Source organism: Lonchura striata, chromosome 4, assembly GCF_050655825.1.
Source record: "Lonchura striata isolate lonStrDom1 chromosome 4, ASM5065582v1, whole genome shotgun sequence".
NCBI classification, from domain to species: Eukaryota; Metazoa; Chordata; class Aves; order Passeriformes; family Estrildidae; genus Lonchura; species Lonchura striata.
The window spans coordinates 10,554,892-10,626,980 of NC_140706.1; the positions used below are offsets into that span (position 1 = coordinate 10,554,892).

Below are 72,089 nucleotides of genomic sequence, written 5' to 3' on the forward strand. Positions count from 1 at the left end.
TCTTTCTCCTGTCTTATTCCTACTGATGTTGCTAGTTAAGCCAAGAGCATTCACATTTGGATGCCTTTTCTGGTGGAACACATCCAACAGCACTGATCCAGGGTAGGCATCCCAGTCTCACCACCATAGCCCAAGGAAACAGGAACTGAGCCAATGTCTTGGCCCACCACTCCAAGGTCAATGTTGATGTAGACAGCCAGATACTTTAAAAGCTCCAGGAATGTGTACAGTATATTTTAGTATTCCAGAGTTTATCTATGTGGCATTGTCTACAGAGAAATTAAAAGCATAAAGTGATGAAAGATGGAGGAATTTGAATTCAAATGATTACAATAAAAAAATCTGTTCAGTGTTGTTTTTATAAATGGCATAAGAAACCAATCTATTCTCCAGCAAGACAAGGCAGATTAGCTACTTTATTTGATTATTAGGGCATCTTAGCAAATACTCCTGAGTACACATAATGACTACTCCCATATGCTCCTAAGGGTTGTGTGGTCTCTTCTCTCAGTCTGCACACTCCAAGGTTAGCTTTACACAGAGAAAACCAAGATTGCAAAAGCATTCCTCAACAAGGAGACATTTCCCATTTGGTCCTCAGCTCCTCATTGTATTTCCCACCCACTTAACCACACCATTCATTTTTATAAACCAAACTGTCAAGAGCATGCCTGCACCACCCTTTTGCATTTTTAGCATGGATTAAATAGAAGAAAACTGTCTTGTGCTATGCCAGCTTCAAATCTCTGCATTTACATCCCTATTCAAATAGATTATCAGCCATGGTTAAGGGTGGAGGATGTATTTAATGGCACAGCTCTACTCCATGATACTATGCCAAGTGGTGATGAGTTATCCAAATTACCTTTAAGCCCAAGTACACGTGGACACTGGAAATTGTCTAGTAAAGCTGCACTGTGTTCTTCAAAGGTTTTGTTCCCCTTCCCTTTTTGATATGCCACAAGTTTCTCAAGTTTGCAGCAGCAGCAGAGCTGAATGGATACTAGCAGAAGCAGGAGGAAAGCAGAGTCCCTGACCTTTACTCACGATGCACCTTCAAAGAAGTGTAAGACTTAGAATCATCACATAGTCTAGTGTAGCCTGAAAGCTTTCTCACAGTCCTGGGGCCAAGATGCCATACCTGCTTCATGTCCACCTTTTGCCAAAATCCAAGTGCCCACCCCTACTCAAGAAAGCATTCAGACTGACATCCAGTGAGGGGCAAATGGCCAGTTCCCACCAGAGAGATTTCTGCATCACAGTTTCTGAAAGCTGTCTTTAGACTCAGCAGTGGGTCTTAGCTTTATTTAGGTAATAAATTACAATATCATCTTAACAAAGCTAAAACCATTAAAGTATCTGCAAAGTATGAAAATCACTCTCTCAAGGTAGAATTGGAGCAAAGTACTTGACAAAAGTTTAATATGAAAATTGAGTTTAAATAACTCATGAAGACATCCACTGCTATATAATATCTTTTAGGGGTTATTTCAAAGGAGACACTGGTTTTTGTGCATCATAACCATATGCTTCTACATAAGATCACAAACTGAAATTTTCAGCAGTATCCTTAAAATGCATTTCTTTGCATAATGGAGAATTTCTGAGAAATCCCTGAGCAGACAGGTCTTTCAGAGGAGTGATTGTGTGGTATTATGCTGCTGTTGTTTCCCATCAATAAAGTGGGCAGAATCTGAATAAAAGGAGGGTGGAGAGAGAAGAAGGAATGTGGACCTGCCTGGGAGAATGTGGGGGATGGCATTACTGGGCAGCAACCTTTAAGGAAGTCTCTCCTCTTTCTTTCCCCATATTCAAGCAGTAGTAAGATACACTGGAGATTGGACTGCTGGATTATGTAGGATGTTACACAGCTGTTCATGATTGTGCCCAAAAAGTTAAAGGCCAAGATCTACAGAGCAGATATTTTAGGTCAGATTATTATCCCTGTATCTAACAGATTCACTTATCTATCTAAATTTTCAGTCTACAATGATCATATTTGTGTGAAGAAAACAAAGCATCTTCAGGATTCTGTCAAAGAAGAGCTGCAAAAGCATCAGCAACTGTACCTCTCCTAAAAAAACTTGGTTTTGCACACACTAATAATGTAATGGAAAGGTTGTTTTTTACAGCTCTTTCCCTGTGTCCTTGGAGCATTTCTACCTGTCAAATGCTTTTCCAAACAGTTCTTTAGTGTCTTCATGAGACATTTGAAGACATACTTCCTAATTTGTAAAATTTACGGGATTCAGGCTAAGTGCCAGTCAAAAATTATCGTTGTAAATCACAGAGACTTAGGTCCATTTTCTCATTCTTTTTTTGATTGAACATAAACCAGATGGAGCTGTGCTCTCTTACACGTGCATGCAAGCTTCATCCTGTCAATAGGGTTTTGGCAGAAGTTTTATAAAGAAATATATATTTCTACATTATAAAGTGATATGAAAAGGATTTGAAATGGTCCTTGGTAGAATTTCCTAGTACCTTTAGAGGATGATATCCTCAAAATTCACCTCAGTGTGTGTAAAGCCAGGAGATTTATCCATTTTGTCAGTGAATTTGTCCAATTAGATACACTCATGTTTCTGAGTGTGCCAAGAATTGTGCAAGAAATTGTGACTATTTTGGAAACTTAGGGCCTGGGTAGAGTTGTTATGAAAATATTTGCATCTAAATTAGTGCATCATTCTCTGCATTAGCTATAAACTGATCTTAGACCTAATATCTTGCTCGTGTATATTTATGATAAAGCCTAGTGAGTTGATACTTTCAACAGGTCCAGTCTGATAAATGTATTTAATACACTTTAGTTGTGGTGAGAAATCCTTGAATACAGGGAGAATAACTATGGCATATTTTTTTATATATATTTTTTAATTTTAACTTTAGAAATTGAAGTGTTCAAGGCCAGGTTGGTTGGGGCTTTAAGGAACCTGTTCTAGTGGAAGGTGTCTTTGCTCTTCACAGGGGGTTGGAACAAGATGAAATTTAAGGTTCTTGTCCAATCCAGACCATTCTATGATTCTCAAAACTATGATTCATCAAAAAAAGATCAACTTCAGAAATATCAAATGGCATACCCAGAAGGGCCTAATCACTAGAAAATAGCTCAGTGAGAGAGAATATGTGATTCCAAAGCACTTTTTATGGAGAGAAGAGCTAAGAATGCATCAGCTATACTTTAAACAGAAGTATATTGAAGGCCTTGCCTTCTCTAGCTGGGTTTTAAATGCAAGCTGACACAGATACTGCAGTCTTCTGGATGAGGAACATGAATACTGACTGGACCAAGCCTTTCAGGGGAGGTAGTCAGAGGAAAATCCAATTTGTGAATCCCAGCAGAGAATGAAATATGAGCTGTACCCCTGAGCAAGCCATGACTGATGATTTTGAGCAAGCTGACAAGCAGACATTTAAGTGAGTGTTATTAACATCGGAAGAAAGGTATCCTACATTCTTTTGGTGCACAGATTGGAGTAGCTGAGCAAAGGATCTGAGATTTTAAAATTTGGACTTGTCCAATTCTTTTGCCTAAAATGAAATGGCCTTCTGGTGACAAATGGGTTTCCATGTGTCCTCTAGACAAATGAAATAAATGTTTTGTTAGTGGTTTCAAATGACTGCAGTGATTTATTTCCTATAGACATATGGGTCTGCATTCAATTTTTGAAGTAAGTTTCTCTGTTCTCCATTCATATCTTAACATTAGTGAAAAAATAAAAATTTTGTCAAAACAAATGTCTCATTTCCTGATTACCTACTAGTGGGCAGAAGTGTTGCCTTGACCACTGCATTAGTCACAAAGCAATGTTGTTTTAACTGCCATGTCTCTCCTATTGTTTGATTCCTGGTAGTCCTAACCACTAAGCCTTACTGCTGCTTTAACTTGCTCAGATCTCTTTTATTTCATTAGTAATTCTGTTACTGAAGGCTTGCACCCCGTGAACTGTCTGGTATTTCATATTAATAAAAACAGAACTAACTTAATCACTTGCATTAATGTACTAGTGTTATTTTTTGGCAGAAGACTTACATATTCATATTTTGGCGACATCAGTGTTTCATTCTGTTTAGCTGATTAAAAATTTATGAAGAAAAATACCTTGGGTTTTGTGACTCATCTGCTTTTAAAGATGAATTTTGAAGATATTATTTGATTTGAAACAATTTATTAGGTCTTCAGAAATAATAATCAAATTAAATAAGGACAATATTACTTTTTTATTCTTAATGGCTTGAATATCTTTCTGATTGCAATGCAAAATAATAAGTAGTATGTGACATCATAACTAATAATCCGTTATTGTTTATATTCAAACTCTATAAATATATGCCTCCATGTAAGTGCTCATGCATGTGTGTGTGTATATATGAATGCAAAAGTGAGTGTGTATAATTTAAGAGATGGTCCAAATGAACATTCTAATTATTGGAGTACTGGTTGGTGATATTTCAAATTTATTAAATACAAAAATCTTTTTCCAATAGAGAGTTCATTTAGAGGATTGTCTACATGAGTGATAAAAAAGAGTAAACTGTATTGTGGATTAATAAAGGATCATGGCATGTCTTAAAGACCCAGGAGAACTTGCAGCACAGGCACAGGGATGCAGAGACACCAGGGGACCCCCCTCAGTGCTACCCTAACCCTGGTACAGGACATGACAACACCACAGAACTAAACCCTGGCAAGAAGTTATTGTATTTGTTGACAGACACAACCACTGGCTTTATTCTACTTCCCAAAAAGAGCTTGTGATGTACCAGCACTACATGGAGGTGGCCACTGGTTGGATTCAGACCAGAATTTTCTGCATTCTTCTCTGCTGCTCTGTCTCAGCCCAAGGAGCAATTTGCAGTTAGTCCAGCAAGAATTTACCTGTGTTCACAGTCATGTCATCTCAGAAGTGCATTTTTTTCTTCTTTCCCCAGGGAAATAGTGATGTTAGTACTTGGGCTAGTTTTTTCTCTTCACTTGGGTGGCAGCTGTGCCAGTAAAAGAACTCAGCACCTTCCTGCCCTCAAAAGACCCCCATGTCCCTGATCTCCTGATGACCTGCCCAGATTCCCTATGGTCAGCGTGAGCTGGCCTGGGTAACAAGTCTGTACCAACTTAGTTCTTGTAAGAAAGGCTGATAAGAAGGGATAATAAAACCATAATACAACTACTCATGTCTGATAATCCTCATTAGATGGATTTACTTCATAAAGTTATATCATCATCTCCCTGCAAAATAATCTCTTAACTTTTTCAGCCGCTTTTGCTGATAGGACTGCCCGCAGATCCTTAGGAGATATCTCACAACTGCTTATGAAATAGGTAAAATTCTTTTGTCCTCATAATTACAATATCTCCCTAAGCCTGGGTGCTTAGGGAAATTTAAACCCCACTTATTGTTGTAGGCAAAGCAGACTTGACTTGGTGAAGTTTTTATTATTTATCAAAAACAGAGTAACATAGTGAGAAAGAAAACCAAACTAAGAAAACCATCCCCACCCCACCCCTTTTTCCAGGCTCTCACACTGATGTAAGCAGACCTGGACCCAGGATGAAAAAGGTCACTAAAGAGCCACCACAGAGAAGTCCTTCTGGTGTCACCTAAGCATGAGGGATGGCTGGAGACAGAACAGCTCCTCACAGAGGTCTGGCTGCCTCACCAAGGAGGTCAGTGAGAAGCCCTTTGCCTACATAACTTGAGAGTGCATGATGTCAGAAAAGGCAAATGTCAAAGGGGATCTCTCCTCCAAATGCTGTGAAGACAAAGACAGCAGGGGATGTATAGTGTAACCTCCCCATCCACTCATTTTACTCTGTGGAAGCTTCAAAAGGCACGTCTTACAGTGAAGGAAAACAGCATGAGAGTACCTCTGACAGGAGTTTTATAAAGAGGTGTATCAGCTTCAGCTCACATTTCCATCCAAGACAGCTCCAATCCCTGTTGTTCCTCCTCTCCTAAAGGCTGAATCTCCAGTGCTCCACTGCTGTGGTGTGAATGCCTGTTGCCCTGATTTTTAAGATTTTCTAAAGCCTTCTGAGTTTACATTCTTGTAGAAAACTTTCTCACACAACTTCCTGTAAATAACCGATTGTTTTACATTCCTTCATAGAGGCGGAGAAATTTGGTGTACTGGTAGTTTGTCCAGTGTTGTTGATGTGTTATGTTCACCCTCCAATCCATTGTCACCTTTGGAAAAGTTTAAATGTTGGAGTCAGAAATAAAAATCTCTCTTTTTACCTTTGCAATAGCAGCGGCTAGCATTGTGCTTTCACGTGTCCTACAGTGACAAATGGCCACCCATGACAGAGATCTCCCAGCCTGTCTGCAAGCATCACCTCAGAGACACACAGACCTGTCTCATTTTGATGGATGCTTTTGTAACCACTAAAGACATCTCTGGCTTGTTTTTGAATTGCAGTGCAATACCAGAGTGATGGACACAAAGAAATGGCACTGGCTTGGCAAACTCTGATCGACAGCTGGTTCACAGTACTTCAGAACAGACTGCAATATTGTTTTGGAGTGCTTCCCTTTAGCTGCTGAACCGAGGCATGAAAGGGAGAAAAACTGCATAAACACTGTGAAAAATGATAGCAGGAAGCGCTTCTATTACTCAGTGGTTTTGACACCTAAAGTTCAGTTTTCAGCAGTTTGGTTAGGACACCTATCTCTTCTTTCCTGTCTTTAGGAAAACAAAGGTGCTCCTTCCTATATGTGGGAAGCCTAAGACTGGAAGACAATTTTCTTACAGGAGACAAAGAAGTAAGCAGCTGCAAATTTTATGTCTTTGTTTATTATTGCTATTTTTGATCTCAAAAGTTTTTATGAATGGGACTAACAGACCCAAATCTTCTTTTGTTTAATTCAGAAACACATCTTGTGAGTTAACTGCTGATATTTTTTTAATGTGTTCTTGGATTTTTTCTGGCATGTGAGTGAAAGAGAAACTGCACATATGACATACACAGAGCTTTTGCTTTGCTCTTTATGCTTGTAATGCTGTTGGCTTTGCATGCTTTGACTTGGGAAGATTCATTGCTGGCAGAGCAATGAGGTCTGGACAGTCAGCAGGTCAAAACATTTATTAGTGTGATTGTGCAGAAAAGTTTGGCTCCATGGTCGAGAAGATTCCTCTTAAATAAATATGGAGACTGGGAAATTAATTATTAAGGAGGATGTTGCAAAAACATACATCAATACTGTTCAATATGTGGTTGGAAGGTAATTGAAAAAAATTATGTAGACTCTGACTTAAAAGGAGAGGGAGTCTGATGAACACACACTATAATTTCTGACAGCACCGTCTGGCTGCTGAACCTGTCACGATCCAAAGTAGCACTGGAAAATGGCCAAGCCCAGTCTCCAAGGCAGGGTTCAAGCATGACAGAGGATGCCAGACTTTGGTGATTTCTCACTTCTTTTCTATGTTACTTTCACTTCACTTGTAGGAGAGCATGTTTCATTGAAGCATATTAATCCCTCTTTCTATTTAAAAAGTATTTAATATTCTCCTAAATTTATGTTCCATTAAACTCTGTATATGAGCCTCTTACAGAGGTGCATGAGGGAGCTGATCATTGTGTTCATTTCCACATATTAGTTACAGAGCTGCCTACAGCTGCTTAAATTTCACCACCACTTAAAAATCCTTTGAAGCATATTATAGTCATGAAGTGGGTTATTTTGGGCTATGTCTTTTTTTTCTTTTTTTTTAACAAGACTGTCTGACATTAAACACACATTGCTTGATTTAAATAAACATTGGAGAAGATTTATGTAATCAAGTTTAGCATACACATCCAAGCCAATATTTTCTCTCACATATATATATAACTAAGCGTATATTAATCTTAAATAAAAATAGAATGGTGATACTAATTTTGATTACATTGTTACTTGGCTGGCTTTGACCAATTCTTTCTTTCCTTTTCTTTCTTTCCCTTCTTTGCTTTCTTCCTTCCTTTCTTTCTTTACTTCCTTCTTTTTCTTCCTCTTTCTTTCCTTTGCTTCTTTTCCTTTCTTTCTGAAAGCACCAATAAATATGTCCTAAATCACATCTAAAGTAAAATGGATTTTTTGGAGCTACTTAGTCAGGGTAACTGAAAACTGAATAATTCCTCTTATGTAAAAGATTAAATAGCTCCAGAAAACTGAAGCACACCTTTTCCCAAGAGCTTCACAGTTACTTCAATGCAGTTTAATACATCCCTTCTATATGGTCTGTTAAGTGTGAACCTGCAGAAGGTTCTGATCTTGACTTTTTCTCTGCTGGACACCTCTTTTTATGACTGAGGTGGGGAGAGAGGCTCTTCTTGCTCTCTCATACCATTCTCACTACTATACCATAAGTGGTATAGTAGTACAGCAAACTATTTTTTCAAACTGTCTCTAACATAAAATATAAACATAAAACATAAAAAACTGTCTCTAACTTTACAATCTACTCAGAAATCATATTTCCCAAGTCTTGACTCTTGTCTACTTTTTCAACTCAGGACTGCAGAAAAGAAGTGTATTTTCTGCACAGTCATTCTATTTTGCATTTCGGCATGCTTGGGTTTAGTGTGATCACTTGAAAAAAATTTTAAATAGGTCTGTGAGAATCTAGGAAGTACTTAGAGAAAACATCTTGCTAAGCATGAAACACATTATGTGCTTAATAAGTGCAGCTAATACTTAGCAATTTACCATATTGTTCTGATTTTGTTAGCTTTATCACTGTTTTCTCAGGAAGCTGGCTTTGATAAAAATGACCAAAGAAAACAGTAACAATACCTATTACTGGAAATAAAGTCTGGAGGTGTATCTCTTGCTCAATTTTCTTTGGCATATTTGGGGTTCAGAGTTCCTTTAACTTGGCAAGCCTTGGCAAGGAACACTTATCCATGTACATACAGAACATTCACTCCCATATAATTACTTTTTGTTAATGCTCTGAAATAATTTTCTTTCATTTTAACATAGTCTCCAGGCCTGCAGACATCCAAGCACATGAATAACAGACTCCTAACTTCAATCAGATTACAACTGGGAATAAAGTACTTAGCCATGTGCAGCATCTGGTTGCAGAATTAAGATCATTCATCTCTTGGGTCTTCCTAGGAAGCTACAGTATGAGATATATGCATGTGGACTGTGGGGTTCATGCAATGGGGCTGCTTTACCTAAGACGAGCAAAAAGGTTTTTGGAATTCATAGGGCAATCTACACAGCTAATCCAGCAGCTCCTGTAGGAAGTATATCAGCCCCAACAATCACACTGTTCATGCACTGTGGCATTTTGAGGGGGAAATACAGTCTGTATAGGGACTTCATTAGCAGTTCAGGCTAAAAGAAGGTGTGGGTCTATGTGTTTCATCAAAACCAAGGACCTTTTTTTAATATATATCACCTTAAAAATACATTGAACCTGATATTTGAGAAACGACTGCATCTTGCAAGACCACTATTCACTGAGTTTTACTCAAGTATCTTGAAAAGAAATTTGATTTCTTTGATGTCTACAAGTTTCATTAATGTGTACACATGCTCAGAACAGTGCATGATGTTAAAACCTCAGTGTAATATGTCACACTTTAACCTAAATTCCTCATGAATTATCTCATGTATTTTTCTATGTCTACACACATTTATAGGTGTGTATTTCCAGCAGTAAAGGTATTTTCCAGTATTTTGCTAAATACGTTAAAAGCTTATTTTTAAATTTATAAAAACATTTAAAATTAAAAAAAGACCCTACATTTTGAGCTGTTATTAGAAGAGGGAATGAACTTAATATGCTAATTTAAAAAGGGAAAATAAAAGAGTTTTCTGAGCATTCCTGAATGTTGTTTTTAGCATGTTATCATTAATGTATTAAAACATGTACAAAAATGCATTAAAGGATCAGGAATATTTTCCTGCAGGTACTTAGAACCTAATAAATAATGAATGTGATGATTAACTACATGGCCAGAAGTACAGAGCATTACCAAGAAAAAAACTGCATAAAATCTGGCCTTTGAATAGATGCGCACCGTTGTTTTTAATACTTAAGAGCCCACTTGAATATACTCAGTTGTGTGTGAAGAGAAAACAAAAGAAGCAAGCGTGCTTGAATTAATATTATATTTTCAAATGAAACATTTAAATATTGCCAAGAGCAATGAGGATGTCTGGAAGGGCACCGGAGCGAGCCGAGCAGAGCGCGGCCATGTCCCTCAGCGCTGCTTGAGCAGCCACAGAGGTTTGTGCAGGTCTAGAGAGCTGAAGTACGACCACCACCACGGCTTCTCCCTGCCTGCTGCCGACCCTCCTCGAGCCTCGGGCTGCCCGTGCTGGGCGTGAGGATCAAACAGTTCCAGCGGGTCGTTGGGGTCGTACGCGTCTTCCATGGAGCGCCGCAGGAGCTTGCTGGGCCAGGCCTCCGCGGGCCGCAGCACGAAATCCACTCGGCCAGCCTGCTTCATCCTGGTGGGGATGGTGACCCTCTTCATCACGCGGCTGTAGCCCGGCGCCTGGGCGCTGATGATGAACGTCCCTGGAGGCAGGAGCCGCCAGTAGTCGCCATCGGCAGCTTGGGAAAGGGACAGGCACAACAAAACCCAGCTCAGCTCTTCGCCTCGCGGCCCCTGTAGCTGCGCACGCACCCGTGGGCACACGGGTGGCACAGGCAGCTAAGGGGTGAGCCATGGAAGCAGCTCAGATTTTGGAAAATGTTTGAAGGCAAAGTTTAGATGGCAAAAAGAGACTTTGCCTGTGAAAACCTGGCCTTGGGAACTAATGGGGTAAAATTCACATACAAAGTGCCAGTACCTGCTGTTCCTGTATCACAGGGAAGAGATGCTTTCCTTCATGCTGCTTTTCCCAAGGGTGAAATTTGGGAATACCTTTCCCAAGGTTTTCTTTGGGAATAACTCCCAAAGAAATGAATTTAAAACTATGCGAAACTTAAGAAAATGAAATCAGAATCCAGGCTGCAATATATATATATATATATATATGTATATATATATATTTAGAATGTCTGAGGAGCTAAGAAATCCCTCTTTTTTTATTAAATTACATTCAATTCCTTTGCAGACATTCTTGCATGTATGACTATGGAGTTGAAGCTGCAGCTGGTATAAATTGCCATTAGTGTAAAATGGGTGTAAATTTCCTCCAGCTGAAGGTTAGACCCTGCAGGCAAAAGCAGGGAGATTTAAAACTGAAAAATTTATTCTTCATTTTATATTTCCTTTATTTTGAATGGCAAGTCTCTTAGCTCAGTTAGTGTTGTATTAATACTATTTTCTCATGGAATTTCTTAGTTCTTTTAACACTAAAATAAAAAATCTTTTTAACGCCACCTAACTCAGAGCAAATATTCTCTTTCCTGCAGTGTAAACATATTTTTATTTAATTCTTAATCCTATAAAGGTCCACTGCCAATGGGAGGCCATTGTCTGGGAAGAAGTTTGAAAAAGACCCTAATTCATGCCAGTCTCCCACCAGCCTAAATAATCTGCATCATCTCCACTATTGTATCCCCTCTAGTGCTAGTATTTTTGAAAGCTGGAAAACATCCACTACATTATAAGCCATTTTGGCTTTCCAAATTGATTCAACAACGATCATTAGACCAAAATGTAACCATTCATATCTTCTATTTTGCACTTCTATGGCCTACCCTGTTCTCACTGAAATCAATAATAAAAAGAAAGCATTGATTTCAGTGACAGCCTAAGAGCTCAGAACTTTATGACTGTGAAAAGTAACAGTTGTATATGCCCCAATATGTGTTTATCAGTTGGTGACAGGTATAAAGTGGACATAATTCAATGTTCAAATAATAATTGTCCAAAAATTGCACATATTTATGTGTTTCCACATGAACAGGAAAGGTTGTGGACCCTTCAATTTCTGCAATTATTCTAGTTGTGAAAATCAGAAGGGATCCTACTGTACTACCTACAACATGTTTACATTAGCTCAACTAATTTATTCCATCAAGGCTCCACATGCTGAGTTACAGCCTCTGAGCAGACCTGTTGCCACATTCCTCCAAACTCTGGCTTTGGTGAACAGCAGAGTTCCAGGTGAAATTTTTCACATCAACTCCATCATCCCAGAGACAGGATAGACTTAGCAGTTAGCTTAACATGTCCATTAAGGTGTCATTTCTACCAAACATGACAATACTTTTGCAGGTTAAGCTCTCAATACTTTCACTCTGCCCCAGAAAAAATCCCAAACTAAAAATATTACCTGTGGTGACATCATGCTGAATGCCTCTGACTGAAATACGAGCATTTTTTATTGGGTTGCCAAACTTATCAGACACAATTCCTTTTACTCCCCGATGAACCTGGCAAAGCAAAGCAGAGTTAGATGGGAGTCACTACAATACCACTTCCTCATCACAAGGAAATCTTTGTAGAGAGGAAACAATTGTCAAAAAGTTCAACCCATTTAGAGGCTCTCAGGAGATAATGCCCCTTCAGATCACATTGCCTAATTAGGGAGGTCCAAGGGGACTGAGGGAAAAGGAAAATGGAACTAGAGCTTTTTTGGGATAGGTATGTAGCTCTGCAGTGAGAGACCTTTCTCTGCACTTATCACTGGCACCTCATGCACTGACTACAGCATTGAAGGACTGCTTCTGAATGTCTGCCCTAGACACAGAAGCACAAAGAAATGAAAAGTTAAGGCTTTCAAAACCAATCTGATGCTCTGAACACGATGAGAAGGCATCACTTCACGTACCTGTGACTCATCATCACTCTGCTGTCTACACTTCACTGCCTGTCAGAATGTCATGACAGACATTTCCCCTTCTCTATAAGCACAGAACTCAAGTGCTTGAGCTGTTGAGAAATGTGCTTGGTGACAAACTAAAGAGTAATGTGAATTTTTTCGTACAAGGAGGTGCACAAACAGCTATATTAGAAATTCAATAAAATAAAACGAAACAGAAAAATAGTTCCAAGTATTTAAACATTAAGCTTCTTATGGTTCTCTTTTTACAGTGTTACAAATTGAAAATATTTTATATAGGGAAATGTATATGACCTTTTTAAGTGAAAAATAATTCTATTTTGATTTTTTCTCTGAACAGCTATGACCAACTGGAATTGTTCTTTACTTCGCCACCTCCTCTTTTCTCTTCCACTCACTTTCCTTTTCCCAGTACCATTGCCACAAGAGAATAATAGAAAAAAAACCACAAAGCATCAAAACAATGGGAAAAACACATTTGCTTTTTTGTTGGATTATAAAGATGTTTAAAAATAACCATTAGAGTATCCAACTTTACAGTACTTGATAATACAAAAAAAGTCTAGTCTAGTGAGAGTAGTTTTTAATTTAAGGTGAGACTGTGTTGTCACTGCTCTTGTTAAGCAGCTGTTCCATACTGAGTTAAGCTATTCACTGGAAAGTTTAGGAGCAACTCAATATAAGGATTTGAAAACTATCCCCTATAGTGAAGCACTGCAATTTGCTTTGCAGCATGAACCTGGGGATTTATCATATGGATAGAGAGTAAATATGGTCAGAAGAGTCATCTCAGACTCAAATTCAATTTACAGTGTAGACATACTCAAAGTAGTATGACCTCATCCAGCTTCAATACTAATTTTGCAATTATAACATGACAGGATAAAAATTACAAAACTGAAATTTCTTTAACAATCTTGCTTTGGTTTGCTTTAGTAAATGTACTGTTTTTCATTTTTTCTCAAATAGGGGTCACATGACTTTGGCAGGGTGTTTTGATATTGCTTCTGATGGGGAAAAGAGATCAGCATTTAGGAAAATGAATTCTACTTCTGTGTGTTGAGCCAAGTATATTTGTACACACACCAAATAGCCTGGTATATATCAGAATAAGAAAAGTTTGAATTGGTTATGGCAGACTTAATCCTTATCGTGGGTAATTCAGTCATCCTTATCTGCAAAGTTGTTTTGCTTACTGTCCTGCATTTACTCAAAAAGCTTTTCCAGCACAGACTTCTACAATATCTCACACTATAAAATCTGTACATCTTGAAGACTTCAATTGTAATATATATGGATTTAACCCAGCTCCATTTGGATTCACTAAAACTCATTTTCATCAGACAGCTGTAAAACGAAATGAGTTTGGTGGTCTGTACTGTAGACTTTATTGAATGATCATACTTACCACAAGTAGCAAGAGGTTGCTTAGAAAGACCATAAAAACACTCCTAACAATTTTAAATTACTGCATGCTCTATCAAAATAAGGCATGACAGAAAGCTAATCTACTAATGGCTGAGAGAAAGATGAGCAACTTCTGTTTCTGTGCTCACTTACTTATTGTCAGTGAGGTATTTGGTTTTGCTGAACTTCAACTTATTATTAAAAATGACATTTAAGTGGCATGTTTTAATGCTCAGAGACACAGTTCTTCCTTTACAAGATTTGGCTTCAGGTATTTAATAACTACTTTCATAAAGAAATCAAGATGGAAAGTGTGTAAATGGCATTTCTAGCAAGACTTTATCTGAATCTAAATTTCCTGCTGTTGGACAGTAGGGGTTGGGACACAAACATGGAGTACAGAAAGGAATATTTCAGGAAGCTCCCTGGAGAGCAGACCTTGTTGCTTTAGTCTTCAAGAGGAAGGTTGATTCATACTTTTCTGAATATTAAGGTTTTCTCTAGTGTTAAATTTTGGACAGTTGATGAATAATGCTGCCCAAAGTATTCACAGATAATCCTTCTCACTATTTTCAAGGCCTTTGCAGTCCTCAATCTCAATCCCTTCTGCAGAATAGACAAAATACCACCTGTATGTCCTGCTAGATAAACTGAGGCACTGGGGCCCCTGGAGGAGTGTGGTATTTGATTCAGCATCATCTCAAGAGCTAACCAGGAAAACAGCAAAAAATTAATTTTGACAATGAATGAAAAAGAAAAACAGAAAGCAAAAAGGTTTGTAAAAGCAGAGCGGTACCATTTCCATGTAATTCAGAAGAGCACCTTTGTTTTCATGCCAGATTGTAAACAGTTCTTCCTCCAAAGGAAACTTTTCACATCCTACCTCCACAGTAACTTCAAAGCAATTTGTGTGAAGGTAATTAAAATCTGCCATACCTACAGGTTTAAAAAGAAAGAGGAGAGCTTATGAACAGCCATGTAGCTTTTAACTGGAGCTTTGCTGCTGCAGTCAGCTGAATGCCATCTCCATGGATGTGCACTGTAAAAAGTGCTTGCTAATATATAAAAAGTGTTCAACAAATTCAGAATTCTACAACTTTTTTCAACTATAAATTAACTAATGACAATGACATTTTTTTTCAGGCAATAAAAAAAGCATAATTTTACATTATTATTCACCTGGCCAAGAAGTGGCAATAGAGCAATAAAGATTGGTTAATCACAGTAATTGTATAATGGGTTGTATCAGAGGTGATTGCCAAGGGTCATCAGAAGAAAAATGACCTTTTGCCATTATTATGTTCAAAACTGTTTCTGTACAAATGACATTGGATATAATTTTAGAAAGAATGTAAGCCAAAGAGATCTAAACCTAATTCTCACGCATGCCCTAAAGCATTCCAAATGTGTAGTTTCAACATAATTATTTGGGGATCCAGCTGAGTCCTATTGGAAAACACAACTGAAGCACTGCTGAAAATTTATGAACACTGATATTTTATCCATGCCAGTATTGAAGGAATTCTAAAGAAAACAAAATACTATTATTGGGGAAATCAAATTAACAATGGAAGCACAAATGAATTGGATGTTTGTCTCTGTTGTAGTTCTCCCTGAAAAAATAATTTATTTAAACAGATGAGAAAGCAGCACATGCGTTGTCTACAAGATGGATTCAGATTCATGAGGCTAAGAAATGAGATCATAGAATTAAGCATTTATTTCTACATGTCAGATTTGAAAATAAAAATATTAGATTACATGATACAACAAATTTGACCCTTGCATAACTTGCTTGTTCTCCTCAAGTCCCATTGGGGTTGAATGCATCCCATGTTATCTTTATAAAACATTACCAACATAGATTTTACTACTGAAATCCCCTAAAAATTATGTTTTGCATGGCCCTTAGCCAAACTGAAACAAATAAAATTTTATTCAAACCCTGGTGTCTTATAAAGGTCACATAGAGGTTTTACCTCACTTGATATGATGGTAAAGTGGTTTTACCTCCAGTGAAGCTGTACCACTCAGCACCATTAATAATACCTCCACGTTTCACAAAATTCCCTCCACAGCGAAGTTCAGACCGGTCCGAGATGACGGGGTGTGCATCTGCATAGGCTTTAGCCAGCATTTTGAACACCTGTAACAGACATGATTGCAATATGTTTGTTTTTACAAACTGAAAACTTTGCCATTGTTGTTATTAACTATTGCTGTTCTGAGCCCAGACAACGAGCCACCCTGTGTTGTCAAGACTGAAGGAGGTGATGAACTGCTCTAAAAGGAAGTTTCTTTTGTCACTAAGAAATTTTGGTTTGCCCTCTTCTCTAGGGTTGTTCTCTGCAATCCAATATATTTATCCAGGGAAAACATATTAAATACCAGTAGATTTTCTGATACTTGGCTTCAGTCTACCACCTGGGGCAGGAGTACAGGACATTTTTGGTTGTACTTCAAGTCTCAGGTTTTAAAGTTGAAATTTAGGCCTCCTTTAGGTTTTGTTTTAGCTTTTGATATTTTTTACTCTTCAGCCCAATGTAAACTTCACACTGAATGCTGTTTAAAATAGTCAGTGTCAATTTGCTTTGCACTTATCACTCACACAGGAAAATCTGCCAGTTTGATCTCAGAGAGAGCTCTTTCTGTGTGAGGCAGAAGCCATTCCAAAAAGTGAAGGATAGGACATGATGATGTAGGATGTCACCACTGATTTCCAAAGAGTGTTGACACTGAGGAAGAGCAGAGCAGTCATCATGCAGAAAAGAACACTGATAGAACATGTAGTGAAGACAGAAGAAAGAGCAGTTATCTGAAGAAACCATTTATGTGAATCATGTTCCTGCCCTCTTCTGCAATGGTTATTCCAAGCTTGTAGAAAAATCCTCCCTCTCCTTTATGTCTATTTGGAGCTCAAATGCTAAGGCAAGATTCTCAGATTTCAACATTGAAATTACAGCAGTTATCAGATGCTACTTTATGCTACTATTCATTTTCATAAATTTCATTCCATATTGCTTAAGACAATGTGTGAAAGAAGTTTGGCAGCTAAAATCCTAGTTTTAGAAGTGATCCTAAAGCTTTTTCCTAGCATTGTCATTAAGGATAAAGACCCAAATGACCAAGCACACAACGTTGATTGATATTTGTGATTGTTTCTAATAATGACAGGGCTGAGCCAATTATGGGGTCAGATAGGTGGGTGAGGAAAAGGGGAAAGAGAGTTTAATGTAAGTGTAAAGATACTTTACTAAAATACTTCTGATGACCAGAAACTAAAAATTCAGACTTAATATAAAATGCTTTTGCAACTCCCTCAAGTTTCTATGTGTCTAAATATTGCTTAGACCAGAAAATTGTGTCCTTTAAAGTTTTGCTGAAAAGAAATAGACCTTAATTAAATATGTTAAGAAGTTTTACTGCCAATAGTTCAGTGCCAGACTCAATAGCTTTAATTTCTACAGTAATTTGGGTCCCAGTTCTGAAAGTTCCATGGAAGGTATTTGATAAAAAGTTTAGAAGGTGCCTATGTGAGTCAGGAGTATGATCCTCACCTTTTACAAAGACATCTGCAGATATCATATTTCCAGTGACCAAGCCTCCTATTGTTTCACACCAAGAGGCATAAGGATTTTGCCTGGCCAATAGTTCAAGTGAAAGGACAGTGGTAGTGAGAAGAGGAAAAAAAAGGTACCTGGATAACAATACATTTGTTATCACTTAGAAGATAATGTATGACCAGTTATGGACTTTAAGGAAACTTAGATTTTTAGGTATAATATAGACGAACAAAAAGGGGAAAATCAGAGGAATCCTTGTGATTTTGGTAGTGTGAGGTTTCACCCAGTAAAGTGAGGTCAGCCAGCGCTGTTACCCCTCTGACCACCACAGGTTGGGTTTTTCAGGGAGAGGGAAGGGAATGTTTCAATTCACCAAATGGAGTGAACTTGACTGGATATGGACCTTTCTGCTCCAGTGAGCAGAGTCATCAATTCAGTTTCTTGTAAAAAAACAAATTAAAACATCCATCTCCACAAACTCCAAAATATGGGAAAGTTTTTAGGTGGGCTGAACCAGATGCAATAATGTGAGTGTAAGGACATAATCCAGCTTTGAGACTCCTTGCCTCAGCCAGTACTACCCAGGTTGTAGTGCAGGCCAAAAAGAGACTTGAAATCTGCAGAGTCTTGGAGCAGAGGAGAGGATCCTTGAGCTTCCATGCATGCACCATGACGGACATGGGGAGATGGAAGCACAGATGTATTATCAAATGGGGAAACATTTATCAAAATTTGACTTTTAATATCTGCTATCTGGCTATCATCTACTCTGCAGCATTTCACCCTGGTCTGCAAGTTTTCCCTTGCAGAGCAAATGTAGCAGGTCAGCATTCAGAACAATGGTTATAGCCAGTGTATGGCTGATAACAAAACTGCTGTATTTTGGGATGCAGCTTTCCTGACAGCAGCAGCTGTAGATCACATTACTTAAATGCAGGTCACTTCACTGGTACAGGTTTTACATATTTCTGGGAAAATTTTCAAGTGATACTAACAGGGCTGTTCAGGTTCCTGTGCTGAGTAATTTGAAAAATCAGTTTTCCATTGAAAACATCCCCCACCCTCCCCTGAATATTCTAAATTCCAGATTTGTACCCAAATTACCAGACTTTGCAATCACTGACTATGGAGCAGTCACCTGTATAGGGTTCTCTGTCTTACTGTGTTGCAAGCCAGGAGTGCCATTAGGGTTTGTCCAGCTGTGCTCTGGGAAAGAGCTCTTTGTCTGTGTGGCTGCATCCTTTCACTCAAAATACACATCCTGTCCCTGAGTGGAAATGATGGAACTACTGCTATACTTCCATTCCAGGGGTGAACTGCTTGATAAAGCACACATGGCAATATTCCTTCACCATTTGTGCATAAGATAGCCTTAGACCAGGCAGTGGGATGTAAAAGCACAATTTTCTGATTTTCCCCAGCCCTCAGCAAGAAGTTCTGCAGCTTGCATTAGCACCCACCAGATATTTCTTCACAGCCTTGTTGCTGTGCAGTGCCTGGTTAATTTTACTGCTAAATAATTTTCATATACACATAGGCATTGTACAGCTCAGAAGAAATGGATTGATACAGAAAATGTTTAACAGTCATATATCTTTAAATATTTAATATGTGTTAGTGAGAACTGTCATTTCAGAAGAAGCCAGCCTAGAGATATGCTCAAAGATATAGGATGCTTCAAGTCAAAGATCAACTTCTGACTGTTTTCAACTGTTCTTTGTTTATATAAAGAACCACTTTTCTTAAGAGGCCACAGACATTTTTAGCACATGCTAGAAGGCTGAAAAGCTAGATGTTCTCCTGGTGGGCATGTCGGCAATGAATACTAGATTGAGGAAACCAAAGGGAAATAGGAAAGATGGCAAAAAATTTCACAGAAGATTTACAGCGAGTCCCAAATGAGGAACTTTCCAGGGACAAGAGGGTCAAACCAATCCCATTCATCTGACTTGGAATAAGTGTTACAAGGCTGCCACCATATGGCAACAAATCATTTTTTCCCCTCACTCCTTATGAATTCTATGGGAAAATAACGCTGCTGGTCAGGCATATTCCTTTTCTTCTAAAAAACCACTGGTAAAAGTATCACAGCCTACTCCCTTAAAAAATTAAAATATAGATTTTCTTTGCTCTATGAAACTTTATTTGACCTCACAAAAGATAAGTAAATATTCCCAGACCAAGCTGATATAGTGTAAACTTTTCAAGTATATTAAGTCAGTGAATAAATCAGTCACATATTCTGAGTTGGAAGGAATCCACAAGGATCATCAAGTCCAAGTCTTAAGTGAAAGGCCTCTGTGGGGATTGAGCACTTGACCTAGGAATGATTAGCATCAGCTCTACTCAAATGAGCAGATATAATGTTATATATATGTACATAGACTTGCATTATGTAAATAATATGCCATTTAATACATACATGCATAATATACACACATGTACATTATCTAAATTAATCACAGTTTGTTATTTATTAAATGTTTCCATAGTTCTACAAACAGAACCAACATCCTCACCCTGCAAAAGCAATATTACCTTCTCATCAGGTGTAGGGGAGAACATTTTTTCTTCCATAGGATGCCTTGAATAGTCATAAGGATAGGTCACAACCAGCTCTCCCCCATGGAGGCTGGCAGACAGCACAAATGGGATAGACCTCAACCACTTCATGACTGCTTTTGTCTCAGGGGCCACCTGAAATCCAGGAGAAAAAGAAATAGCTGTGACTAGCCAAGCAACTGCAAAGGGATTTGATCCTGTGCAGGATGAAGCCCAATGGAGAAGAGACTGTCAAAAAGAGAATGTTGAAGCTCTTTGGCTCTTCCAGCCCAAAAGCTACTGGGGAAGAAAATCTGTTTTCTCCAGGGAATGGATGATACACATTGTTCATTATGGAAAAACTGGAAAAAAAAAGGAAAGAGAACATTTGAAAGAAGAAGAAACTTTTCATTACAGTGACATTTTCAGATGATGATGGCAATACTTTAGGCTGGATAACTTGTGGTATTTCATCACTTCTTACCTAACTGCCTATCTAAATTCATTTCTGAGTCAGCAGGATTGATTTTGAATGGATAAAGTGAAACAGGGGGATAAATTTGCAATTCTCATCCCTTGCTGAAAACGCATTTGCTATCCTTAGGTGCAGGTTAATCTGTAAATAAATTAAAACTAATGTGTATAAAGCACAGCAATGCCTGTAGTTTGCCTGCTGTGAACCATGGCAGGTAAGTCACCAAATCGAGGGGTTTTTGACAGTCCCTCCTCAGTAACAGCAGCCAAGGGAGAGGGCAGCAGACTCCAAGAGATGTTCAGGCACCCGGCATGCAGGAGGCTCCTTCACCCCGCTTCTGAGGAGTAATTTCTGGGACCTGCTCCGGTGTTAGCTCATTCTTAGGGATAACAGTGGCATCTGCTGGCCGATCCCTGCAAGCCAGACTCACGCCAGTGCCCCCGGAGAGTTGAGGTTCCTTTCCTTGCAGCTGGGGGATGGAAAACCTGAGGAGGGCAGAGGCTGCTCATCTGGACCCTGCACCACTGCAGATCTGCAGCTTTTATAAAAATGAGAAATACCTGTTATGATGAACTTAGTACAGCTAAGTTTAGGGCTGCTTTAGGATTGCTTATCACCCTTTGCTTTGACTCAGCTGTCAGAAAACCAGGCAGCCAGGGCTCCAGAGCACTAGTGACTAACAGTGTGCAGAAACAACCAGAACAAACAAGAAAAAAACTACTAAATCAACCGAATAAAGCCCCTAAAGACCTATATATTTGTGTTTCAACAATAGTAATTCCTGTTTTATTTGGATCAGTCTCTAATCTGCTATTGTTAAACTCTTTGGGGATCTACAAACCCAGGAGTGGAGCAGAGAAAATCACTGTGAAGGTGTACCATGCATGTATTATAGCTCCATCAATGGGTCAGAAAGCTTCATGGGAAAAAGCCATGTCTAAATACAGTTTTACCTGGAATGATTTAAGAAGATATTGCTCTGTCTGCTCCTGACCTAAGAAGGAGACTGCCTCCCTAGAGATGTCATAGTTTTAAATTAGTCCTAGTGTTTGGGTTTCCTTAAAATGCTCCTCTGTAACTATTGAGATAAGTGCTACTCTTTAGCTTTCAACTTTGGCATTTTAAAGAGGCAACTTAAAAAATAGGATGTAACAGATGATCAACTAAGGAACACAGAATGAATGCACTTTGCACACCAGAAGTCTAATCAAAGTTTTTTTTTTACATAATAGTGAAGATTAAACAATGAGTTTCCAGGAAGGGCATGACATGAAAAAAAAAAAAAAACTTTAAAAGGCAGATAAAGAGCATTCCAAAAGGAAAGGATTTCTTGCAGTCTCACAGACCTACTCCACACACTGCAGAAGTGGGAGAAGAAAGCAGCCCCTAGGCTTCCTGACAAGAAACATGGCACTGTCCAAAGAATGCTATCTGCACCAAAGTATTTTTTTTTCTGGACTTTGTACAGTGCCCTGGGATGAACAGATCATGATCTTTATCCCATGGCTTTGGACTGAACCAGCCACCTCTATCTGAACCCTGGAAGCTGATCCTTTGAGCCCATTTTTTCTGAGTAGAAGTCATCAGAGGGCTTGTAAGGGGCTGTCAGAGTCACTGCCTGCCCCATGCATTGGGCAGTTTGGGAGTTTCTGCCAAAACTGGGGTGGGTGAGCCCCTGGAACAAGCTCACACCTGCCAAGTCCATAGCACCAGCTCTTCTGAGGAGGTTGCTGACCCAAAATCCCATCAGCTCCCTGCCTGCTGCAGCTGCCCCAGCTCCTGCTGCCCAGCCAGAGAGGCCATGCCTGACGCAGCATCAGCTCTGCTTTCAAACAGCAACCTTGGGCCTTGATAAGATTTTTAAGTTGCTTCTGCAATTCAGTGGACAGTTTTATTTGAGAGCTCCTGATCAGCCAAGCAGATACCTGCATAAGCCCCAAGACAGTGCTGTCTCACAGAGCCAGTGTCTTACTGAAGTGAATGATGGGAACAAACAGGAGTTCCACTGTTGCTATTTTTATCCTAATAACATTTTAGTGACATGAAGTGAGCATATTCTGATTCAGCTCTACCAGATGATAGCAGATGTTTTCTATGCCACTCTGGCCTTTGACTTTTCCTTCAATGTGAGTTTTGTAGAGTTTAATTTTTTTTTTCACCAGGGATTTTGCTTTTAAGTTAGATGAGATCAATTTTGAAGTATCTATCTCACAAGAACAATTCAGAGCACAACTAGAAAACAGGGAAATTATTTCTGCTTGAATATGAAGAATGGCCACTACCCTTTTTAAACTTGAATCTCATTTCTTCAATTATACTGCAATAAGTCACTGTCTCCATGGCTTTCAAAGATTTTTTTTCTCCCTTTAAAAGCAGCCAGACTAATTTTCTTAAAGAGTATGCCAGCCTCCATTGGCATAGATTTCCAAATTCTGTTTGAACCAAGACAATTGAACTATATTTCAGATGTAGCCTGAGGTCTATCTGTCTGAGCCCTCAGACCATTTAATACAATAATTCATAAAAGTGGGGAGCAAAACACTCTGAATGAAGCCAGGCTTTTGGGGACCAGGAGCTCTGGCTGAGAGCTTTCAGGAAGCTTTCTGCTTCCTGATCTTTATACATTGCCCTGCATCACTCAGGTAATTACTTTAATAAGGCAGGTAACAAACACTGCTAAGTAAATGAAAGGGGAGAGGCTGATGTTGAAACATTCGACCTAATGCTCCTGCATGCATAAAGTACCACTCACTGTAAGAGCCATGGGCTCATGTGCCTGACAAAACTGAAGATCATTAAGGGACAGCTGATTTGGCAGTCCCATGGTAGCACTATCAGCAGAGGAGACACAAGGCTGTGAGGCCACTTACTGCCAGGTTTGTGAACCATAGGAAACTACAGTCAGCAAGGGGATTTTGTGGTGCCACTAAGGCTACAGGCCTGGTTCCCTCACATGCTCTATAAAGCACATGGATTTGGAGATGTCTTGAGTGTTGTTTATGTGAGGGACCAGCTTTGGGGCCAGGAGAGCACCTAAAAGTTCCCTAAGCTTTGGTGCTCTGAGGAGTACCTTGGATAGCCATCTTATTTCTTCTTTAAAAACAAGAAAAGTTTTGCAGGAGAAGTGATGTATTCGTAACCCCAGGTCCACACCCACTGAGGCAGAGCTCAGGTGGGGCAGTGGTTGTGTGCCAGGGTTCTCTGGTCCTTTGTCTGTGACAGATCACCCAGGGTGATGCTGCAGCTGGGGCACAGCTGTGGTGGTAGCTGTGAGAGCAATGTGGGGCTGTCTCCACCCATCCCTCCCTGAGGTGCCGGGATGTTGCAATGTTTAAGAAAGCTAAAGACATGGTTGTAAAGATGGCTTCTGCAAGTGGCTGCCTGCCACTACCATCTCTCTCACAGGCCAGCAGAAGAGCCAGGGCAGAAGCAGCACTTGGAGAGGGAGGAGGTTAGAGCCAGGAAATCCAGAATTACAGGAAATCTGGGCTGGACAAGCTCACAGTTTGCACGAGGCACTGGCAAAAAAAAAAGGGTGTCAAGACATGTTTGTCCCTCCTCACTGTTGCATGGGTCCTCAACCCTGCCCCTCTGGACATAGGGAGGGAGCACATGGCTGAAGGAAGATCTCCATCCTTTCCTTCCCATGTTGGAGCAGAGGAAGGGTCTGAGGAGCCCTTACCCTCAGGTGAAAGGAGCACCATAGATAATGTGGGATGAACTGACCACAGCCCCCATTCCCACTCCCTCTCCACCATACTGGGGAAGCAGGTATAGAATTCAGGTGCAAAATTAAGCCTGGGAAGGCAAAGGTGGGGGGAAAGTGTTTTTATGATTTCACATTACTCTGATTCAAGTAATAATAAATAAAATAGATATAAATAATTTTACTCAAGTCAAGTCTGCTTTGCTTCTGATGTTAATTAGTGACCAGTCTCTCCCTGTCTTTATCTCAATCCATGAGCTTTTAGTTGTATTTTCTCTCCCCTGTTCAGCTGAGGAGGGGAATGATAGAGTGGCTTTGGTAGGCACCTGGCATCCAATTCACCACAGAGGTAAATCAAAATCTCTCTGACTTTTCTCCTAAAATCCCTTTTTTTTTTCCCTCTCAGCTATTTTCATTTGGCCTTAAGGTCTGTTCCACAGCTCTCAACCCTTCTTTACCATCTGAGGCTCTGAACCCCACTTGCATTTACCAGCCTGCTGTTATGTTATTATTCAGTCAAAAGTTGAAAACTTCTAAGCTTGTGACCTTATAACCATGCAGAAATTCAGTGCCATAAGCTGGGATCTGTGATTACATGCAAAAATAGAATAAGCATCTTGAGCTTAATTATGGCAGAAATTACTGGTCTAATACACTGTGCATTGCTGAACCTTTTACAACCTTGCACATTATCCTGAGGAAGTGAGGTGCTTTTATCTAGATTTTACTACTGTGAAATGGGGTACCAGAACACTGGGGCAGCATCAGGGATGCTTTTGGGATTTAGACCTGGCTTTACATAAGACTATCTGCAGCAGAGTAGTAACCTGAAGTATGATTTCTCAAATCTTCTGCTAATACCAGATGAAACAATGCTGTTCCCTACCTGTCTGAGGATTTGTGCCAGCAATAAATATTGTATCAGGATATAATTAGTTTAAAATTAGAAGAAAAGCAGAGCTTCCAATATCTGAACTACTGATTTAGCTTCCTGGGATTCTTCTTTCAAGAGCAGCTAAAGTCCACTTAGAGATGTGCTGGTGGCTGCTGGTCTGCCAACAACACACGTAGGGCTGAGCTTTGCATCCCTGACATAACATCAGAGCTTAGTGATGATGAGTGTGAGGCCCTGTAGTGCTGCCTCCATCCTGCTCCCACTCTGCAGCAGCAATTTTCCCTTCCAGCACCTCTGCAGCTCAACTGGCTGTTTCCACTGCTCTATATGGTTACAGTCATTTATAAACATCCTGTCTTAATGGAGGATGACACCACACAGCTTTACATGCAGTTTTTGTAAATTTTCCATGGCAGAAACTCTTATTGCATCAGACCTGTGCAAGGCTCGGTGCAGTGACAGCCAAATTCATAAAGGCTTTAACAGGTGCCACAGTTTAAAGCACTAATGATGAATTATTACACACTTGTGACCCCCTTGTAATAGTCATTATTCTTAGTCTAAACCAGCAAAGTTCAAATTGTCCACAGATTTTCCAAATTATTTGTGACACCTGCCTCTTTGGCCAGACCTATACCATGACTTTCATGCCAATTCTGAGCCTGTCCACTTCAGTCCTACTTATAAAATTTTATTACAAGCAAACAATTTCAGAACAAGCAATCTCAGTCTCTTAACTCCTGTGCTGCTCTGTAGTATAAATGATTTATAAAATGTGTAATTCATACCTTACCCCACCAGTAGGACTGTGGAATGGGGATGTGGTCCAGACGGGCCCCACGAATCCCAGCTCTTCTGTAAGCCTCAGATGTCAAATCTGGGAAATTTCTGTTCAGGTCCAAGTTCTGAGCTGTCTGTCGTCCAATGACCCATCCATTGTAACCAGCCCCCTGTTTTGTCACACAGAAGCCAATTTCAGAATAGCTGCCTGCCTCAAAATAACACTTTCTGGAAACTGATTAATCAAAGGGAAGTTTTAAAAGAAATAAACTGAAAATGTCTGTACTGTTAAAAAACCCACGCTTATTAATTAATCACATTTTGTCCCCATGAATATTAATGCACTAACTAGCATTCAGGAAGTGTTTCACTCACCAGTGATGTGACTCATGAGAGGAACACAGGAGCCTCTTGCTCAGAGCAGCATGCAGAGTGGGTTAGAGGAGAAAAAGAAAATACAGCTGATGCCCCAAGACAGGATGAGGCAGAGTGCAATAACCCCCAGACTCATACAACAGACAGAGCTTACCACATGAGCAGAAACAGAGAAAGAAAGATCTAGTTTCACATTAGTGGTGGCAGAGAACACAGAGGGGGAAATAAGAATGTCAGGTAACAAATAATAGAGTTTTAATTTTCACAGGTCTCCATCTGACATGAGTTAATCTCTGAAAACTGCCATCCATGATGAAACTTTGACAGTACAGACAATATTCACATTGCATTATGCCTACAGTTTTAAAAGAGGGAGAACTTCAGCATGTTATTAAACTGCATTCCCTTATAAAACAATGTAAGTCATTATAGTGAGTCAGGCATTTTGTTCTAGAACTAATAGCAGAGAGTGCTAAATGTGTGAAAAAGTAACACAGTCATTCCCACACCATCACATGCAGGCAGCAAAACTGATAAATATGGCTCTGATTTCCTCTTAGTTCTGTTCACATCATCTTTGGAAAGCAATGCACTGCCACACCTACTTGGGATTCTGCAGTCAATTATTATTGTTCCCCACTTTACATGACACTTCCCTGCCAGTTTGTTCTTTTCCATGGAGACTTACAGAAACATGAAGGCTTGAACATCTCCTTATAATAAAACTTTTACCTCTTCTGCAGCCAGTTCATATCCATCAGGATTGAGTGAAGGCAGGAGATGAATTCTGGTGTTGTTGATCAAGGTCTGGATGCGAGGGTTCCCAAGGAGATATTCTGAACACAGATACTGTGCGAGGTATATCAGCAGTTCCTTCCCCACAACTTCATTTCCGTGCATGTTGCCAATGTACTTAAATTCTGGCTTGACTGTGGAATGTAAAATATTGAGATGCTTTAATATGATTATACCTGAGTGGCTTCCAAAATCAGACTAACACAAGTTGCTTACTGATGAGTCAAAGTCTTATTTACACTAAATTCATGCACATGTTCCTGCAAATTGTGGTTCTAGGTGAACTTCTCCCCATTAAATACCAGTTCAGCAACAACTTAAATAGTGTGAAATAAAGTTAAGTCCAAACTATTAGGATTCCAAACCATAAGAAGTGGTCATTGCTCTGAGCTTTTGAGTCATCATTAATTGTGAGCAAAGGATGCTGAAAACAAAAATATCAAGCCATGGCTGAGAAGGAACACAACACAACCCTGGAACTCTGACCTACCTTGAGGGGCTTCAATGCCTTCTTTTGTCACAGATCCTAGAAATCATCGGCAGATAGATAATATATTACCCCTTTATTTGGAAAAGAAGTTGGGTTATGCATAAAAAGAGGCTTTCAGGCTAAATAACCCTGGAATAAGCCTAATAGAAACACATAACCTTGCAATTCCCTGTAGTTATTCTCTCAATTTCCATTTTTCCTTAGAGACTAATGGAAAGTAGAAAATAGGTGCACTTTGGAGACACCCTTTCCTTTCTATCCCTTCATCTTTGCCTTTGATCCTGGCCAACCTGGAGCACTAGACACTGGAGGGAGCCTGACACAGAGCTATTATGCCACTTGCTCAGGCTGGCAAAATCTCCATCTCTGGAGCTATTTCTACCTCCTTTTATGGTGTCCCAAGCAACATGAAGCAATAGATTTAGAGAAAAATGCTAGGAAATTTGTTAAACTACCATCTTTTGTCATGCCATATCACAATTTTCATTTAAAAGCCTGATTCATAGGCTTTGTGTTTTCCTGGCAAATGGAGTACAAGCTTAAAAAGACACCTGCAACTTATTATCTTTGAAAAAGAGACAAAGGGTGATAGGCCAGGAAAATGTAACATAGATCTTTGCTCTGCTAATGACATCTACTGGGACCTGATTAAGTTTAAAGGCACCTCAAAATACCTCTAGACCATACAAGGCAGCACAGCTGAGGGTAAACAAAGTGACCAGTCTTTGCTGTCCTCTCTGAGTCCCCTCTGTGTGCAGCACAGCACACAGAGGACACCGCAGCCTGACCTGAGATCATAATCTCAGTAAAGTATTAGGTCAGATGTAGTTCAGTTCTGCCACACTGCTGAGACTGTGCTGATGCTGGAGCTCTTCTGATGAGAAGCAATCTGAGGTTCTCAGCAATGGCCAGAGCAATCCACCGTATCTAGACAAGTATAATTTTTGACCTGGGAGCTGGTAACTGGAAAACAACACCTAATACTGCCCTAGAAAGTTATCTGCTTTGTGAAGAATTAAAAACACTTAAAAATCTGGTCCTTGCTGTCTTAGTGATGAAACTACAAAACAGAGATTTGTAGTGTTCCCCCCTGCAGAAAATTTGTGAGAACTCATATCCTAATGTATATATTAGCATTTACATATAGTATAATAACATCTGTTCAGGGGATATGATAACATAAATTCCTGGTATCACCCACATGTTACTCTGACATTAATAGCATTGACATTAATCTGTTCAGGAGGATTGTTTTCTGTGCTGAATCATCCTTTTTTAGTCTTTCTCTATCTGAGGCCTCCTCAGAAGACTTGTGTATTTTAGGATGTGAAGGACAGTGAGGAAGTGGTAGATGATAGGGAGAGCAAGTCAGTAACAGAAATGTATCCCAAATTTTTACATTGGGCACAAATAAATAACAGTGATACCACTGCAGCCAAATACATGGTGATACAAGGAACAGCATTACCAAGCACAGTCATGCACAGAGCCCATAACAGTAAGAAATTGCTACTGGGTTGTAATTGCTACAAGGAAACATCAACTATCACTGAAAATCAGGAACACAAGGAAGGAGAAATGTTTTGGAGCCATTGCTTTTTACAGTTTGAGAGATGTCCCAGTAAAAAGGCCTGTTTTCACTTGGATAATCTGGTCTCCCCTGAAGCAGCCTGATCAGCACTGATAAAACTCACGCAGTTCGTGGTGTCCGGGCTTGGTTGAAAACTCAATCACAAAAAGATCCTTCCCTTCAAAGCTGCGGCCTATGCTGTAAGTTGTGGCAATGTGGGAGCACTTTGAAGCAGTCTTCTTCAGCGTGCTCACCATTTGGGAATATGAATGGTGTTTGAACTGAATAAAAGTTGCTGGCACGTCTGAAGGCAAATCTTCCTCAGCATCTACTTCACCTACAATGAAAAGTCGTAGCAGTGTTTAAAACCATAGTACTCAGAGGACTGTATAAAAACCTGCACTTTTTTCCAAATTATCTTTATAAGTAGAAGAATTATAGAAAATAAAGCTGCAGTCAAAACTGTAAATGTATGTAGTACATCCTACACTTTATTGTGACATGTTTGTTAAAAAATCCTACTAATGCATATGCACACTAGCAAATATTTGTGCAATCTCCAGTTAAATTTGACCTTTGGCATGCTAGCTCATTTCAGCAACAAATTGTACAGATTTTTTCCCTTTAAATTTATTGAATTATTTTTTTAATGCTCTGTCTTCAGCTATCTGGATCTTCATCCAAACAAAAATCTCTGACAATCATTAATGACAATATTTTAATGAGCTATTAAGATTGACAGGCAGTGAAAGATTCATAAGTGCAATAAAGTTTCAGTTTTTAAATAAAATATTTCAAATATATAGACAGCTATCACACAGGACAGGGCTTATCTAAATGCATCCAAATATCTTGCTCTGAGCTGCCTGTCTTGATGCTCTTTTTAAATGAGGGGGAGAAATAGATACTTCTTGAGTACAGTTTAATTAAGTCTTTAAAATATGTTGAACAAAATTAATGACACATTACAGGTCTCTACAAAGACAACAGGCTGAGCTGACAAGTGAAGAGGTTTTGTGCCATGGAAGTCAAGCTGAGAGAGATGAGACCTTCCCCATGCAGACAAGACAAGATGTGCCAATAGAGTGGCTTCCCTTCCCTTCCCTTCCCTTCCCTTCCCTTCCCTTCCCTTCCCTTCCCTTCCCTTCCCTTCCCTTCCCTTCCCTTCCCTTCCCTTCCCTTCCCTTCCCTTCCCTTCCCTTCCCTTCCCTTCCCTTCCCTTCCCTTCCCTTCCCTTCCCTCCCCTCCCCTCCCCTCCCCTCCCCTCACCTCCCCTCACCTCCCCTCCCCTCACCTCCCCTCCCCTCCCCTCCCCTCCCTCACCTCTCAGTTTTGCCAGGGGGTCATAGCACCCCTCTTCCTCCCCAGCGAAGAAGCGGTCGCAGTCTAAGAAGTAGGGCCAGGCCATGTCTATTGCATCAAAGGCAGGCAGGCAATTCTTTTTGAGGTTTTCACAGATGTGTCTGCAGGGCTTTATGACTTTGTCCTTTTCACACTGCGGGGCCAGCACTGAGCAGCCCAGGAGCCTCAGGTCGGGGTTGCATTCCCCCTGGAGCAAGTTGTGCAGCACGCTGATGAGCAGGTACTCAGAGCTGTACTCAATCACTTCTCGAGACTTCTGATCCAGAAAGTTAGGATACACCATTTGAGTATATGCAACATCAGTACAAGAACTCAGGGCAATGTCCACGCATTTTGCTATGAAAAGGAGATGAACATAGGAAAAATAACTTTCATCACTGATACTCTGAATAGACAAAGAGAACATAACAAATACCATGTCCAATGAACTTATTTCTTTAGTTGTCAGGTAGGCTGGGAACAGTTTGCAAACTGAATTGCATGTTTAAAACCACTTATAGAAAGATGATGAGAAGAATGCTTGGTTCTGGAGATATAATTTGAGTTTAGGAATTTGACCAGACAATTACTAAGAGAAACGTGGGAATTAGGCAATGATAAAAACTCAGATTCCTGAATAAAAGTGTATTTGTGATATCACTCTCTCCCCTGTCCTTGAATTGTCATATGGATTCCCTGAGATCCTATAGGTTTTCTTCTTTAGTGGGGAACATACCACTAAATTACATGTTTTCTCTGCTTGGCCCCAAAAATTTGTAGAGATTAATGTCTTTGAAACTACAGGCCCTCCATGAAGTTTGATTGAAATTGCCCAAAGAGATGAAAAGTCATTCTGGTGATTAACCCACAGGCAAGCAGACCAATAATATAATTACTTGTATATTCTCATAAACCCAATATATTTTAAGAAATCAGGTTACGAGGTCTTAGGAAAGATAAGTGTTGGTAACACTTTCAACCCACTTAAAAGTGAAAAAGAGTAATAGAAATACATATCTTCATAAAATTACTGGCTGTTATAGTAATAGATCTATATTTGAGTGTCCTTCTCTTGGTAATAATTCTGGCTGTTGAAAACACTGTTGTCACAGCAGCAAAATACTGCACCATGTGAAAAAGCACATTTCTTTTGTAAGAAAACCCACTGTAGCACCAACATGAGTATACTTGTCTGGAAATAATGAAGGAATACTTATGGTTTTGAGGTTCTCCAAGAACAGCAAGGAAAGACACTTCATACCTTTCTGTACAGTTTGGCATTGACCTGTAAATAAAGGAGAAAAATCATTACAGGGTGGGTATCCATGGCTCCTCCTTTTTGTTAGGAATTGTCTGATCTGGTATCTGCTGCAGCTCAGACTGAGCCATACCAGCAACAAGCACATATTCCCAGCAGGTACATATTACAGAATCACAGAATAGGCAGAGTTGATAAACCCCATTCCCTTTCATCCATACACAGTTAGGTGCCTAGGAAATTTCACTAATCAAAACCTAGATATTATTTAATCTGGTTACTCTAAAAGTCCATATGAGTCTCTCTGTACATATCAAAGTGTTTTATCAATCTCCTCTAAAAGATCTTTTTGTCCTATATAATGCAGGTTTTACCTTTCATGTAAAACAATTTGGTAGATATGAGGGGACTTTACTCCTTCCTAATCCTACTTCATTGTATCTCCAGCAGTTGTGTTTTATTACACTATTAATAATATCTTAAAGCAAATTATTTCCCTCCCCAACAACTCTCACAGGAAAACTTCCAAAAGATCACTCTCCTAATGGCTAGAAATTGCCTTTTAATTTCCTGTTTTAAAGTATTTGTGGCCAGTTTATATCCATTGTTGTTGTGCCAGCATTGTCCTTTAGCTTAAGTAGCTCTCAGCATTCCCTGGTGCATTCCTTCACACTGTGTTTGCAAAGAGCCAACAGATCTCTGCTTTCTGTTTACTAGGTCAAATAAATGGTGCTCTCTTGATTTTGAAGGAACATGGTTTGATGACCCAGGAAATGCTTCTTTTGCTCCTGTAGCCAATAATTCTACACTGTCCTTCTCCAATGCTGGCAACTAAAGAAACATATTTCTGCCAAGGTACTGGAGTTGGTTTCACCAGTGCTTCATAGGAGCACTCCGTGCAAGCCTGAACACCACCAGGTTCACCTTTCTTGTGGTGTACTGGGGATCTCTTCTGTTGCTATTTCTTGTTCTCACTGGGGGGACAGGGATCCCAGCTTCTTGTTCAGTAAATTGAGCATTTATCCTCACAAGACCAAATTCATGATGTTATCCTTTTTTCCTGATAAAGAGTTTAAATTTCTACTCCCGGCATATTTGTTTAAGCATAATCATCTGCATATGTGTTGCTAATGAGTTGATAATTCTTTAGCCAAAATAAAGTCATTGTAATGAGAACCAAATTAACCCTGGGATTTTATCTTGGAGGGAGACATTTAATTGGAAATCGGTCTGGTTCTATATTATGGATTGTAATTGAGCCACATTACCTCATAAAATAAATGAGGCATCAGAACTAGCAGAAGCAGCCCATCCCCAACACCAAAAGGTTCTGTTACGCAGCAAGCTAGAAAAAATTATGTCCATACAAACTCTTTTCCCTTCTCAGTACATTATGATAATTGCATTAAATAATACCTGGTTCATCAACAGTGATGAATCTATTATAGGATTTCAGTGTTTCCCCTATCTAGGCACAATCCCCACTGTGAGTTAGTTATTAAGGTCAAGGCATTTCTAAAAAGCTTCATCTCAGCCAGATACTGCATGCAGTGCTACATCTGGGGATAATCAAGGAATAGCATTTTGTACAATGCCAGCTGGGAGAGAGAAAGAAATGATCTCGTGTTAGTAAGAGCAATTAATCCTGCTTATAAAATTGGATGTTAATACCCCTTGAATCTGGATAGTCTTATATACTAACATCAGCACACCCACATTTGAGAGATCTTGGACATAGGTCTGGAGTCAGCCAAACATTCCTTACAGAGGGGAAAATGTAGTGTGGAGAGGACTGGCTTGAATTTAGCCACATCCCAATGAGGAGAGTGAGTCTATCTCTGTTTATCACCAGGGTTATTAGCAATGACTCCCCTTTGTTACCTTGAGGGGTGGATGAGAAATATTTGACACCTTTTTTTCCCTCTCCTGAGCAGAAAATTAATGTATTGTAGCTATTATTTTAGACTAGAGGGTTGCATGTGCTGGGCACAGTTCATTGTGGGGTATCTGGGGAGTATGAATGGTCTTTCTACAACTGCTCACATTTCCTCAAAGAGGCATTTACCCCTCTGCTGGCTCCAGGACCAAGCTACAAACATCCTTTTAGTTTCTGTCTCTGACAGGCAATGATCAAATAATGAAAGGCACAAACAGCCTCCCCAAACACTTTCTGTGCAGGAGTGCTATTTCCATCAGTCAGTTTGAGATGTGGCACAGGCCTGTTCTCAATGGCATCTCAGAATTCTGCCTGTTCAGCTGGAGCAAAAAGGTGTTCTGGCGCCGTGCTGGAACAAGCAGAGGAAACCAAAGGGAAAACGCAGGAGGCGGGGTCTGGACACGGTGCTGCCTTCTCCCTGCTCCAGCTCCCCAAGTAGCAGCAGACTTGCTGCCTTTAGAGATGCCTTTTCTGCCCAGCTGGCCAGAAGGAGAGGCATCAGGAAGCAATGGATAGCTGATGGAAGAGATGTGAAATTCCACTAATATGATGTCCTGGGGTTCACCTGAGGAGTGGCTCCTTTAGTGAGCAGGAGGAGATGTTAGCACAGGAGAGGGAAAGATAGCTCTAGTTTCAGACTGTGCTACATGTCACCCACCTTTTATATTTTTGCCATATCTTTATAGGAAGAGGAAATCTATTAAGCAACATGGCCAGTGCTCATTAACAAAGATGCTGACTGAAGATGATAAATCTATTTTTTTGGTACTAAAAAGATTTGGTACCAAATCCATATAAATATTTTCCATTGCAATTGAAATTATTCATCTAAGTATATAATAAGCAGAGGTAATTCTGCAATACCCCTGCTCAGTGGGTAAAGTCTTTCCACTACTTTTGATCCAGGGTGCCCCTTACAAACTCAAAGCTATCACAACTACTCACTGATTAGCAAAAGCAGCTCCTTGCTGCTGGGTCCTAAACCTGGATCTAAACCTAAATCTAGATCTAAACTAAAATTACATTTAAGTCTCACGCTATTGCAGCATATCATGGCATTTTCTCTCTGTCTCTCCTTACTAGAGATAGCCATGCAACTTCTTCTGGCCACCTCTCCCAGTCATGCAAGCTTCTGTATGACCCTTGTATCAGACACAGCTCTGTCTTGCAAACACCCAGTACTGAAACAGCTTGAGATTTCAGGTTATTGGGAGTATACATAAAGTCAAGAGAGAAAAGGTCTGATTTATACCAAACCTTACTTTATAGCCAGCCTTAAATGTGTATGTGTGCTGATGTGGTGTTTTGACTTTCCCAATGTTTCCTAACACCAAAGCTTCCATATGTTTTGGAGGGTGCAGCTCTGCAGAGGCCAAGGATAATTCTGGAGGATGTGTGCTTACATAAATAAGTGTGGATACACGTAGCTGGGCCAGAGCCTGCCTGCCTGGAGAGCCAGCAGCAGGAAGCTCTCCAAGGCCAGCTCCCAGGCTGCAGCTGTATGGTCTGTTCCTGCAACCTTGCACCCACGGGCCTGGGTCTCTGCACATACAAATCACCAGAAAATCCCCATCCATGCCCATGACAGCTTGTTTCTCCAAGCTCTGGCAATGCCAGAAGAGTTCAGCCACTCCCTTCTTCATTTTCCTAAGAGAAATTACAGGGGCTGATATACAAAGAGTTTCTCAGGTCTCCCAATTCACTTGGCAGGCTTCAATTGCTGCTTCTTCTGTGCTTGAAAGAATCTAACATTTTTCAATTTTTTGGTGTAAAGGCTTCCCCGGGCTCAAGGAAGACAGTGTTACCTCCTCTCAAAGTCCCATCCATCGACAGGTTGGTACAGAGGGACCTTTTTCTTCCTGACCCAGAACAGCCTTTTCAATTTTTTATGTTTAGTTTTGTACTCTAACTATTCCACCAGAGCTACAAAAGTCCTTTTGGTAGTACAGCTTCTATTCAAGATTATGGATAAAATAACTTATTGAAGAGGAGAAAAGCCATTTCAAGTTTTCTGAGCTCTCTATAAAATATGCTTCTGGTTTTAATTTGCAAAGGCAAGCTTGAAAATCTACAATGCAGCACATACATATTTTACTGCCAAGCTTACATTTTTTCCCCTTGATGATTCAGCACCAAAGGAAGCAAGCTGCTGTGATTAACCCTAGCCCAGACAACAGAGCTCAACAGCTACTTCTAGTACCATGGGCTGGCCAGTTGCCTTTTCAAGAGCAAAGCCAACAGGAGACTCGTGCGATTGATGATCTGGAATAAGCCCAAGGGCAAGTTTTAAATCTGAAATATCAAAGTCATTCAGTGAGGCAGATTGGTAAGAGATGTGCTAGTCAGTACAGATCAAAATAGATCAGATAATTTTTATTGTAAAGACCAGCATACTCCCTCCCAGCTTTCTGAGCTTCTTACAAAACTTTCTAAAACTAGAAGAACATATGTATTCATCTTAGTCTGTTTATAAGCAAAGCCTCCACTTTTCCAAACAAAGCATTTTAGTTCCTTATCACATTACTATTACTCTCCTGGCTGTTTCTCATGGTTCATCAAGTCAGTCTTTCAGTGATATTTTGTCTTTGCCACTAAAGAGACAAAACTCAGTAGCAAGGTACAGACAACTGAAAAAGCACCTTCAAGTGGCAAAGCATAACCATTCAGAGCAGCTTCTAGCTACAGCAAAAGCACAAGGGCAGGACAAGATCCATTATATAACACTAAAATGGATCAGAATCATCAGGAGGAGGCTGTGGGAGGAGTGGAGGTGTAAGGGGACTAATGTCAGAGTAATGAGAGAGCTGAGCAGCTTGGGCAGGGGGAGAATGGCTGAGCAGAAAGCCCAGAAGAGAAGGCAGCCACACACCCAAGGCATACATGCAGGGGAAGATTCCCAGTCACAGAGAAGAAATTACAGAAAAACTGGAGGAGAGAGAAATGATTGCAAAAAGCAGCTACATGGTTAACTCCATTTTCTGGATACATCAAATGTTTTGTGAGAAGAGAACTGAATAGATGTTATTAACCCTCCAGCAATTGCAGTAACTGCCTGGGGGAGGGATGTGTTTGAAGCAGGCAGAAGCAGTGCCCAAGAGCTCTGTACAGCCCTCCTTTAACCCTGCTCCCTCACTTGAAGAAGCATGAAAGCATGAAAGAGATTAATGCCTCCTCTGCCTTTATTTTGCAGAGCAAGATCACAGCAGGAAGACACAAGCCAGTGTTCATTGCCAATCACCCTTCTTTCTAATCCACCTGCTGCCTGGCATTCGGTTAAACATCCATTTTTATTGAATTACTGAAGGAGCTCCCACAGCAATGAAACTGCAATCAGCTCTTTTGGGATTGTTTCTCTCTCAGGACTGCCCTGGAGCCAATGAGAAGGTGCTGAAGCTTTTCTGTGTGTGATGTAAGGTCACAACCTGCAGACCACAGGTCAAAATCTGTGCAGATGCACACCAAGACCTGTCACATGCTAAGGGAACAAAGACAGCCTTGGTGGGCACCAGTAATCCTCCCTTGTTCCTAGTTGTTCAGATGCAGCTTAAACATGGCTGTGGTTGTAGGTGGTGCCTAAAAGAACTGAAGAGTATTTCTATCTGTCTGTCTATCCCCACCACTGCCCTGGTGACTCTGGTGTCACCCCAGCTCTGTCTCTGGCTGGTAAGTGCTGCTCTAAGGAGTCCTTCAGGAGTTGAAAATGCCAAATATAAATGTAATTCCCTAAACAAAAGCTACAAAATGCTTTTTTCTGGCCTCAGTTGAGATATTTTCCAAGTTGCAAGGGAAAAATTACCCACTGGGAAAACAAAATGCAACAAAGATGATAACAACAAAGTGGGCCAGGAGTTGCCAGATTGGCTGAAGGCTTAGTGAGCTTCAGGTGTGACAGGGCTGCTGCTGAATAAGCATTTCCTGAGCAGCAGGATGAGCTGGAGACATATGGAGATTATCTCTCAGGGTCTGGTCAGTGAAAGAAGAATAAATAAACTGAAATCTGGGGGATGATGGCATTGAAAAACAGCTGGGGTAAGAAGGTGGAATAGGTCAGGAAACCTCTGACCTATTCTCTGACTAGAAAACTATAATCTAAAGGATCCATTGTTTTTACAGATTGCCTTGTGAAGGATGAATACACTTATTAACCAGGTAGTCTGGATCTGTGATGCCCCCATAGCTTTATTTTGTGACCATGCATTCTTTACAGCTCAGTTCCCATGGTTTAAGGATGTAGTACTCTCCAAGTGCTTTAGCCAACAACCTACCACAGTTAGAAGCTTTCCTTTAACCAAGCCCAAGTCTGTTGAATGCCATGGGACAGAGGATTATGTCTGAAAAATGGAGGGTTTTATCTTTTCTGCCACAAGTTTTCCAAAACATCTGCCAACACATCATTCCATCCTCTTTAAACAGTGTGTCCATCCCCCTAGATCAACTCTGTCTTTTCTTTAGTTTAGAAGTATGAGGACTATTATAATTAACATCACACCTGATTCTTCTGTAAATAGAGTTTTAACCAAATATGGTACTTTTATTTTATAAAAGATTGACAGTTAATTTAACAACCTTGACTTAAATCTGTGCTTTAATCTCATATTGTGTCCTAGATAAATGTATCCTATTATAACACTAAAAATTGGATGTCAATTATATCACTGGAGTTACAAGAGTATAAATTAAGGGATTGAAATTTCAGTTTTATTTCTGAGGTGGACAAAACTACCCCAAGTCCTAAATTCCACTGATCTGTGACAGCTGCATCCAACTGGGAGGATGTCCAAACAAGATTCAGCAGTCATAAAAACCCAGCAAAGAGACCAAGACATGACCCACCAGCCTCAGACACCATGCTCACAACATGATAGGTAACTTCTGCATGGTACCTCCATGTCAGCTCTGTGTCAGGCAATAACTCATGACATTTACCCAGCATTTGGCCCAGGCTTCAGGAGGGGTTGGCTCTCACATGGCATCAGCAGCCCAAAGGGGACCATGGTAGCTGTCAGCCAGCCAGCATCCTCAAACACTGTGACTGTGTGAAGGGAGAGGTAATGCCTAGAAACGTTATAGGGGATCAACCATTAGTGTTATTAAGTCTTGCTGAAAGCCTAGCTGTGACTAAGAGCAGTGGGATTTTGTTCAAGTTTTGACTGTGTATGCACACCCCCACATTTTAAAGATGTCTGTACAAGTATTCTGAAGAAAACTTTGCCTTCAGATTCAAATCATGTATAAATAATTTCAGCAGTATAAGGAGATACCTGTGTATTTTATTTTCCATATAAACTTTCCCCTCATAAGTGTCTGTTTCTGATACCATTTCCCATGTTAAAAGGAGCTGAAGGCCAGTGTTGCTAAAACAAAAATTGTGTAGAAATCATAGAGCCACTGGCAGGAATTCAGCAGAGCTCACATGATTCAGTGATGACAACCGGCTCCACAAAGAGCAGGAATTTCTCATCTTGTGAGTGAGCATGATGTAGATGCTAGTTGTGCATTTTTTTGTTTTGATACAACTTGGACATATCCATCTCAAGTCCAGGCAGTGAGATTCCTGCAGCCTGGGCTTTCCCACACGTGGCAGCAGAGTCCTGTGGCCATGCTCCACGTCAGCACCTGCCAGTGCCAGACATAGCAGGATGAGGGACCACCCCACTGGGGCAGGGAGAAGACCCCAGCCAGGTCACTCAGTGCAATCATAGGAGCAGCAGCAGCTGGAGAGGCTCTGTGTGTGCACAAGTTTCACCAGCAAACCAGCATGAGAATTATCCACAGCAGCTGAACACATTTGCTCAGGTCCCATGGAGCCAGGGATAGTGTGAAGGTCATAGGAGGAAATAACTTTCCCCTTTTTTCGCCTTTTACTTTGCAAAAAAATGTGGCACATTGTGGCATTTGAAACTGCAAAGAAGGGAAAGGTATAACATCTCTATATGAACACACTTTTTCTGTCAGTCTTACTCAATGCTGTAGCTCAGAAAGGAGCCAGTCCCACAAAATCTGTTCTGGGCTCCAGAATAAATACTGTAATTGTCCCCTGCCTCCTGCCCTGGTGGCTTCCCACTCCTCATCTCTCTTCCTTGTACCTCCCCACTCCCTCTCATGCCCACTGGCTGAGATCAGAGATCCTCAGGATGGGACAATGTCTGTCTCAGGAGAAAGCCAAAATGATGAGAACAACAAGGTGCTTGGAAGAGGAGGTGACCCACATGTGGCAGGTGTGCCAACCAGCACTCTGCTGCTCTCCTGCCTCCAGAGCTTCAGGTTAAACAGCTCCACTCCTCAGGACTCCTGCCTGGAGAACAGGAGCTCGGGAGAACCTTCTCCTTCTCCACAACTGCCTGAAGAGGGGTTGTGGTGAGGTGGGCGTTCCTTCTCCCAGCTAACAAGTAAAAGGACGAGAGGAAACAGCCTCAGGTTGGTCTAGGGGAGGTATAGGTTGGCTATTAGGGAAGATTTCTTCCCAGAAAGGTTGTCAGTCTTCGGAACAGGCTGCCCAGGGAACTGAGTCAGCATCCCTGGAAGGATTTAAAAGATGTGTCGAACTCGAAGACCACAGCGATCGTTTCCAGCCGCAGGAATTCCACGGCTCTGAAGGCGCCCGGGCCATCCCGCAGGCGCTGGGGCAGGGATCAGGGAGCGGGCGGGCGGCACAGGCTCTGAGGGCAGCGTGTCCCCGCCGCGGCGCGGCCGCACGGGGGCGCCACAGGCGGCGGCGCGGGCCGGGCGGGCCGGGCGGGCAGGGCCGGGCCGGGCGGGGCCGGGCCGGGCCGGGCGGGCCGGGCCGGCAGGGCCGGGCCGGGCGGGCCGGGCGGGGCCGGGCCGGGCCGGGCGGGGGCGGCCGGGCCGGGCGGGGCCGGGCGGGGCCGGGCGGGCCGGGCCGGGCGGGCCGGGCGGGGCCGGGCGGGCCGGGCGGGCGGGGCCGGGCCGGGCGGGGCCGGGCCGGGCGGGGCCGGGCGGGGCCGGGCGGGGCCGGGCGGGGCCGGGCGGGCCGGGCGGGGCCGGGCGGGCCGGGCGGGCCGGGCGGGGCCGGGCGGGGCCGGGCCGGGCGGGGCCGGGCCGGGCCGGGCGGGCCGGGCGGGCCGGGCGGGCCGGGCCGGGCGGGCGGGGCGGCCCCTCCCGCGCAGCCCGTGAGGGCCGGTCTGCAGCCCCACGGCAGCGCCCCTGTGCCCCGGAGCGCTCCCTCGATACAAGTAACAAGAAAGGAAAGGAAAGGCTTCGTTGCTTTTAGCATCACTATTGATCAAGGTTTTCCGCTGCTATGCCCCATTCTGGAAGTGTTCAAGGCCAGGCTGGATGGGGACTGAAGCAGCCTGATCTAGTGGAAGATGCCCCCGTTCAAGGCAGGAGATTTGGAACGAGACCTTTAAGGTCCCACCCAGCCCAAACCACTCTATGATTCTACAACAGCCTGACCCCAGTGGCATCGCAATTGTAGAGATGTCCCCAGCTGCAAGGAAAGTCACCTATTTGAAGACATATCAATTCAGTCTGCCTCTGTGGGCTTTTAGCTTGGTTGTCAATATTTATAAAGCACTTCATTTAACTAATTACCTCTGGACTACATCAGTCAGTAGCAGAAATGCATAACTCGGATAAAGAGGAACCTGTTTTATTAGCTCCCTCTGAAAAAGTTTGGCCATCTCTCAGAGGAAACTTGCTAAACTGTACTTTTCTCACCCAAACTATAGGCTAAGAGGCCAGTTAAACTCATAAGGGTCTGACAATGGGACCTTGTAGCATCTTATCACTGAGAGAGACAAAGCTTACCGACCAGGGATACAGGACACAGCTAGGGAGAAGGCATCTGTCCTCCCTCAGTGCCATGGCTCCCAGCTACTGCCCAAAAAACTCACCACATAGTGTATGATGCCTGTGACATATTCTGGAGCTGGAGGACAATAATCATTTCCTTATTTTTCTTAACAGAAAAGCACAAAGCATTTTCAAAGGACATTGGTATTGTAAATCATGTTTCATTTTGGCTTCTTATAAAAAAAAAAAAGCAAAATGAGTCACTGCAGAACAAATACCACCAGGAAGCCTGCAGAGAGCAGCTCCAGCCTTGCTGGGAGTCAGACAGTTGTACTGGTTCCTGCTGTTCTTTCCTGCAAGAGCAGCTTCAGGCTGGTCTCCTCTTAAGGGGCACTACAGGTCTGGCCACTGGAATACAGCATGACCTACACAATAGATCCCAAAACAGGAGAGAAAATCCCACTGCTACAGATAAATATATAGTCTGTACCCTGAATGCTGAGAGGAGACCCCTGCAAGGTCCATTTGCGAACATGTGCATCACAGGCAGGCCCCTTTCTTTTCATGTGGCCTGACATGATCTTATCCCCACTTTAGAAAAGAAAGACCCTGGAGAAACCTGTCAGGTCTCTCCATGTCCAAGCTGCTGCTTTATTGTCTGACCCAACAGCCCTCCAGTGTGCAGTGTGTCCCCTGCGTGGCACACAATGTGGTGCCATTGACAGCTCCCTTTCCCTACCTCTAGCCATCCCACTAGCAACATATTCAGCTGCCTTTCTGCAAGTCCTGCCCAAAAGGCACCACAGCTGCCAACACACACAAAACACTCTCAGAGTCACCCCTCCATGATCCATATGTTTGTGGTTGCTAGGATTAATATCCCATGGCAAGACTCTGATCAGCTGGAACTGGAGCAGAATCATACCTTACAGAGAAAGGTCATGCTGCAAACCACACAGCCTCTTCCTGTAATTGGCTGTAAATAGTCTATAACTCTTCTCTTTGTGCAGCTTTATCCAAAAATAAAATCCCTTTAGGCTGTGGTAGACCTCACTTTGATGTTCATGGGAGCAGCACTCTCAAATTATATGCAGTACATGGCACATGGGCTGTACTGTGTAGCAGTTCAATGCCAGTGACAGTCTATGGCTTATATTTAAGCACTGAAATATAGTTGAATTTCCTTGGGTAGCATTAAGGTCAGTTTCAGGTTAACTTATCTCTTCCTGTAATCCTATAAAATAAATATTTTTCTGACTCATTTTAAGTTTAGAGTCTCTGAAAATAGTTTTCCTGAAATAGACCTTGTCACTACACTGAAATTCATGTCTCCACTGTCCCCACATAATTAAGCACACTTGATAAAAAAATGTAATTTTAAAAGGCACTGTTAATATATTTTATTGGCCAAGTTGTTACTGAATCAAAACTTTCAATTAATTTAGCAGCATGTTCATGTTTAACCTTTATTCTGAAGGATAAATTTGCTTTTCCAGCCTATCAAACAAATTCCATATTGCTTATAGCAAGTTAAAACACACCCTAGAGCTGTCATATCCTAATAAATCTCATACTTTGGACTTGAAATAAATGACCTAAAGCTAAATGTAAGTTTTTTTTTTTTTTCTTAAGCAGAAAAACATACAGAAGGTCAAAAGGTCACCTTCTTGCAATCCGACTACCACATTCCTAGAAGGCAAGGCCAGAGATGAAGTGAACCTTCTACATTCCCCATAAGAGTGAGGGGAGTCCTTACAACTGGCAACTCCACAGATTGGCTGAAAGACACCTCTGCAACAGCCTTAAAGATGGTGGTGGGGAATATTTTATGTTCCCTTACATCACAGCCTTGTCTTTCTGTTGCACAGCCACACACCTCCCACTTTCCCATCCATGCTTCCCAATCACAACCCCAGTTTTACCACCAGCAGTATGCAGATTTCCAAAGAGCTGATCCTCATCTCTAGGGGAGAGTGACAGCTCCTGTCTCCCTCTCCTTGGAGCTGGAACTCTTAACTTATCTCCAGGAGAAGGAAGAAGAGAAGGAGGACTTTTGGGGTGGTTAGCCTTACCTAGGGTCTCCTGGCCGGTTTCACAACGGGGTGCTGGCTTGGTGGCCCTAAGCAGCCCACTGAGGAGGAGCAGGAGCCTCAGGACCATGCTGGAGCCCCTTGCACAGGCAGCACAGTGATGTGGCACTCACTGCCCGATGGAGTGACTCCTCTCCTGAGCCTCAGCGCGGCTCTGGCTCTCCGAGCTGCAGAGGAAATCAGTGCACTGCAAGGGCATGCCCACGTCTCACTGTGCGTGCAGTCCAGGCGTCAGATTTCAGCTGCATTTGAGCTTGGAAAGCAAAAGGCTTTGAGACAGAGAGGGAGGAGGAATGAGCTCCCCCTCCCCTCTGCCTCCAGACCGTCTCCCTCTTGCAGCCTGGTTTACAATTTCATAAACAGTTTGAGCAAAGGGGGTCCCCGCAGGGTTGTGCCCCACCACGGGTCCCTTCGGTCTTCATGCAGCGCTCTTTCTCTTAAGGGAGGAGGGACATTCATGAAAGAGTGTCTCCCTGAAGCCAAGAGAACTGTCTGGAGAGAGCAGAGACAGAGAAAAGCAAACAACTGAAAGCAACTTTCAAACTGTGGTATTTCATCACATATTTAACTGCAAGTTTAGAACATAACATGACAGTGAAAGGACTCTAAGCTGCATCCCCTGCAGAACATAGAGAATGGGAACATACAGAATAGCCACCAGGATCCCCCTCTGCATGCTCTCCTGGGAATTTTACTTAAGATAAGATCGAGTTGTCTGGAGGGATTCCAGTATTTTCTGTCTATTATTAAAAAAGAATTATTTCACAAATGTGTAGATAAGACTCCAGAACAGTGTTATAAATTTTAAACTTGATAATAAATCCACATTAAGTTGGTATTAAATTGATCTTTTAATTTTCTTGTTTGGCTGGTTTTGGTGAGTTTTTTATTTTCAGTGTATTTTAGAGAAATATGTATTGTATGTTTTTATTTCTGTGCAACAGGTATGGAAAAGCGTACCTTAATTAAGATGCAAATTCCTAATTTCTTTCCTACATCAGAAAACATCCCATATCACAAAAAGAAAGGGAATTTTCCCTCAAAAATCTAGACCTAAACAGACCAAAGAATCCTATATTTTTCAGGCAGTGCATGTTCCTTTGAGAACAGATACCTGCTTACACACAAAAGCAGAGAATCTGTCCTTGCAGGCGGAGCATGCTGCTCAGTATCTGAGATCAGTAGGGAGTTATGGTGCTGTATGATAATGTAATCAGATGAACCCCCCATAGGGAAACCTCTAAAGAGGCTGACGGGGCAGGAGAATGCTGTGTGTGTCTCAAAAAGTAATTGATGTCTCATCTCATTTGAAAGAGATGCATTGAGATGCTCAGCAGTTAAGTATGTCCTCTGCTTCCAAGCTCTGCAAGGCAGGTTGGTTTTTTGTCTCCAGGATTTCCTTCTAGATCAGGAGACTGCAGAGTCTGCCTGTCTAAGCTGACTAAACAGTACCAAAGCATACCAGAGTTCAAAGAACAGCCTTCCAAGGACAAGAATACTATTTACCTGCCTTATTTTTCATCTTGATCACACAGTAGTATGGCTGGACCCTCAAGAAACAAAAACAACACAGCACTGGAAGTGTGGCCTCGAAGGGAAAGGAACACTTCACCTTCTGCTTAACTCCCCAACAACTGCTGCTCTTAATACCAATCTGCCAGATTTGTACCTGATGTGCTCAGGTACAGCTGAGGGTGTGCCCAAGCCCGAGGCTTGCTGTGTGCCCAGCCTGTGCATTTTGTATTAAAGGGAAAAAAGAAGCTGCTCAGAACTAAACAAAGTGATGTGGCTCAATTTTTTACAGCAACAAAAGGCAGAAAGGGTTATATCTACAAACAGAAGCCAACCCTCAGCCCTTGGAAATGCTTGTGCCTTTACTGCAGTTTTCTGCAGACCTTGAGAGTGTGTGGGGAGATTCTGTCACATACATCCCAATGCTTGTGGTGGTGAACTCCGCTGCAGAACTAATCCTGTACTATCTATAGTCCTGTCAGCTTTCCATTTCTTTTTTTTTTTAGCATGTTTTTTGCCTGTATTTTCTCTGTTTCCTACTCTGCATTCTAGGCACTTTGTCCTTGTCAGTGATCTCTCACCTCCACTGCACTTCAGTCACCATTGCCAATGTAGATGTCACATACTTTGGGACCATGTGTTTTAAAATGTGGTCAGTGTCATTATTATTGGATATTAGAAGTGAATTCAGACCATGTAAAACTTATGATGGGAAGGAATAAAGGGAAGAACCAATGTGGATCAGGGAGGCCAAAAGATTAAAAGGAATGGCTGCATGCAGGTAGGTTGTGGGCCTGGACACTCGTCTGACTGAGTCCTGTTCCTGATCACTGAAATCCAGTCTATTTTCATATTCAATCCTTAACTTTTTTTTTTCTCCTACTATGCAATCTCTCTGTCTGACCTAGGTATGCAAGTTGAATGATCAAAATGGCAGCAGCCTGAGAGACTGAGGTGTAAACTGCAAGGTCTAGGTGTCAGCCTCTGGAGGGACCTGGATGTGTTTATATTTCCCAAGTGAACACAATCTTGAGTCCATGTGTGTGCAGGTGTAGTTTGCTAGCAAACTTCAGTCTGGATTAACAGGCAAGTGGGAGAGGACTTACCTGAAAAGACTCGAGGTGTGGATCAGTGGCTGGGTAAAGGGCCCAGGGTGCAGACATGACCTGAGAGCTTGTGCTGATGTTTGAGGAGCCTGTGAACATACCTGTGAACCCAGAGTGGGAGCATTTGTGGGAGCATTTTTCACCAGTGAGCTTCCAAACTGAACAGTCATGGACAGCAGAACTGGGTTCTGTGCACTTCTGTGAGTGCTCCTGGCAAACCAGCTTGTCTGGAATCATGCGTGTGTGCTTGCCATGCTCACCCTCATTTCTGTCTGAATTTGCATGTGTCCTCATAGCCTGGGTAACACCACAAACATCACATCCTTCACAAGCTCCACTGCATCAACTAAATAAAGCTGTCAGTAGCTGGCAAGCTCCAAGCTTCTTTGTTCCTCAGCTTTCACAGACTATTTACTTTCAATCAGGATATCTACTTGATACCACGATAAAATATTTAGAGCATAAGTAGGATAGATGGGGGCCTAAGAATGACATTCAGGTAATTAAGAACAAAGGTAAATTCATCAGTTTGTCACCACCATCTATAAATACTTCCATGCTTTCATGCCCTAAGGTACGGAAAACAGAAGGTCTGGAAGGGTTATTTCACTTTTAGCTTTGATTGCCTGTTCTTTTCTTCCTTTCCAAGGGATTTGATCCCAGTGTGTCTTTCTGTGAAGGTTTGAATGTTTGTCACTTCTGAGTTCCCCTGTAGAGCTGCACCTTTCTTAGGGGTGCAGTAGTTCAGATACTGCTTTTACCACTTATACAATATTTCCAGCCACTCAGCATTTCTAATTTTTCTGTTTTTTTTCATCCCATTATAAGGAGTTTGTGTATATCACTTGCCCTTCTCATATTTTTGTTGTGTGTTTACACTAACTATATCAAATGGGTCTAGCAGGAATTGCACGGCTGCATAACCAAACCTAAAAACATTAAAGGCATCTAGGGAAGGGATGGTTGGGAATAGAGGGATTTCTCAACCTCTCTATTTCTGGGTTTTAGTAAATCTTTTCATCTGCTCAGGAAGTTGACGAGTTCTGGCTTAGGGTTAAATATGATATTTTCACCCCAATTCTAAAAGAATCTTAAAAATGAACCAGTGAATCCCATTCTGTTAAGCAGATGTAACAACATCACCTGGGTTCCATCGTTTGCATTTGAATCACTGCAATCAATAAAGGTAGATGATAATTTCACTAGCTGCTATTGCTGACTATGTTTTCCTGATCTGACCTTTCTGTTATCCTTCTGTCCACAGTACAGCAGCAACCCAGAAATCCTCAGACTGGACTAAATACCAAAAATGGTTTATGTCCTTGGCAGGTACTCAAAGTGGGATTAAATACAGTACATTTAACTTGCTTGCATTCTCATGATTCTTACTATTGTAAGAGAAATTTAGCAGAGGAATATCTTAGATTTAGACAGGGTTTCATTACCTGGTTCTTTTTTATTTTGGCTCTGCTGAGAGGAGGTTGAACATTAAACAGAAGCACCGTTGTCTAGATAACTTTTCTGAAGGACAAACAGACAGAGACCAGATGAAAATGCTACTTCATGGTTTGTTATTTGTTAGCTCCCCTACTAGGTGCTAGTGAAGATGGCAGAAAGTGTTTGGCAGCACATCACATCTGCTCCAGCAAAAGTCATCAGCTGTGGTTTTAGGATTTTACATCAATTTAAATTAATCCAGGAGATATCTTCATTTTTGTATTCTGTAGGTTTTGTTTATTTTTTCCCCTTTTTCAGTTTCTGCAAAACAGGGCAGAGATGAGGAAGTAGTCTCAGACAGGAAGTAAATCAGAAACTTCCTACAAATCAATAGCAATATTTTAAAAAATTCAACCCTGTTCTACCTGCCTTTGCAAGACCTTATCTCCCTATGAATGGATTGAGCTTCATGTAACAGCAGAGAACTGGAAAAGACCCACAAGGGCTTCTCTTTCAGCTTCTAGATGCTAAGTTAAAAAAGGAAAACAAATTTGTTCTCCAAACAAATATTTCTAATTCAAATTAACATGCATCTGGATAAGAGAGATGGCTAATTTCCTCTAAAGACACACAGGCTTCTGAGCTTTGCACTTAAGAGATATTTTGGGATGTTTCTCTGTGCCTTTGGAACCATCTACATTACACCTGGGGAGTTTTTAACTTTCTCACTGAGAGTTTTTTCAGTGGTACCATTTATCTCAACTTTGAATTTGTTCCCCTTATGACCCACAGGATTAAAAACTTTGCTTTAGAAACTGCCATCCATAAATATTGAGTGCTGGAAATTTGAATTAGAGATTGTAAAATAAAAAGAACACAAGAACAAGTTCTCCTGTTTTCCTACATGCTGTACCCTAAAATTTTAACCTAGAATTGATCATGGCCTGCAACTGCCTACATGTCTCAAATACTTCAAAATTCTCTATAGCCTCTAGCAGTTATTTTTCATCATTATTGATCAAGTACATACTTGTACCAACTCACTAAGGGAGAAAGAATAATGCTCCAGTACACCTCCTTAGTGTGAACCAATTTCACCATATTCAAAAGATTAAATTTCCTGCAAAATTTGTCTTCTTTTTTTTTTTTTTTTTTTTTTTCATTTTGACATATCTTGCCAATTTCTTTCCCCCAGTTTTTCCTCAAAAGCTGGGAAAAGCAAGCAATGAGTGGGTGGGTTTACTTCCCTAATATTATAGTCACAAGTACATATTTCCTTCCTGATTAAATATAATTAATGTTGAAGAATGCAGCTCTTGAGAAATATTCAAATTATTTAAATTCAATACAAGTACTGTCAGTGATAATTAAATTCTGTTTCAATCTTCTGACTTGTCACAGATTAACTAAGTCACTGACCCACAAAATTAGTCGCTTATACCACATCCAGGTGATTCACTGAGCTGATCCTATCATGATGGAGAAGAACATAATTAAAACTGGAGAAGGCCCTACCATCCCCAAAATATTCAGAGGCTACATGCCTTTCTTTTAGCCTACCCTTCATGTGGTATCCGAGCTTGTTTGAGTTAATCAGTAAGAAATGAAGCTGCTCAGAAAGTTTCTTTTGATGACAGGAGAAAATGATATCTAGTTAAAATGCATCTATGATCAAAGGCACAAATGATACAAAAGACTGGAAGGGAACCTGGCACCAGATGGTAGAATGAGACCACAAAGGGACAACAGTAATAAATATGATTCTATATCCAGAAGAACATGTGCAAAATAGCATGCACTGATCACCAGATCTTGCTATAAGCACACAATATTATTTAAATTTAATCATTAAAAAAGATAGAGCTGACATAAGGACCTTGTTATCCTCTCAAAGGCTGCCTCTTATTACTCCCACATGTAAAGTAGCAAAGCAGGATTACTGCTGAGGGGTTACTGGTGATGCATTTTGCTGGTTTTATTCAAGATGAGGCCCAAAGGTGACTCTGCCTGACTCCCATAAAGTAAGAAAAATAATACAAATATGCTCGTGAATCATAGAACTGAATATATAACAGCTACAAGGAAAAATGTGTGCTCAAAAAAGATCTGTGCTGAGAACTAAAGATCTTTCTTTTCTTCTGATCACAGATGGAGTATTAAAAATTAATGTAAGTTCTACCAGAAAAGAACTTGACAGTCCTATTTTGAGACTCATTTCACTTCATCTCTTCTCCGTCTCACAGAACATTAATGCCAAAACATTCAAAATAAGTTCTCTGGGGCTTGCTTTTCACATTCACAGAGGTGCTGTGATTTTGAAGAAGTGATTTGGAGTGCTGTAGTTTGTAGATATCTGATGGGGGAAATACTTAAGAGACCCTGATGCTTTTAAAGCAGATCCTTGGCACTTTCCAAAGAAAAATAAGGCCCTCCAAGATTGGCACTGCCCAGGGAACTGGGAGTTCATCCAAGATAGCAAGAACCAGTAGCCATTTCAGATAATACTAGCATGACAGCTCTGAGGATTTTAACTTCATTTTCAGAAATACACTTCTGAGACACAAGTCTGACTTAACACCAGGAGAAAAATGGTGTTAAATTAGTCAATATAAAATGTATAAAAATATATTTAAGCAGTTTAAAACTGCATAGCAGTATATTGAGAATCTATACCATGCTATATATTTGTGCCTTGATAATATAATATTAATATTTGGGTTTTTTATATCAAGGTTCCAACTCTTCAGAGTGGCACAGCCTGTAAAATATAAACAGAACCTTTTAAAAGATAAGGGTGTTTAGATCAAATTTTATTTTTTAAAACTATATAGCAGTATACTGAGAATCTATACCATGCAGGATTTTCAGCAGCACAACCCCCAGCCCCACGGAGCCATCACAAACATCCTGCTGACCCCAGTGCTGTTCCAGCTTCATCAACACACCTACATGGGCATAACTCATGCCAGACCCACATGCAGCATCCTGGCTCTCCAAGCCATTTGTAAGAAACTCTGGTTTCTAGATTTCTATTTCAAATGTAGGTTGCACAAAGTCCTGTGTGGGGAGGGAAGGGTGGTGGTGCTGTGTCATTTTCAGGGCTGTCTCCTGGCTTGTCCCAGGGTCCACTAGAGAGCTACAGAGTCCTGCAAGCACTGCTGTGTGCCATCCTTCAGTCAGGCTCTTGTGCATTCAATGACATGAGAAGCATGAGTGCTCCCATTTTGGGAAAAGCATTAACAAATTGGAAAGGATTTGCAGAGAGGTAACAAATTGGATGGGAGCTTAAGCATTGACTCATCATGAGAAAAAATTTGAGCAGTTGAATTTGTTTTTTTCTTGGCCAAATTATGACTAATTTGATAGTCAAGGGTCTGAAAAAATAACTTGAATAAAGCAGGCCAAGACACAATTATGAAAGGTCAAGAGAATCAGCACAGGGCAGTAGGGAGAGCAAAAGAAGAGCTTTAAGGTCTTAATTACTAGCCACAGGCTTACTAGCTAGGCTGTGAGAACAATACCAATCATGGGCTAAACTCTGGGAACAGCTCCATCAGTTAGTCAAATGCTCCTCTCTGATTTTCTAAAACCCAGCATTCTGGAAAAAAACCTCTGTTAGTGTAAAGTTATCTGATGCTACTGATATCCTCATGTTTCCCTGGTTAAAGAGCTGATCCAGAGCTGCTAAATTTTGAACAGATATGAGAAATGCTTTTTATCCACATATCAAACTGATCTCAATGGGAGAGATTTTTTCAGTCCACAAGGCTTCAGGACAAGGCCTTTAGCAGCTCCAAGGCTGTCATTGGCCATTCTAATCATACCATTAACAACCTGAGCTCCTGTGACACTGAGATCCCATTAAAACTGGGAATTTGCATATTTCTAACTTTCCTCAACCATTCATATCACTGAGTTATCTTTTACTATCATTAGGGAACAAAAAAAGAACTAGTGTCTCATCAAAAAATTAACTTTACTGGTCAAAACTTTTATTCATCAGGACCTTCCTCTAAAGCATTGCTAATATGGACAAATTTGGAGAACAGATATCCCAAGAAATTTCTGAGTTCTTCCATCTCCTTGCAGATTATTGTACTAGACAAATCTCGAGTCAGACCTTCTTTCTCCCTGGAGTAAACTGCATACTACCAGAAGGCAAGTCCAACATCTCTGAGGAAGCCAGGGTGTCAGAGTAAACTATTTACATACTCCATCTTATGTTGGTCCTATTCTGCTTCCAGTTGCCAAATAACAGCCACCTTCAGGGCTTGTCAAATCAATGTCATGGCAGTGGGGAAAAATTACAAAGATGAAGGTCCTGGGATCCATTTATCTGGGCTTTTTGCAGGTTCATATTGTGATATGAAAATCAACTGAAAATCAAAAGGTGGCTGACATTCAAGGGCTGAACCTGATTTGAACATAGAGGCTCTGAGGTGCCAGGGCAATTACAGATATTCAGTCATTGCAGAAAGAGCCTGGAGAAACCCACTATGCAGCCACATGGGGTAGGTTGCATTTCCATCCAATCTTCCCTTCATTATGCTTATTAGGACAGTAGGTGGGAAGATTTATGGAAGCTCTAACAATAAGAATTTTTTTTTTTTTATGAGGAATTCATGCTGAATGCCTTGATTCAGCCATAAATGGATATCTGGTAATTTTATCTGAAAGTGAGAATGTGACAGTAGTCATATTATTACTCTCTATGTACCACTGACTGCAGAAATTGGTAGGCTGTAATCCCAAGGGACAAAGTAGATTCAGTATGATTCTTGGGTTTATTCCTTTATCAGCTTGCTTTTTCTTGAGCACAAAAATGTGAGGGGCACAGCTTTCTTCTTAGTTTGTTTAATTTGCATTTTGCAATCCTGCTCAGCTGCACAAAATTAAAAACTGAAAAGGCTGTCAGTAGAAAACTGATTAAAGACAACAAAGAAACTCCATAGAAAACCATAACCACAGGTTAAAAAAAAAAAAAAGAAAAGAAAAAGTGAGAGTATCATCATAATAGCCCAAGGGAATGCATCAAGGAAAAAGGGTCTGAACAGCCTGCCTTTCAGCTGATATGAGAAACCAGAGGGCAGGTAGAAACTTTACAAGCTGATGAAGGTGAAGGAAGCATGGGAATTGACTGAACTTCCAGCAGTAGATAAAGGAAGACAGGCTGGCAGAGATGCAAACAGCAAATGATGTTCATGTTTCTGTTCAGCTCTAAGGCCAGAGATTAAAATAATTGAGTAGGAGGTAATTTAGGAATAAGAAGAATAAACAGGGGGTTTAAGAAGAAAGGAACCTACCATGGTTCGAATTACTTTTCAGAACCACTGTCCTTGTGTTCCTCTGGGTCTGGAAGAAAGGAGCTTACAAGGGCCCCATTTGGTTGGCTGGAGGGTTTGCAGATGCTCAGCAAGGCACAGGGACTCCTCAGAGAGAGCACAGCAGGAGTGTGCACAGCAGCCTGAGAAAGCTGAGGGAGCAAAGGGCTCAGGGGTGTAAGAGACTGTCAGAGCACTGGAGTGCAGGCTCCTCGACAGCCACACCATCTGCATTTTCAGTCTGCTTGGCACCTTTTTTTATCACTTTTAGAAAAACCTACACCTTAGATTACATTTCCATTCAGTGCTGTTAAGGTGGTTCACTAGGGTATACAAGAATCAAACTTTATTTTTTCCTTAATGTGATTCCTTCAGTGAGCAAACTTCATAACTAAGGTGGTCTTAGACAATCTTCTTAAAAGATTTCTCTAAATTTAGACTTGGAGTCTACTGATGGAAACCTTCAAGAAAAGTCTTGGTTTACCTCCACTGAGAGTCAGTAAAGTCCAGACCTTTCCCTGAACTCATTTTCTGATTCAGGAATCTTATTTTCTGCCTACCAACAAAATGAGTGGCATATAATACACAGATGGGATATAAGCAGCTCTCAGAAGAGAGGCAGAGGCATCCTTCCTCCTTTGTGACAAATGCCCTACCTGCTGAACTTCACCATCCTGTACATGGAGTCTGCTCTCTCTCATACACAGCATCTACCAAAATTCCAACATAACCATGGTGGTGTTCTCCAAGAAGAGAGATCCCAGCCTGATCTGTCACACCCAAAGAAGAACACTGAAGCTCCATCTTGAAAAGTTCAAAAGGGAGCTGTAACTTCAACACATGCAGCTGTGTTTTGTGAGTAAGGGGTGTCTGCCACTCCCTTTTTTGTATGGTGCTGGCACAGCAAGATCCTCAGGATGAGAGGAGGAGGAACATCCTATTCTGGTATCCCAAATATCTTTCTCCCAAAAATTCAGCTCCACTGTCAGCTCTGAGGTATGCTTAACCATTATGAGAAACACATTTTTAAGAAACTTTGACCAAAAGATCAGCAGATAGGTTCAGGATGACCTTATATGTCTTTCATTCCTAGGTATCTTCTAAACATTTCATGCAATTTGATCCTTTCCTGCCTGTGTGGTCTTTCATCTGTCTGTGCCTCAGGTATTCTGAGATTAGCAGTTCTAGTACTTATCTGGCTTCCAGCAAGACATTAAGAATAAAAGGATACTGATGTATTCAGACTTCTGTGTGAGAAGCCCAAAAGATATTTAAAATGCCTAAAAGAGGCTTCATTAACAATGATAACAATAAGGGTCTGATTAGCTGAAAAGCCAGATTTCAAACTGAAAGCCAGTCTGAGTTAAGAACTACAAGAAGTGATCAGCAGCTTTTTGTAACACAAAGGTCACATGTCACCAATCAACATTTTATTTTCCCATAAGAGACAAATAAGAAATCTAAGACCTAAAACATGTTTAAATATTTCCATGCATGCACACACACAAACCACACAAGCCCAATCTCCAGTTCTATGCCATGGACCAAGGGCCCTGAGCAATTAAATGGGTTTCAGAAAACATTGTGAAAATGTGCATCAGGGCTGACAGCTGCAAGCAAAGAGAACAGAGGGGTTGGATATGTAATGACAGGAATTATAAAAGTGAAAAGAAGGTGGTAATGAGTCTGCCACTTACGGTCAGGCTTCACTGAAGTACAATTTGAGTGCTACACCTTGCTTGGAAAAAAAATCAAATTGGGAAAGTGGGTTAAGTAAAACCACTCTAGTGTTAGGCACTCTAGTCTTTTTGGAAAGCATTTGAAGATTTTAATCCATTTGGTAAAGGAAAGGAAACTTGGAAACTTGAGGATAGGTTGCCTAGTCTGTTCCAAATTTGCTGGATACAAGCGTGTACATGACACAGCAGGATGCAGTGAGATGGATGAAATATGCACTACAAGACTTAGGTTCTGTCCCAGAGGAGATGTTTTTGGGTTGTTTTTTGCCATCTTTACTATCCACAGTGGAGTGCTCAACAATGTACACTCTTGTGATAATAGATTGGACACTGAAATTAAGGTGCTTCACTTATAGCTAAAGGCATCTAGTTAAAAAGTGATGTCAGTGGACTGGAATGATTTGTAGTTCTCAAGACTCAAAACTACCTTTAAAACCATATGGACCCTATGACATCTAACATACCTGCTTTGCAATATGCTTCATTTGCATAGAGAATGTATGAGAAGCCTGGCTGGGAGCAGCTCGTGGCTCATGCATTGCTCACTTACAGAAAAGAGCAGAAGCACCAAGTTTGCATCATGCACCCTCCTGTCCTGGCAAGGAAAATCTGACATTAAAGGGAAGAGAATCAGGAATATACAGAAATGGGACAAGTCATCTGGCCAGTTTCCCATTCATACGCCACAGGGAAAAGCAGCTCCAGCTCAGAGAAGGAGCTGGCTGCATATACTGTGCCAGGTGACATTTTGCTCCCCCAGGCTTCTGCTACTGAAAGATATTCATATATTTACAACCTTTCTTAAGGTCATCTCTGCTGTGTCTCCAGCTGAGCCATTAAATATTAATTGGACTACTTTCCAAAAATAAAAAGCAGAACCTCTGATTTACTTGTGTAATTAACACTTCCCACAAACCAGGTGTCCTCCTGAACCAGACTGAACCAGCCATTTGCTCTTCACAATACTGATATATGATATGTGCTTTTGAGACAGACACACAGTTGCTTGTTCATTCCATCTGCACAAATGCAGGTAATTATTCTGGGGGTAAAAGCACCTCAAATACAACAGAAAATATTCCCTCTGAGTGACATAATCAAACTTTCCCACTCACACTAGATAGTTCTCTTCAGTTTGTGTTTTGTGTTTGATTTTTTTAAGCATTTTACATAGAAGGGCTTGAATATCTTGTTATAAGGTTTTTGTTCTTTGTTTTTTGTTTTGTTTTTTTTTTTTTAAATAAGGCTCAATGCTGCTAAATTTATCAAAGAGCTCAGATTTTAACCTGCAGTTGTAAAGAGCATGATCAGTCTCTGGTCATATCCAAGCACATGCATTAAGAATATTGGATTGTCACTTAAAATCATAGAGCCATTTAAGTTGGTAATGACTTCTGAGCTCATGAACTCCAGCTGTAAACAGATTTAACCATGTAACAAGCCTAACATTGCAATTAGCTCTGAAATTTAAGTTCAATACCAGCATTACTCACATTAAGACAAGGTAAATATGTATTCAGTAGTCACTGAGCTGCACAGATTATTTGCAGAATTTTATTAGATGCTGATTTACCCAGATGAATAACATGTCTGCTATTCAGTGAAGCTAAAGAATTTGTGGAGAGAAAATTCACAGAATTCGAGGTCCTCAATGCACAGCTGCCATCTAAGCTCAGAAACACTAAAGTTCTCATCCAAGAAAACTAGTTTTGTAGTGAAGCACATTCATCCTGTCAGGATCTAGCAGGCTGGAAGCCAGCTCATACCTAAACCTTTTGGGAACCTGTAGTCTAAGCAATACTTCGACTTTATTGTCTCAGAAACTCAGAGTCTCCGAGTTTACGTGGAAAAAAAAAATAAAAGCTTTATTTTATTTTTGAAGAGGTGGAGCACTCACCTATGAAAGCACAGAGACTCCATTTCTCCCTCTGAAAAGGCAGATTCAAAATGCCATCCTGGATCTCGCCTGACCAAATCATCAGGCTTGGAAATATTTTGGTGAACAGGTGTTAAGAATTAAAGTTTAGTGTCTCCTCACTTGCATGGATTAATTAAAGGTTTGTTGTGCTGTAGAGTTTATACACTGCCTGCCATTAGGTGGAGGATGTCATTCAGGGGAGGTGCAGTTCTTAGCTCCAGTCTTTGCAGACAAAACACAAGTTTGGAGAAGAGGAGAGGACTTTGTGAATTTGAATTGCAACCAGGAGCTGAAAAACCACAGTCCAGGAAATTTTGGGGGCCTTACTGCTCTGAGACATTTTCTTGTGCGCACTCTTTAACAACTTGCCATCCTTTCCCCTCAGCCACAGGCAGATGAGGCAGCACCTCGTGCTGAGGAAATCACAGTTTCAGACAGCTCCTGCTCACCCCTGTGGCATTTCCACCTCCACAACACACCTGCTGAGTATTTGCCAGTCTCTTGTCTCTTAGCAAAGGCACGCCAGGCCCTTGGGTGGGAAACCCAGATGAAGTTTCCAAGAGCACTACCTTTGAGCTGGCAGTTTTTGATATCACACTTCAGCTTTGTTGGAAATCTTCTGATCCAAACTAAATCCTGTACCCAGGATTGTGTAGCCCCTGTTTTACCTAAAATGTCAGTATGTGAGGAAGGGGGAATCCACAACCTCTGCTGAATGTTCCCATCATGTAAGACATATGTAGCACTAAATTCTTGGGTACTTTTTGTGGCATTCCAGAGCAATGGGGGAAGAGTGTGGTTTCCCCCAGCTCCTCCCATTCCTGAATAACCCGCAGCATGGAGAATGGAGCACAAACCTCATGAGTTCTGCCTGTGTCAGGAAGCCAAAGGAATGAAAGCAAGACCTCTCACTGAATGTTTCCTGCTTCATTAGAAAAGTAGAGCAAGACCTGCTCTGGGTGGGGAGAATAGAGAAAGGACAAATTCACCTGCATACTGAGAAGGGGGAGATGCCTTTTGGTAATGCTAAACTAGGCTGTTAAACTTAATTGCAAATCAGGACTGAGCACTACAGATCTCCTTGCCCTTCCTTAGTTTCTGGTCTGCAGCATTGCAGATCTTGGTTTCCTAATTCCATATGGAAATTAAATCTAAGAGATGTTCTGCAACACCTAGTGCAGGCTCAAATATAATTTTTTTCCATCTAGACCTGAGCACCTCCAGAGATACTCAATGTTAGTGAGATTGAGAGTAAAGTGCACACTCTCAACTGGCATACATAAGCATCATTAATTAACCTAATAGCAGAGATAGCATTTTAACTAGGTCCTGTTTTGTACCTTTAAAATGTGCCTTATAGCTTATTAGCTTTAGAAGTTTATTACTTTAATGGGTTTAAAGTTTATTATTTTTTTCCTCCTCTATAATTTTCTCTAATAAAAATGCTTTATTTCATTTGTATGTCTTGAAGGTGACAATTTAATACACTTAACTGTATGTAACATATTCCTTTCCCAAAGTGAGGACCATTTTGTTTAAGAAACCTAACAAGTAAGGTTAAGTAAGCTAACAAGTGTAGGTATCATTAAGCTCATGTTTATTCATGGACAGCTACTGTAGCCTATTAAAACTTTTTGGCACAAAACTGACTAAAAAAATTACTGAAAATGTAGCATCCCTCCCACTCCCCACAGAGTTATCAGGTCCTTGTGTTGCAGCTGAAATAAGAGACTGAAACATCAGGTTTTTCTAGCAGCATGGAAGAGGGGGAGGCATGGGGAGACAGGAAGACATTTAAACTGAAAAAATTCTACAGACAGCATTTTTTTTTCTGAAATACTGTATTTACACAAAATTGAAGAGAGTACAAATACTTTACTAAGAAGACAAAACCATTATAGTACATTCAATTTAAACACAGGCAGAACGATAGATGCAAAGCACAGAGGCCTAAGGTACTTGCATGGGGGAAAGAAAAAAAAAGAGCATTGTAAAGGCCCCAGAGATTAAAAGCAAGAGGTAAGAGAACACTGTATTTGTTAGGCAGCATCATCTTTCCTTGACTTCAGTGGGATTGAACAAGACACCCTCCTTCCTCACTGTGGATGGTGGGAAAAACCCTCTCAGTGTGCTGACAGCTCAACACTGATTTTGCAAAACAGTTGAGTGAGTACTTAATTTTCAGCATAGAAATAGAACTGTTAGATTCAAAGAAAATTATATTTGTGCCTAATCACATGCTTATATGCTTAGTTTGATCAGAAATAGCCTTCTCAATGCTTTTTAGGGTCAAGTACATTGTTACATAAAAAATAAGAGTACTTTACTGTCATCTTTCTTTTTATTTTTCTTAAAATATACTTTAGAATTGCTTTACTTTTTCCTTTATGTACTCAATTAGAAAATAGTAGTTTACTGAATGCCATAGAATTTAAAATTTTAATATATGTCTTACATAATCAAAGGAATATTGTTAAAAAATAATTCCCACATTTTTCCAAAACCTGTTTAAATTTAAAAAGAAATAAAAGAGAAAAATGCATATGATAACAAAGCAGCTTTATATTTCTGGGAATTTGGCAGCAGGTCTGCTATAATATTTCTGACATCTTTTGTTTTCATTTAAAATCACCAGATTAATTGATCATAATTAAATAAAAATTGTACAGTATTATGACAATCCACCATATATAGCCAATGCATGAAATATTTTACACGTTATATATCCCTTAAAAAGATTTAATACATTTTAGCCTTTCCTTTGAAAACAGATAGCTTCTGAAGTAATATATCTTAAACACAATGGTATCTGTCACTTCTACTGATTTTTTTCTGAATAAAAAGCTTGCTTGAATAGAACTACTAGCTCAGTGGTGGAACTACAGTGCTATTTAACTAAATTCCATACATGTCTTCGTTACTGTTGCTGCAATTATTGTAATCATATACCACTGAAGTGATAAATATTAGTAACTCAGATATGTGGACTTTGGTTATGCTTGATAGAATACTGGCATATCAAATATATATATATATATATACCACTTCCTAAAGGCTATGTTACAATCATGATGCCTAGTAATAAATAATAATAATCATATCAATCTCAGATTCAAAGTGCTGACTCACTTGAGGCACCAATACAATAAATCAATCAATTAAAATATCTATTTTTAATGTTCAAAATCAACAGCAGAGCCTGGGCTGCCAAGTTACATGTGCAGCACGGAGGACTCTGAGCCTGTCCTTCCAGTGTGGGGATTCCTGTGCTCCCAGAAGACACTGGAATGTCATGTCTGATATGGAACGCTCCAAGACATACAAAGTCTTCACACATGGAGCATTGAGAGCTGTCTAAGCTCCTCTAAAGCCTCGAAAGGCTCTCTTGAAACCCCTCAAGCCAGCTCTGTTGGCTGGGGGCCAAGGCTTTGCCATGAATTGTGCTTGGCTACAGACCAGGGAAGAGCCTTTTGCTGAAAGTCCACGCTGCAATGTGTCGCAGTAGTGCAGCCTTCACACCCTGGAGACGCTGTCAGCACTGTCAGCAGGAGAGGAGAGAGGCAGTGTTCCAGCAGCAGCCAGCACCTGTCTCCCTGGAAGGGGGATGCTTTCCCATTGTCAGTTTGTCCTGTGCAAGCAGTAATCGTTTTCGGTGTCGAGAGAACTGTTGTACCCCGATGACGGATACAGGTCCCTCTTAAGTATCCTGTTGACGATGTTGATCAGAACTTTTTTGTACTGTTGACGTAAAAGTGAGTAAACAAACGGATCTGATGCAGCCTTACTGTAGGTGAGGCACTTGCTTATAATTCCCCAGTAGTAATTTATGGTAACAAAAGGAATGAGCTCTATCAACCTGTTAAACATTAAAGAGAAATGGAAACGCTTGAGTGTTATATTCACACTGAGCCCAGTGCTCAACTCATGCTTCATGAAACATTCAAGTACCATTTATTTTCTTTCAGTACACAGTCCCTGCAGGAGAAGGGCTGTGTACTTACTACTCACATTCAACAGGGGCAAAGACAACTTTCCTAACAAGGCCACTGGGAAATAAGATCAATTCCTACTATGGAAAGAGGGAAAAACTGTTTTCAGTGGTAATGTTTCTTTGCAGAGGAGATAAGGGAGTGCTGTAGTTTATTGTTCACTTTCTGAATTTACTGACCTGTGCTGGTAAGTGGTCAAAATTGGGGTGAGATAATTGACTACGTCTCTCCCACAGCAAGGTTGAGATAGACACATGTGACTCGGGGCACCCAGACTCACTGACCTCAGTTTCCTGAGCAGAGCTGTCTATTGACACTTGAGACATTTGGACATAACCCCATTGGCATCAGGCTGCTGCTTGTGGAAGGTCTTGTGGCATATCAGCCAGCCTAGGTAAAGGACTTGGATACCATGCAGCATTTCAAATGACACCAGAAATGTGGTCTAGGTCAGTGAATCCATCCCCTCAGACACAGACCAGTGCACCATCATTACCCCACTGTGGTGAATCAACACGGATGCAAAGCAGATTCATGTCAGACTATTGCAGAAATACAACCTGGCAGTATCTCAGAGAGGTCTGGTTGGCACCTGCAGTCCCACAGTATGCCTAGCAGCACACCTACAACTGCTCAGCCATGGAAGTTTTTGTGTGTATTTAGCTGACTTCTAGACTGGCCAAAGAAAAGAAGGAGACAACACTTTTATCATCATTATATGACCAGTTAGTTACATCCAGACCTGTGTCTCCTGGTCTGTGCTTCACAGATGATTAGTGGCCTCAGCACCTCAGCTGGGAGGGATGCATTAATCATGGGGGCAGAAACCACAACTAAGTTAAATATTTTTCCACAGAAGTGAGGGCAATCCTTCAGACTATTCCAGCAAATGTCTCACCCAACTCATCTGCAAATCCTTCAGGAAGGCAGAAAGAACAGGGTGAGGAACTTTTATTTTGTGTATGTCTTTTGTAAAACCTTTTGCAGGAGCAAGAGTATTCTACCTTGCTCTATTCATCTCAGAAGAAAAGAAAATGTTCTGGGAGATAAAATAGCCCTTTTCTGTACTCCAAGATATCACTGTTTGAAGATGTAAGATGAGAAGCTTTCTCGAGGCTTGAAGAACCTTCTGTCCTCTTTCCAAAATGCAGCACTCCTGACTTTCAGGGTGTTGCCTTTTGAAGCTGTTCCAGTCCCTCCTCATAGAAAAGCTGACTTATCATCATTTGGACTGCACATTGCTATGAGTGACAGGAAAATTTCTTATTTATATGGCTAAAAGTTAAATAATTCCTATGGCAAGTGAATTTAAAAAACCAGATGATTTCTGTTTGAAGCTGCCAAGAAAAAATTCCAGTGAATTCAAAATAAGTAGAATAGGAAGATACAAAATATGAGGAAAAAATATGCAATAAATGACACCTGCTACGGGGTTGCTTAGGTTTCTCTCATCTTGCATATCATCCTAATACAAGAAATATATAATTGATATTTACACAATTGATGTTTTTATAAAGACACTAAGAAGAGTAAGATATCTTTCAGTCTTGAAAATAGATGTATTACTATGTTCCCATTAATGCATTATGGATCCTAACTTAATTGCACTGAAGCCAACAGAAGAAAAATCACACAGATTTTAATAAGATAAAGGGTCTAGCCAAAACGAGTCAGACTTAGAAATACCCATCTGAATGTATCTTAGTATGATTTTCATGTTTTCAGTGCTGTTTCAAAAGAGCTTAAATTCATCTGTCGTCTCTTAGTGAACAGACGAATATATTGCTAATGAGCCTAATCTCGTTCAAATTAATGAAGTGAGGAGCAAATACTGAGCTCACAATGCAACCTGAGTCACCAAGCCAAGAGCAAGACAACAGGGAAGATGGCTTTTACTTTCCTTCCCCAGAGAATGCTTTTCTGTACCACCCCCCTAAAAACCAGAATGAGGGAAGAACAGAGAAACAGGCACAGCAGCAAGTCCTCCAATCTCACCTCCATCACCACCTTTCATGAAGTGCTGTCTTGGCACTCTCTTGTCTTTGAGAGAAGATGCCTTTTAGGATTTCCTCCCCAAAACTTCCCATTCTGCTGTCACTGAACCAGCTCAGTCCCTGTGACAGACAGAAGCTGTACCTTGACACACATTTCCATAAACCAGCCCTCAGCCTTCTCTGTAGTGATTCAGTAGGTACCAGTTTGTCACACATAGAAAATGCACCATCTCACATTTGCCAAGAAGGAAGTAACTTTTATTTTAGAAGTTTCTGAGAAATGCCTCCACCCTGAAAAATGTGACCATGTTTGGAATTTGCTGAGCTTGGTAATGTTCAGATGGAAAGAAGATGGCAAAATCCACTTTGCTCAACATAATTACATCCTGATTATGGCAAAAATGAATAGAACATGACTCAAAATGTACTGAACAATGATAAACTGACCTTTTAACTATGTGATGTAATGTTAATATTTGTAATAATCCTTTCAACTGCAGAAAAAAGATGTAGTTATCCAGAAAATCAGGAAGGAATCCCTTTCAGCTTGTAAATGGGAGCTGAAATAAATGTCACTTTAAAAAAATTAAAAATATTGTCTGTTTAGTGCACTGGCCTTAACCTGTCCCCTACTCCTCTCAGAAAAGAGCAGTGGCACTGACCATAAATGCCCTGTATGTGTGTCACTGTAAGATCAGAGCACTAAAGTTGGCCAGTTTCTGTGAGCTGCTGTGGCTGCAGACACTGGCAGCTTGATAACAGCCTTGAAGAAGACCTCACCTGGGGGTTTTGTACACTGGTGCACCTCCCTCAACACAAGTCAGCACTCTTCAAGTCCATCTTGAACACACCATGGAAGTGGGAAATATTTTTAAAAATCCCTTGTGAAAGATGTAGTCCATTTCAGTTTAGAGATGAAAGGCTAAATGCTGGGATGATTACCAGCTCACTGACTACACGGACTTCCAGCTCCCTGGTTTACACAGGATTTAAAAACAGTAATAATCATCTGTTGTATGGAGACTACACAAGCAGATAACAACAATGATGCATGAACACTTCGAAAGGTGCAAACCACCAGGATGCTTGCTTATAATTCTGCCCAGTTGAGGAATATGGTGTTTCCTATACATTTAAGGAGTCTAATTCTTGGGAGATAACTTTCACACCTCATCACAAATCTTTGCTGCACCATTAGCAAGCATTACTGTCTTCAGACTGAAATCTTATCTGACAAATTATCAGCCTGGACAAATTTAAATTATATCAACTCAACTTCCAACAGCAGCAAGCTTGGCCTTATGCCTAAAAAATGAAAAAAAAAAAAAAAACCCAAAACCAAAACCATAAAACCTAAGCTAATGAGGAAAATCTGTCTGCTTGCCTCTCTATTGTGAGGGTTTTGCTAATAATGAAGGGTGGCAAGACGTTCAAACTGCTTTTATCTCTCCCTGGCATGTAATTATTTCCTGGTACTTGTCCTAAAAGCCACTTGCTTTCGGCAGAGGCGCTCAGACCTGGCTGTGATGAGGGAAGGAGAGCCAGATCCTGCCGGGGCTGCCCCTAGGATGGGGTGTGTGGACAGGAGCGGAGTGTCAGGCCGCGTTTGTGTCTGTGTTTGTGTCCTCTGCCCCTCACGACCGGTCCCGGGGCTCTGTTTGTCTCTGCCCCCCCAAAATTAGCTGTAGGACCCCCGGGCACCTGGGCATCACAGGACATCCTGATCCCGCAAAGTCGCCCACCCCTACAGGGGATACTAACCTGGTGATAATGTAAGGACCAAAACAGATCACGAACGACCCTATAAAAATACTGATTTTCTTGGTAGCCCGCTGCCTCCTCCTTTTCTGCTCGTTCAGACAGCGCTGCTTCACGCTGCGGAGGGAAAAGAGCAGTAAGGGTGTTAAGGCAAGAAGGGAGGAGGTGAGACGCGAGCCCAAGGGAGAGGGGAAGAACCCTCTCCATGCCCGAAAGCCCCTGAGCCCGGGAAGGGAAGGGAAGGAAGGGCAGCCCGGTCCGGGGGAAGGGCAGCCCCGAGGGGAGGAGGGCAGCCTCCCGGAGGAGAGGAAGGCAAATCCCCTCGGGAAGAAGAGGGTAGCCCAGAGGGAAGAAGGATAGCCCCAGCCCCGCCGAGGCTCGGGACGATCGCACTCAAGGCAGTGCCTCCCGCTCGGAGGGAGCTCAGGCAAGTGGCATAACCCGGAGAGCCCGATTAGCGTTGAAACAGAGAAGGCTACAAATGCACAAGTCACTGCTCCTGGCACTGTAAGCAGCGTTTGAAACGAGAGGCAGGAGCGCTCTGCATGCGGCCGGGCAGGCAGGAAAGGGTGCTGGGGAGGCGGGATATCGCTCCCGCCCGGGATAGCTACCGCGAGTGACCGGGGGCTGCGAATCCGAACGCGCACGATTACCTGGGGTGGATATCCACCAGCAAAACCAGAGTCTGCATGGTAATAATGTCTATCCGCTTGCAGTGGAACCGAGCAACTTTCAACACCTTTAAATAGGTGAAACACAAAATCACCAGAGACAGCATGAAACTGGTGGAGTGAAAGACAATGGTGAACACTGTAAACCTTCTCCTCTCCGTCTCTTCCTTCAGGTGTAAGGTGCAAGAGGCGTAAACGCTGTTGTAATCTACCCACGAGTAAAACAAGGATACCAAGGGGAACGTGAGGGAGTGGAGCCACGAGTAGCCCATCAGTATCACAGCGTCCTTATACCGCATCTTGCTGGTGTAGCTTAGGGGGAACACCACGGCAATCCATTTGTCGATGCTGAGCGCTGCCATGCTCAGCATTGTGTTGGAAGTCAGGAAAGTTTCCAGGAAACCCACCGCCTTGCAGACGCAGCCCCCGAGGGGTTGCGGGTTCCTCAGGATGCCCAGCAGGGTAAAAGGCATGTTCAGAACGGTGAGAAGCAGGTTGCAGAAGGATAAGTTCACCAGGAAAACCCCGGCGACCTGCTTGCGGATCTCCGTACTGTAGACGAAGCATAGCAGCACCAGGAGGTTGGAGAGCAGAGAGACGACCAGCACCAGCACGAGGAGCAGCGCCAGCAGCACGCCTGCCAAGTCCATCTCTCAGCGGGTCGCCTGGAGCGGGCGAGGGCAGGAGGAAGGGGGCACCCGCGCCGGCACCGCAGCCTCGCCTGCCGCCCAACGCGGCCGCCCGCGCATGGTGCCGGCGGCGGGGCAGGGGCCGGGGGCAGCGAGCAGGGCAGGGCGGGCAGCGGAGTCGAAGGTGCGGAGAGAGCGGCGAGGGGAGCGCGGCTGGGGGGCTGGACGGGGCAGGGACAGCGGGGCCGGGGCTCTCTGACAGCAGTCAGGCAGCGGAGGAGCGGGGCCCGGGGGAAGCGTGGCCGGAACCGAGGGTAGGGGCTCCGGGGCACGCAGCGAGCGGTGGGGAGATAAGGGGAGATGGGGGTACCCGGGATTCGGAGCGGGAGATGGGGGAGCGGGGCGGGAGGCGCGGCGCCGGCCGAGCGCTGTCCGCGGTGCTGAGCGGCGCTCCCCGACGGCCGCCCCGCTCCGCGCCCCGCCGCGGCTCCGCTGCGCCGGGCGCACGGCCTCCGCAGGCTCTGAGCATCTTCCCCCGCTGCCCAGCCCCTCAAATACTCCAGCCGCGGAGCCTCCCGCAGCGACTCATGCGCAGACGAGCGGCTGCGAGGCAGGCTCAGCCAGGGATCGAGGCGTCGGGCTGATGCGCTCCCGGATCGCAGGCGAGAGCAGCAGGAAGCCCAACTTTCCGCTAGTGTGCAGCTCAGGAAGAATCAGACCTGGAGATGAGTTACTGGGATGAGTTTGATCCCTGCGCTGTGCTCAGACACACCCTGAGTGCTCCAGCAGCATCTGGCACTCCTGAAACCTGTTCAAAATCTCCTGTCTGTGCCCCTTGGCAGGCTTTCCCCGCTTCCATCTGGGGGATTGCTTGCCCTTTTCCCCTACAAAGCTTGCTGCGGTTGCCCTCCGGGTATTTACACCAGCACGCCGTGAGGGATATTTCCCGGTTAGAGACTCCACTTTGAGTGCTTGGACTCACCACCTGGTTGAACAAGTGCCCACATTAGGATGATGCTGGCACACTCTGTGGCAAACTAAAGTCTCTCTCTTTACCATTTTCCAGTCACACTGATATCATGCTAGTGTAGTGGTCAGAAGGGTTTTCTCTGTTTCACATTCTGGTAAAGACAGACAAGAAAGAGAATAGAAATTCCCCTGTGCAGCTGTCAGAAATGTGGATCACGTGGCTAATTCCCAAAAATGTAGTGAATCTTTGTCTTAGCTTAAAAAAAACCAACCAAACAAACAAAAAAAACCACCAAAACGAAACAAAAAAACAACAAAAGAGAGAGAGAAAAGAGACTAAGTTTTGGTGCATCAAAATAATGGTACAGGAAAAAGCTGCCACATCTAATCACTGTCACATTTTACAGATGATCGCCAGAACTGACATGAAGAAAAAGGAGAAGAAAAGGTGGTGTTCCTACTATCCAAAATTACTGTTAATATCCTAAGGAAATGCTGTATTGTATATATTGTCCCTTTAGTGTAGCCTTGTCACGCGAGTGTGACCACTGTGTGAATAACTGTACATAAAACTGCTTGAAAGAGCCTGAAGGCAGCGTAGGTTTTGTTGGGCTTTTTTCCCCCCTCACAAGAGTAGTTAAAGTTTTGGATCAGGCCCTAATTGAAAAGCTTGCTATGGTAAATTATATGTCTTAAAGAAAAAGCAAAGCAACAAGACATGAGATGTGTTATTTGGAAGTGAACCAGTACAGTACTGTTCCTCAGGATGGAAAGGAAATGAATGTTTCCTTTGATCAGAAAGCTGTCATTTCCAAAGTTTAAAAAGTGCAGATACCTTTGACAGGACTTATGTTCAATGAACAAAAATCCAATATATATCTGTGCAAGCATTTGAGGGAAAAGAAATCTATAAAAGCATGACAATACCAGTTTTCTTAGCATTTAATTGTTGCAGTTTTATCATCAGAGAGCCAACACTCTCTGGGAAGGGTTGGGAATAAATGAACTACCATGGGAGAATCTGGCTGTATCCTTACAGATCAAAGGTTCTGTAATTACTATCTCTCCCACAGCAGCAATTCTTACAGTTTATACTGGTTAGAACCCATATATGACCTATCTTTCATTGAACACTATCACAAGGTTATGGGGTTCTTATGTTAGCCATCTGGGAATAGAGGCTGTCTGAGTAGTGATGTGAGGTGGGGGAGATGCTATTTTATATCATCACAGAGACAAAATAATGTGCTGTTCCCTTACTGGGATAGCTACCTGAGAAGCTGTTTTTCCTCTTGGATGCAGACAGAAGACAACTTCTGTCTCTTTCTGTCTCTCTTCTACACATACATATATAATTTCTCATATATGGCCTTTTCACATTAAGAATGAATTGTTTCTCAAAACTGATGCAGAAAGAATACATTGAAATAGGACAAGAAAATAAAAAGGTGGCAAAAAAAGATGGGAGAAAAATTGTTCTGATATTCTCAAATGTACAGTGAGTTGTATATTAACCTGCAACAATATTCTGGGCTCAAAGAACTCAGTAGAGATGGCTTTGTTGGATTTCTACTTTTGCTCTCAGTGGATCTTTGTTAATGTGACAAGTTAAACATGCACATAACTTCCTGTGGGATGTGAGTCCTCTGTTGACCCTTTCCCATTTACAGGCAGCAGCCCCATAATACCTCATATCACACACCTTTTAGTCTTACTTGCAGCTTATGAGGCTGGAAATTGTCACTTACTTGAGACCAGAAGGCTCAGATTTGCTGTGATGGGTTTGCAAATGTGGGCCAGGCCTCCTTAGCCCCTGGAAATATATATGCTACTGCTACCTTTTCACATATTAGCAGACATATTCTTATATAATTTCAAATGCTCACAGCAGTCATACTAAACACATGTATTTTCCCAATCAAGATCTTACAGTATTTATCAAGGATGCTGTTTTGATGGAAACTGGGGACTGTAGAGACTGCTGCAGTATGATTAAGAAAAGGATAAATAAAGATGTTCTTCTCAATAATTATCCCTTAATAAACATAGTCTATTTAGTTAACACAGATTAGGTAACTACTTGAGACTTTTATTCTAACAGCTGCATCATTCATTAAATGTACACATTCATCTTTTCTAAATGTTGACCACAGCTTATTTGCTTTAATGGTGAATGGAGTGTATCTGTTGGAAAATCGGATAAGAATCAAATTCCTTTTTTAGTTTCACTCCAGGAGAGATGTGTCATGCAAATTTCAGTGTACATCAGAACTGCACATAATTCAGCTCTAATCAATGTATTTTGCAAAGGCTAGGAACACATTTAATTTTGTTCTAATTTTAAGAAAGCACTATGAAAGAAGGAAACCTCAAACAAATTATATAAATTAATTTGCAAGTACAGAGTAAAGCAACCCTTTTCCCCTGATTCTCTTATGACAGGTGAAGAGAGGGAAATTAAATTATATTAGCCAATATGGGGGGGAAATGGAATGACTCATGGAACTGATGTTACAAAAAAAAGCTTTTCACTTCTAGGTCACTTACTAAAAAGTGATCCCTGTCAAAAGTGAGTAAGACTGGTTAATACCCATGAGATTTTTCAATCTGTCATGTAAATAGATCTGCTACTGATAGATCTTGACAAGCACAGAGAAATATCTCCTCACTTCCACAATGACTGCAGGTGTTATTGTTTTCACATCACATTTAGCTAATGAAGCTTTAGTGAAGCCAGAGTCCTTCAAGTCTCAGCAACAACTTTTCTTCTTATTACTCTTTTGTTCTTTTTTTCTCCTCTTTATTTTCAGAGGCCTATTTTTATTAGGATTTGAACTATAGAGTCTTTGGGCAAGCAGGTCTACTACACAAATACCGATTTTGTTCTTTCTGGAACAGTGAGACAAATAAGAAAGCAGATAGTAGTATTGTGACAAGTGACATCCTGTTAGTCTCTAAAGAAAAGATGTGAAGCCTGACTCATCAGTCTAATACAATTCTGAAAGACTGTTCCTGTGGCAGAATTCCAGTAGGCACATTTACCTCCTGTGGAATAACTTTGTCCTAAAGATCTTCCCAAAATGGAACAAACTCCACATGTGTAAAACCCACACATTCCTTCACTAAGCCTCTACTTTTCAGAAGAAAAAGTTGGAGCAGAAATATGAAGCTCAGCCATGCCACAGTTCTGCAGACTGAAATTGCTTCAAAATTGCCTAAGTACTATAACGAGGAATCTCAAAATTCAACAGATAATCTTGTAGTTGTATCAAAAGTCTACACTTGCAAAAAACTTTTGAGTAATATTTCTGTTTATGCAAACTAGATATTCCTAGGGTCTGCAAAAATTGATCTCAAATTTATTCCAGAAGGCAATATTTTATTTTGAAAGATGGAGGGCAACACAGCTGGTAAAGGATCTAGAGCACAAATCTTATGAGTGGCTGAGGGAGCTGGGATTGTTTAGCCTGGGAAAATGAGACTCATGGAGAACCTTATCACTCTCTGCAACTACCTGGAAAGAAGTTGTAGGCAGGTGGGGGTCAATCATTTCCCCCAGGTAACAAGTGACAGGATGAGAGGAAATGGCTTCAAGTTGAACCAGGTGAGGTTGAGATTGGACAGTAGGAATAATTTCTTCACCAAAAGGGTTGTCAAGCATGGAAATGGGCTTCCCAGGGAAAAGTTGACACATTATTCCTGGAGGTATTTCAAAGACCTCTGAATATCTTTTAAATGTAGGTTTGACACTGAGGAACATGATTCAATTGGGTTAGCAGCTGTACTTGATGATCTTTAGAGTAGTTTCCAACCTAAGTGATTCTGTGATTTGTTCTTGATATTCTTAATGAAAATGGAAGTGCATAAATACTGGAAGATGACAGGAAAATGAAAACATTCACAGAACTCAGCCAGTTTCAGTTGACATACAATTCTAAAAATAGTTATGTATGGATATGTGTCAATGCTTCCTCTTTCTCCCGCCAATTCATTTTGCCTTTTTCCTCTTCCACAATGTGAGGCAGCAGGTAGAACCAGAATGTTGGATTGTAAATGTGGCTTTGGAATCAATTTGGTTTTTTTCCTAGAGTGCAATGCAAAAGTGTGAAGGCAAAAATATGCTATTCTACTGAGCAGCAAAATATATTGATTTCAGTGAAGTTTGTGTCAGGAGGTAAACAAACAGTAAGTAGCTTTTACACCCAGAAGCTTTACAACTATAATGCAAGTCTGAAATATTGATGGAGGAATATTCTTGCCTCAAGCAAGTGGCACAGGTACTCGAATCTCTGTCGTTCATAACTCAGGGACAAGTTCTTCAAAATATCCAAAATATGTCTGTTCTTTCCCCAGACTGGTTCTACAATACAGTTACTCCTGATTTAATTAAATATTCAGGACTTGGGCTACAACCAGAAGTTTATATTTTGTGAAGGTACAATTCTTCTGCAGTCTCCGGAAAAAATAAAATGGTGAGTGGAATCTTATTGAATATAAGAGCACATACCATTTTCATCTGTTTTGTCTCTTTTTAGGGATTTGGTTTATTGATATATTTTTAACCTGACAGGAATAAAGTGCAATTTTTTTTTGTATTTTTCTGTGCCACACAAACACAGTACTTCTTACTAGAAATGCTGTACTACACCAGATTGTTATAAAAGTTATCAAAGCTGCAAGGCATGGGGATGAAATTCCCAGGAGATTTTTATGGGCATTTTCAACAAATGTGACAATGTTTAGTACTTCCAGGGGCCAGCAAACATTAAATGGCATTTTTTCGAAACTGCTGAAGCAATTTATTTAATATTGTGGTGAAGTTCCAGGAGCCAACACATGAAGAAAACGGCATGTGTTCTTTTGTTGTACTTTTGAAATTCTACTTTTCCTGCCTTACTTATTCAAAATCTCCCCCACATCTTACAAAGATGGTTTGATTCTGTTTTCCCTGAGCCAGTGCAAATCCAAGATCAGTCTCTTAAAGTTACTGGGAAACTAATGCAGTGGAAATGAAAGCAATCAAACACAAGACTGTAAAACAGTATGAAGCTTCTAGGATGAGGTCATTTTGATTATGGTTATTTATTATAGAGAGCACTCTAAGCAAGCACATTAAGCAAAAATTATCCCCACCTTGTGGTGTGGAAGGGTTGATCTGCCAGGGATGTGTGCTGAGCTGCTCAGGGACAGATGCACAAAGCCCTTTGGATGGTTGCAGAGGAAGGAGCACAAGCACACAGATGAGAGCTCTGTCCTAAGCTGTTTGCTCAGGAGCAGTTTACGAAGATGCTGGACCAAAAGAGCAGAAAAAGCTGGGCTGGACAAGTCACCT

At 41.4% G+C, this 72,089-nt stretch overlaps 2 protein-coding genes across 2 annotated transcripts; both read right to left on the reverse strand.

The window, feature by feature from the left end:
* Nucleotides 1-10,092: 10,092 nt before the first annotated feature.
* On the reverse strand, nucleotides 10,093-43,870 carry CPZ (carboxypeptidase Z). The gene is made up of 11 exons (XM_021550700.4): nucleotides 43,697-43,870; nucleotides 31,937-31,960; nucleotides 30,658-31,032; nucleotides 29,459-29,671; nucleotides 27,212-27,408; nucleotides 26,113-26,274; nucleotides 20,246-20,404; nucleotides 16,155-16,290; nucleotides 14,941-15,080; nucleotides 12,228-12,327; nucleotides 10,093-10,554 (listed from the first exon to the last, which is right to left on the reverse strand). Exons 1-11 carry the CDS (start codon nucleotides 43,782-43,784, stop codon nucleotides 10,199-10,201), a joined length of 1,950 nt encoding a protein of 649 aa, XP_021406375.3. The 5' UTR covers nucleotides 43,785-43,870; the 3' UTR covers nucleotides 10,093-10,198.
* Nucleotides 43,871-58,602: 14,732 nt separating this feature from the next.
* On the reverse strand, nucleotides 58,603-66,487 carry GPR78 (G protein-coupled receptor 78). Its single transcript, XM_021550667.4, has 3 exons — nucleotides 65,142-66,487; nucleotides 64,492-64,605; nucleotides 58,603-60,603 (listed from the first exon to the last, which is right to left on the reverse strand). Exons 1-3 carry the CDS (start codon nucleotides 65,807-65,809, stop codon nucleotides 60,366-60,368), a joined length of 1,020 nt encoding a protein of 339 aa, XP_021406342.1. The 5' UTR covers nucleotides 65,810-66,487; the 3' UTR covers nucleotides 58,603-60,365.
* Between the last annotated feature and the right edge of the window lie 5,602 nt (nucleotides 66,488-72,089).

What these genes read in the sequence shown, in the direction of transcription:
- CPZ (XM_021550700.4), bottom strand. Translation starts at nt 43,784, where the DNA reads ATGGTCCTGAGGCTCCTGCTCCTCCTCAGTGGGCTGCTTAGGGCCACC. An exon ending in CCCCCTGGCAAAACTGAGAG is followed by an intron (nt 29,672 to 30,657) that starts GTGAGGGAGGGG and finishes TTTTCATTGTAG; the next exon opens with GTGAAGTAGATGCTGAGGAA. An exon ending in ATGAACTGGCTGCAGAAGAG is followed by an intron (nt 26,275 to 27,211) that starts GTAAAAGTTTTA and finishes GTGACAAAACAG; the next exon opens with GGGGCTGGTTACAATGGATG.
- GPR78 (XM_021550667.4), bottom strand. Translation starts at nt 65,809, where the DNA reads ATGGACTTGGCAGGCGTGCTGCTGGCGCTGCTCCTCGTGCTGGTGCTG. An exon ending in CTGGTGGATATCCACCCCAG is followed by an intron (nt 64,606 to 65,141) that starts GTAATCGTGCGC and finishes TTCCCTCCGCAG; the next exon opens with CGTGAAGCAGCGCTGTCTGA. An exon ending in GGTCCTTACATTATCACCAG is followed by an intron (nt 60,604 to 64,491) that starts GTTAGTATCCCC and finishes AATGTTTAACAG; the next exon opens with GTTGATAGAGCTCATTCCTT.